At 57.8% G+C, this 61352-nt stretch overlaps 5 protein-coding genes and 1 long non-coding RNA gene across 13 annotated transcripts in view; 3 read left to right on the forward strand and 3 right to left on the reverse strand.

Annotated features, from left to right (window-relative positions):
• The window catches only part of HR (HR, lysine demethylase and nuclear receptor corepressor), a 27491-nt gene extending 19527 nt beyond the window's left edge, over positions 1-7964 (reverse strand). For 4 of the 7 annotated variants that reach the window (XM_019546156.1, XM_019546153.1, XM_019546158.1 and 1 more), the window contains exon 1: positions 3148-3550. In XM_019546156.1, coding sequence (XP_019401701.1) covers positions 3148-3339 — 192 coding nt within the window. In that variant the 5' untranslated portion in view covers positions 3340-3550. Of the gene's footprint in view, positions 1-3147; positions 3556-7822 lie in introns of those variants that run through there. The other 3 variants (XR_002103051.1, XM_019546159.1, XM_019546154.1) reach the window with 3 other exon arrangements.
• A 6652-nt stretch (positions 7965-14616) lies between these two features.
• On the reverse strand, positions 14617-23148 carry REEP4 (receptor accessory protein 4). The gene is made up of 8 exons (XM_019546161.1): positions 23029-23148; positions 19330-19402; positions 18758-18834; positions 18161-18281; positions 17409-17522; positions 16856-16991; positions 16131-16291; positions 14617-15952 (listed from the first exon to the last, which is right to left on the reverse strand). The coding sequence occupies exons 1-8, from the start codon at positions 23058-23060 to the stop codon at positions 15887-15889; spliced, it is 780 nt and encodes a 259-aa protein (XP_019401706.1). The 5' UTR covers positions 23061-23148; the 3' UTR covers positions 14617-15886.
• Positions 23149-26704: 3556 nt separating this feature from the next.
• Positions 26705-35685, reverse strand: LGI3 (leucine rich repeat LGI family member 3). Its single transcript, XM_019546160.1, has 8 exons — positions 35185-35685; positions 32873-32944; positions 32254-32325; positions 31815-31886; positions 31175-31246; positions 30712-30881; positions 30399-30563; positions 26705-30114 (listed from the first exon to the last, which is right to left on the reverse strand). Exons 1-8 carry the CDS (start codon positions 35394-35396, stop codon positions 29297-29299), a joined length of 1653 nt encoding a protein of 550 aa, XP_019401705.1. The 5' UTR covers positions 35397-35685; the 3' UTR covers positions 26705-29296.
• Positions 35686-37856: 2171 nt separating this feature from the next.
• On the forward strand, positions 37857-40565 carry SFTPC (surfactant protein C). Its single transcript, XM_019545912.1, has 5 exons — positions 37857-38038; positions 38164-38310; positions 38728-38868; positions 39484-39594; positions 40449-40565. Exons 1-5 carry the CDS (start codon positions 37997-37999, stop codon positions 40563-40565), a joined length of 558 nt encoding a protein of 185 aa, XP_019401457.1. The 5' UTR covers positions 37857-37996.
• Positions 40566-47295: 6730 nt separating this feature from the next.
• LOC109317319 (pulmonary surfactant-associated protein C-like) lies at positions 47296-50518 on the forward strand. Of its 2 annotated transcripts, XM_019545919.1 has the most exons (5): positions 47296-47379; positions 47480-47614; positions 48189-48299; positions 49103-49218; positions 50272-50518. In XM_019545919.1, the coding sequence occupies exons 2-4, from the start codon at positions 47489-47491 to the stop codon at positions 49205-49207; spliced, it is 342 nt and encodes a 113-aa protein (XP_019401464.1). In that variant the 5' UTR covers positions 47296-47379; positions 47480-47488; the 3' UTR covers positions 49208-49218; positions 50272-50518. The 2 variants fall into 2 exon arrangements, with proteins under 2 accessions (XP_019401464.1, XP_019401463.1); XM_019545918.1 differs by lacking the exon at positions 47296-47379 and having other exon boundaries at positions 47386-47614.
• Positions 50519-53135: 2617 nt separating this feature from the next.
• LOC109317320 lies at positions 53136-60021 on the forward strand. The gene is made up of 4 exons (XR_002103027.1): positions 53136-53148; positions 57511-57599; positions 57835-57948; positions 59911-60021. It is a non-coding gene; the product is annotated as an uncharacterized LOC109317320 (long non-coding RNA).
• The last annotated feature ends 1331 nt before the right edge of the window (positions 60022-61352 follow it).

Below are 61352 nucleotides of genomic sequence, written 5' to 3' on the forward strand. Positions count from 1 at the left end.
GGAAGCACGGGGTTTGGATGCCCCCAAGTTTTGCCACGAGGACCTCGGAGCAAGCAAGGGAGGAGACTCCCATTTTCATAAACTGGGCTTAAAGCACTGTACCTTGGCGGTTACTGAACCACGCCAAAAGAGCAGTTCTCCTGCAAAGCAAAAGATTTGTACGCCTGGAAGAGGTGGAAAACAAAGAGGTAGCATTTGGACTTGGCTGAGTTGCCTCCCAATGTGCCACGCTGCACCAAAGCTGCCCAGAGAAGGGTTAAGCAAACACAGTGACTCAAACTCAGCAGAGAAGAAAGATCAGCTGCCCCGTGCCAAGAAAACAGAGACCAGGCTCTGACGATGGTGGCCCTGCTGCCAAGTCTTGTCATGACCCCGCAAAGCACTGGAGCCAGGACAGCTTTGGTTTCCAGCCCCTTCGCCCTGCCCCACACCTGCACTTCGTGGCTTTCTGTGCTCCCCTCTGGGCTGCTGGAGAGGACTCTGCCTGTCGTGGGCTCCAGCTGCTCCCAAGACTAGATCCTCCCAACAGTGCAATGGGAGTGTAAAGACAGGACACGACTGGTGCCTCTCTCCAGGTTGGGCTGCCAGAGCAGCCCCAGGGATCATGACACATGAAGGCCACCTGGGACCCACTCCTCTGTCCGGTCAAGAGGAGAAAGAGAGGACAAGGAAGGGGATTCTCTTGAGGTGTTAACAGGCCCTTGGCTGGAGGATAAGGACATTGTGTGCTGGGGGGCTGCCTTATATGTCTCCCGCGGGCAGCTGCAGCCTGCCAGCTCTCAGGGAGCTCACCAAGGACAGGTGTGGAGGTACCTACAGAGCTGTGAGCAGCACAGCTGAGCCCAGGGATCTGCTGGGATCACAGCTATACCAAACCCCATGGGCACGGGTGGGCAGGAGGAAGGTGGTCGGTTTAGCTGGGCCCTAATGTTATTGTCTTTTCATAGATGGTAAGGGGCTGGAAGGGACCTTTATTAAAGCTGTTGCCTATTAACTATATTTAATTGTTGCAAAATTATCTTCGCAAAGCAAAAAGCACAGGTAATGAACTGATCAAACAACAGCACTGATTACAACAGTGTGAAAGGATCAAGCAAGGGGGAGGCCCCATTGCGAGACATCCAGAGCCTGCATACACTAGCAGAGAGCAGTGGGGCAGCCAAGACCCTGCCTGGGTGGCTGGGGCACAAGGTGGCAGAAACTGGCCATCAGAGCAGAGAGAGACATAAGGGCATAGGGCATCTGAAGGGGAAGCAAGGCTAAGGGCCAGCAGGGTCAGCCTCACAGCACCAAGGTCTGGGGCAGGGATGAGTGGACAGGGCCCCACTGTGGTCAAGCTGGACAGCGAGGAGTTTCCTGCCATGCCCTAGGCCACCCTGAGTTGTGGATAGCAGCTCCTGAGTACCATCCTGGGCTCCCGTTCCCCTCTAGAGCCAGCTGGAGGTGCAGCCCAGCCCAGCGCCTGCAGGCAGCCTAAAAGGAGGGGGCTGCAACGGAGCATGCAGTCTTCCTGGGTATAACCAGACACCATGGCCAGCAGTTTGAACTGCGCTGCCCTGTGGGTGCCAGGGAAAAGCATCTCCTTCACCAGACATCTCCCCTGAAGCCCGCTCAGCCCTCAAGAGGCTTCAGAGGTGATGGGCTGATCCTACACCGCCCCAGGCCTGGCTGAGCCACAGGGTCCAACTCCTTGCATTAAATTACTGCAGATGCCCTGGTGTCCCAGGGCTCTGCCCCTTGCCCCAGGGCTAACTCAGGCCCATAGAAGTAGGCCAGGTGAGCTGGGTGGCACTGACCCCTGCCTGGGGGCATCCCAATTGTGCTGAATGCTTGGGGATGTGGGTCAGGGCTTACAGGGACGGCCGCTCTTCTGGGAGCTAGGAGCAGGTCGCACTGGCCACGCAGGGCACTGCTGCTTTGACTGCAGGCACATGGAGGAAGCTTTGCCACGAAGCCATACAAACAGCAGCCGAAGAAATACAACCCACCCAGCATGAGGTCGGAGGCTCCTGAATTAGAAACCCTGGTGTCCCCACCCTGCTTAACCCCTCTGGTGCCAGCGTGGGGGTGCCCGGGCATGACAGCAGCACGGAGGCACTGGGAACGCTGCCTGGCTTTCCGCAGCAGAGGACTCAAGCCTCCCACGGCAGAACGGGGACCCCGCGTAGCACCACGGCTCGGCCAGCCCTCGGCTGCTGGAAGGGAGCGGAGCAGGAGAAGGGGAGGGAAGCTGCAGCCACAGCCTGGACCCCCATCGATGCCGGGGAGGAGAGAGCAGGGACTAAAGTGTCTAACTTGTTCTCGCTCCTTAGAGATGGGTGGGAAGAACAGAGCAGCCGCACGTCTGACTTGACCCGAGCCGCCCCCCTGCTTCCCCTGCCCAGAAGGCAGCAGGGCTGCCACGCTGACCCGCTGCCCTCCAGGCCCTTGCGAGCCAGCGCCAGAGCCAGCCCCTGCCCCTGCCCCTGCAAAGCCCAGGGGTGTGTGGGCACCGGGGGGGCCTGTGCTGCCTCCAAACTGGTTGTGGGGTAGGGGGCAGATAACACAAGCGATGACCTCATGAGCCAAGCTTCCCCTCCTCTGCTCCTCTCCCTTTTCAAGCAAAATGGCACACCAGGGTCTCTCCTCGCCACCTCTCCCCCCGGGGATCTCCCTCCACTGCTTCTTTATTTCCTTCCCCACCATCACCATGCCCTGGGCTTTCCACAGCTCTGTGAACCCCCTGCAGCCCCGTAAACAGATCCTTCCTGGAGATCCCCCCTCCAACACCACCAGGCATCATGCTTACGCGTGCACACACATACGCACACACACACCCCTCAAACCAGGCATGTCCCTCCCCACACATGTCCCACACATGCACAAAACACACACACACAAACCAGGCATTTCCCCCCCACACACACACAACCCAGGTATCACACACATACACAAAACACACACACTAGGCATCTGACACACACACCAGGCATCCCACACACACAAACAGAGCCCAGGCTTCCCTGCACGCACACACGCACAGAGCCTAAACATATCACACACACACACACTTCCCCTAGGCAACTGACACTTGCACCCCCCCCAGGTATCAGACACACACACACGCGCGCGCGCGCGTTAAACCAGCCCAGCCCAGCCTGCACCTACCTGAGCCCAAGTTCTGCTTGTCCCTGCGCCTCTTTGGGAAAGAGCGAGCCCGAGGTGAAGGTGATGAAGGAGGGAGGAAGGAGGAGGACAAGAAGGGGTGGGGGGCAGAGGAAAAGTGCTCTTCCTTCCCCTTCCCCTTCCCCTTCCCCCTGCCGAGCCCTGGCTGAGATGGACGAGAAAGCTGGTGCTCATCTGCACCCGGTGCTGAACAACGTCAAAGCTTCAGGAGGCTGGGAGCTGCAGCGGAGCCGAGGGCACGGGAGGACATCCACTCCCACACGAGGAGCTTTCTGGGAATTAGGGCCACAGCCCAACTGTTCTGGCAGCCTCGCTCCCCTCCAGCCCTGGCTCACTTGTCCCGGGCAGCTGCTGAACAGGAGCCGTGCACGCAAGCTCGCGCTCCTAAGGGGAGAAGGGGGGAAGCCAGGGGGGCAATTGGTTTGTGGGGCAGCGGCAGGAGGAGGTATATATGGGAAAGCTGCTCCTTGGCACCGGAGAGCATTTTGCAATACTTGGCAAGCCGCAAGGCCGGCCAGCTCCCAGCATCCTGGGAGGCGAATGAGTAAGCACCATGACGCCCACTTTACCGCTGGGGAGGTGAAAGGAGAGGCCCAAGGCCACCCAGTGAGGCTGTGACAGAGGGAAGGAGGAAGGGAACAGAGCCCGGAGCCCTGCGTCTCGCACCATCGCTCTCACCGCGGTGCCGCGCTCACCTCCACAGCGGGCACCGGCTCTGACTCTCAGCGCCCCCCGCTACAGGCAGCATGTCACGCTGCCCACTCCCACCCCCATCAAGAACTGAGACGAGAACCCAGGCATCGGGGGCCACCATCTCCCGCGCCTCCCCGAGAGGCCTGTCCAGAGTTGAGAACAAAATGCAGAGAGGTCCTGACACCCAAGCCCCCACAACTAACCAGTGGCTCATTGCCCTCCAAAGACCAAGGACGCAGGAGTCCCAGCTCCCAGTCCTCGCTGGAGTTGCCGCCTCTCTCTAAGAGAGGAGGTAAAGCTGGGCGTTTAAGGCACTGTTCCTTTACCCTCTGCCACTGAGGCCCTGGATCAATGCAACAAGGAAAGGCAAAACTGCAGGTGGGGCTGCACATGAGGAGGAGCTTCCCTGCTGGCAATACATCCCAGAAGACCCTGAATCTGGGGATCCCAAAGGGATGAACCTTTCTAAATGCACAACACCTCTTAAAGAGATGCGCCTGGCTCTCAGCATGGGAAGTCCCGGGGTATCAGGGCAAAGGGTCTTTGTTTCAGCATAATGTGCCAAAACAGAGAGCCCCTCTCTGGGCACAGGGGCGCTACAGCAGCCTGATGCCAGCCCCCCCAACCAGATTCGCATGCCCTGATGTAGTCAAACACTCTCCGCAGGGGATGAGGGCTTACGATGGCAGTCAGGGACATGGGGAGAGTCCTACCAGGCCAGAGGAGCCTGACCCAGGGCTTCCAGCTTGCAGGAACTTGCATGACTCCCTCTGTCCGTCCCTCCAAGGACAAGCTGGACGCTGTCCAGTGCCTTTTGTCAGCCCTGCCTTAATCCCTCCCCAGGAAAGGGAGCCAGGACTTGCATTGTACTCAGCCCCGCTACACCAAGCACTTCCTCCCTCCGTCCCTCCTAATCTTGCCAGGTCACCAGTCATCTCCTTACCCCAGCACAGGTCAGGGAAGGGAAGGGAGGGCTCCTTGGTCATGATGGGTGCTCAGGGGCTTGGTTTGCAGGAGCACTGCCCACCCATGCCAACCCTGCACAACCACCCACCCTGGTGCCCTGACAGCTGGTCTAACACATGCAAAGCAGCATTATGAGGGGGAGCACGGGTGCCAGGGCTACAGGGGAGGCCAGAGGGTAGTTCAGAGATAGAAGAGCTCTGCCTGCCAAGGTGGGGCTGCCTCCGTTCCTGTCACTGAGCGCACACAATGGAGCCGCACGGCCAGCATCACGCCCAGGTGCAAGCGGCAACCTGGAGCTGAATGGACTGGGGGCAGCAGCCTCGGGCAAAACCCAAACCCTCCGCTCGGGACCCGCGGCAGGGCCCTATCTGCCTTGCCACCATGCAGGCCTTAGCGTGGCACATCCCTCTCGCACACACGGAGGACTCCCTGCCCTACACCAGTGGCTACGTAGGTGGCAGCTGAAAATCTCCAGGGCAGGAGTCCAGGATAATCCAGCCAGCTCCCTCCTCTCTCCAGGAAAAAAAAGCTTCCAACATCTGAGGCTGCATGGGAGCAATTGCTGCAAGATGCACAGCACTGGCTGCTCTCTCTGGCTTAGCCCGGGAGCTAAGCCTGTTTTGGGGATTGGCTTGGCAGGCAGTGAGGCCCTAGCTACCCAGCCACAAGTTGTTCCTGGTCTCTGAAGGGCACTGGGCAATGAGGCCAGCCCCTCTGCAACCACGGCACCTCCCTCAGCACATCGGGGCAGGTCTCACAGGCTGGGCAGAAACCCAAGGAAGCAGGGATGGGGGTCCCCAGCACTGGCTGTACCGCCTCTCTGCATAGAGCTGGCCAGGAATCATCTGACAAAACATTTCCCTGCAGGGAAAATACCAGTTCCCCCAAAGGGACCCGCTCCGTGACCCCGCCAATTTCCATGGAAAGCCATTAAGAGGGATGGGACGCAGCACGTGGAACAGGAACTCCGAGTCTCCATTTCCCCTTCCAAAACAGCTTTGGGCTTCGATCCCTTTAAAAAAAAAATACTATTTCTGCAAGACAAATGCTCCCACCAGCCCCAAGCACAACCCAACCTCGTGTTTACCAAAACCTAGCTTTCTGACCTGTCTAAAATTAAATAGTTGCAAGCTGGGAGGGGGAGAAACTCAGGGTATTTCCAATTTTCGTTTGTTTTCTATCAGTTCTGCAAGGGAGAAAATGTTTCAGCAGAGAGGAGCTTCTCATGAAAGAGGACCTCTGGCTCCTCGTCAGCTCCAGCCACTAGGTGAGAGGCTCAAAACCAACCCAAAGTGTGGTGCTGGTCAGCAGACTTGTGCCACATGAGCTGCTGGCGACCGGCATAGGGATCCTTGAGGTAAGGGGTGGGGGGGTTGTCCCAGCACTGGAGGGACACTCAGAGAGCCCCTTTGCTGGGCACAGCCTGTGGAGCGCCTGTCTGGTTGGTCCATAAGACGTGGAGACCCCCCGAAAAGCCTAACCCTTCATTTCTCAGCTGCACAGGGCAGCATCCCGCAGGAATGAGCCTCATCCACATTTTCAGGGGCTCCCTCTATCCGGCTCATTCCTTCGTTGGCATCATGGCTCAGCCAGGAAACAAGGGGGCCAATTAATACCTGCCTATAATGAAGGGAGGGGGGGACTGGACATGGCCTGTCTGGAGCGCACATGTACTAATTAACTGGATGCTGTGTGTGTGTTGCAGGGTTTGGACTCTAAGGAAGTCACTGTCCCGTGCCCCTTTGGCATCAGGTGCAACCCATTGCCCACTGGTTTATTTCTGAGCTCCAGTCCAGCAGTGGGCTACATCACAGATTCATGCCAGTGATGCCTGGTCTTGAAACACGACTTCCAGACACCAACAGGCACATGCAGAGCACCGCAGACATCCCCAGGGAGCAGGCTGGGCTCCGAGGCTGTCCCAGCCGAGCTAAGGGCGCTAAAGGGACAAGTACAAGCCACAGCTCAACCCTAGGAAAGGGGGAAATCTCAGCTGAGAACTGAAAGCTCAGCAAGCTGGAGCCAGCCCATGCTTATCTGAGATGCACCTGGCTATAGCACTTTGCAACTGGTCTGGTTTTGCAGCACATAGCGAGGCATACTGAAGCTGGCCCCTATCTGAGAGCTGCACTGGAGAGGCAGATGGTGAACTCACAGCAGAGAGAAAACTTACAGCTATGCCTGTGCTTAGGGAGGAGCATCGGAGACACCCAAAATAGACAGGGAGAGAGCAAGAGAGAGACATGAGTGCCTACGGAGACAGATGGCAGGGCACGGGCCGAGACACGATTGCACGTGGAGATGGTCAGAGAGAGGCATGCTCATGGTGATCAACAGTGGGGAAGGGGGATGTCTGGTGATAGCCAGGCAAATCGATCGAGCGTGTGTGCGAGGGGCAGAGCATCAGGCAGATCTCTGTGGTGACAGACAGAATAGCTTCGGGAATCCTCTCGCCGGGGATTCATACAACCCCACGGCACGTAGCTTGGTGCCCCCCTGCTTGCTCCCTCTCTCAGGGGTGCCCCAATCTCTCTGTGAGAACGGGTTTCAACCCCAAAAAGCCAACCAGAGCTCCCTTTGTCTTTGCAGTAAGTCTCCCACAGAGGGCATGGCCAGGTCCCAGAGCCCAGCTCCCTCTGGATCCGCTGTCCTAGCATGTGGGCGTCTGTTCCTCGCCAGCTCTCACCGGAGGCTCATCCCTTGTGTTTCCAGAACCTGTTTCCCCCTAGCAGCTAAATGCATCTGAAACCTGCCTCCCTACCCCACTGGGCTGAACGGCACAGACCTCACGTTGTTCCTGCCCCACACGGCTGTACCAAAACCCGCTAAGGAGCAGAAACTGCCGCACAAGCACCGTAGGGGCATAGGGCCCTCCAGGGCCAGAGAGTGCAGCCGCTGCACAGACAACCACAGATGCCAGGCATCGCATTTCCACCCTTGGCCCAGGCATTGCACCCCGTACCCAGCCCATGCCCGCAGCCAAGCCATGGGCACTCACACTCCAGTAGCTCCGGCATCCAAGCTTCTCTCGCAGCTTCTCTACCGCAGGTGCACTCCCAGGGTGACCCGTGTTTCTGGGGAGCCGTGGTGCCCCCCGTCCTCAGCTTTTCCCTCTGGCACATGGCATCAAGGGCATCACCTGCAAAGTGTTGAGGAGCGGGAGGCATGAGCAGCCCGCGCCCACGTGCTGGTTGGCAGTGGCTAGTGGCAGGGGGCCGGGGGGCCTGTGGTTCCTGCTGAGGACTGAACTGAGACCCAGATGCATGCTCTAACTAAGGGATACACGAGACCAGCCTCCTCGTTTTGCTTTCCCTCTGGGAGAGCCACGAAGCCTAGTGTTCAGAGCATATAATGTCAACTGCAGGGATGAGTTCAGCTTAGAGGCTGGCACTCAGGACTCCTCGTACCCGCCCGGCTTGCTCCACTCCCAGGCTGCCGGGGGTATGATCCATGAACCTGGCAGAGGTCAGAGAGCGGGGAAGCCCCATCTCCCCTACCCCTTCTTCTCTTCCATCGCACATGCCCAAGCAGAGCGCCCCACAGCTTGGGGGCACTAGTGCTATAGACAAGTGGGTATACGGTTCTGGTACCCAAGGCAGGGTTGGCTCTGCCATGACAGCCTGGCAGATGCCCTGCCCCAGAGGAGGTGATCCTCTGTTGCCCACTGCCCTGTACCAGCCCATGGCAGATCTCTTATGAAATCAGCTTCAGGCCTACAGAGCCAAATAAGCACCGCTGTAGCCAACAAGGCCCTGGGGCAAAGAAAGTCGGTCTCCGGCTAGGGCAGAGCCAGGAGCATGTGTCTTTCCCTGCTCCTTTACAAACTCCTCTACCCATCTCAAGCTGTGACCCGCTTCCGGATAACCCCACCCCAACCCCATTTCACTCATCCCCAGCATGTCCCGGCCGCCCCTTGCCGCGCGTGCCCCTCATCCCCAAACTGGCCTGCACGCTTCAAAGCACACAGCTAGCCCCAGATGGCTCTGCTGGCCAGGGGTGGGAGATTTTGGCAGGTGTGAGCTCACCTTGGTGCCTCTTCCCAGGCACCCAGGGTTGTTCCAGCAGGCAGGGAGTGGCAGGGCTTCCCTCCTACCTGCCTGGAAGCTGCTGCCAAGCCCTAGGGGCGAGCCCCTCTCTCCCTGCCCCTTGGGACCCTGGGGGCTCAAGCAGTCTCCAAGCAGCCAGGGCTGGGGTTCCTCATTGCGTCTCCTTGCCCTCCTGGCTGGTAACGTAGCCTGCAAGCCAGCCCAAGGCTCTGCAAGCTGCCAACAAAGAGGCTGCATTTAAACAACAGACATAATTATGCTTTTGATACCGTCTGCTAAAAATACAGCTCTGTGCAGCGCTGCGAGCCATGTGTATGCAGGCTCACATGGCCTCTCAATGGAGCAGCTGACTCAGGCAGGGAGAGAGGGGGTGGAGAGGGGGGTGAATGGGAGCAAGGGAGAAAGAGAAAGAGGAGGGAGACTGAAGAGCAAGAGGCACACGGAGGTGAGAGAGTGGAAAGGAGAGGTGGGAGAGGGCACAACACAGCCAGGCAGCAAGGTGCGCTGAACTGAGCTGCCATTCAGTGCCCATGTCACGCGGGAACACAGCTCCCCTGGGCCACAGCTGCTGGAAGCTGAGCCAGACTCAGGGCCTGGAGCTCCCTGGGGCTGGGGGCTGGGCGCCTCTCCAATACAGGGTCCCTTTGACAGGGGTGTGGGTAGTTCTGGGGTAAAGCAAAGGCCCTCAGCATTTTGCCGGCATCTTGCCCCTGAGGGCTGGGAGCAAGATGAGAACGCCCAAGGATCCTGATGCAGCCCAGAAATTCAGCGCATGCAACCCAACATGCCAAGACCATGCGGGACTGGCAGGCAGCAGTGGGGCAGGATCAGAGTGGATCGCAGCCTGCTCCAGAGCCAGCAACGGGATGCTACGACAGAAAAGGCCAGGCTAATTCTGGGAGGCATTAGCAGGAGCATCATCGGCGAGACGCGTCGGGCTGTGCTGAGCCCTTCGCTGGGGCACCACGCTCCAGGGAAGAGCAGGGAGGCTGGAGAGTCGGGGGATCTGCAGGAGCGGGGAGAGGGTTGCAGAGCATGGCAAGGGGCAAGGCTGGGGGCTTGTTTAGTCTAGGAGACAACCGAGGAGGGCAGGACAGCAGCCTTGGAAGGGGGCTGTGATCAATCGCTTGCCTGTTTCACCCAAAGGAGGCAGGGAAATGAGCAGCTTTGTTGGCAGGCAAGGAGACCTCCTCATGTACCAAACCCAACCCCAGGGGGCACGGGGGCTGCCCCCGACTCCCACAGCAGCGCAGGTGACAGGGCTGTCGCATGCAGGCTGGCAGAGCGCGCGTGGACCTGAGATGCACCACCGCGGCACCCACCGGCACAGCGTGCGGGGAACGGCACAGCTGGGTACTCAGACACACCACGGCTGCATGCACAGACCTGCCCGCTGCTCTGCCACCCAAAGGCCAGCTGTTTTGCAGGGCGGGACCGCTGGCCTGAAGTCTAGGGCACCGACCACTTGTGGATGCAATGGTAGCGAAGAGGGACCAGTCCCACAAGTACTAAGGCGCACAGACACAGCCCAGGCACCGGCACATGCCAGCTGGTCTGGGGCCGATGGGCTTGGGGAGGCCAGAGTTCATTTCCTGTGGGCCCGGGGCCAGACCCGCTTCAAGGGCTGCCCCAGATCTGGCCTCTGCAGCCTATTAATGAATAAACCACCATCCTTAGCTCCTTTGACCTCTGGCTTCCAGCACATGGCTCCAGGGACAGGCACTCGCTGAATAGGGGTGACCTGGATAAGTTGTCAAGCAGCTGGGGGTCTCAAACTGAAGACCCCTTCGGGCACGGCTGTCGGGGGACCTACAGCAGCTACGGGAAGGTGAATGTGGCTGAGACAGAAGGAAAGCAGGAACCCAGTGGCCTGCCTTTCTTGGGGGAAAGCTGTGATGCTGGCTGGGCTACCACCTTCTCTCAAGAGGCTGGGTGCTGAGCTCTTCCGGAAAGCAGGGGCTTTGAATGAGCTCTGCCATCTGAGTCAGTGCAGGAAGCAGAGAGCATGGGGTGTGGCAGGCAGGAGACATCCCCCTCCCCAACTACCCCCACACATGCATAAATTAAAGCACGCAGGAAAAAGGCCCGGAAGAGCACTCGAACACCCCAGACAGCCCCTGCGAGCACAATCCAACATGCAGCAGCATTGCCCGGTACCTAAGAAAAGCCTGGAAACCCTGCTGTTGGAGCTCAGCACAGACCCCGCAGCTCCACCAGCCGGAGGGAGCCCCCTTCACACCAGCGTACCCCCTGCCTTTTCCCCAGCTGGAGAGCTCCCCTCCCGGTCTGCCCCCCCGCATCTTCCACCCTTTCTATGACACGGCCACGAACTTGCTGCCCCAGACCATAGGGAGCCACGCATAGCACCGCCCAGGCTCTGTGAGGGATCACTTTTCATCTAGCCCAGTGACGGGGCATGCAGGAATCCTGGCCCTGGCAGCTCACCCCCCAGGTCCCAAAGCCCTTCACTGACGCTGCCCCTGTATTTCCGTCTATGAGATGTTAATGTGACAGGGGAACTTGACCAAATTCCTCCCTGCAAAGGTCACAGTGATGAAAGAGCAAGAGTGAGAAACCCAGCTCCCTTCTTCCCATGCACAATGCCATGTGCGCATGGACCCAGCCCACCCGGGGGGCCTGGGGTCCATGCACGGATCCATGCGATGGGACCAGAGCGTAACAAGTAATGGAGGACAAGGAGACAGGGTTGCATTCCCAGCTGTGCAAAGGGCCTGGAGCCTAGCAAGCCAAGCAGGAGCTGGGAGACAGGATGTCTGGTTTCTCCCGCTGTGTTCGGGTGGGTTGAGGTAAGGGCTGGAGATGCAGGGAGAGGAGGAGGAGAAGGGAGCTTCTCACTCAGGCCAGTGACCTGACCCTCACTGCTCCCTCTAATACTCTCTCTAAGTAACCAAGCTCTGGGAAGCTGATTAGGGAACTGCGGGCCATGCAGATTAGTGGCCTCTTGCAACCCCAACAAAGGGAACATTGAGTGCTCAGCTATTCAGGGCATCCCCTGGGGCGGGGGCCGAGTCCTTGGTCAGCAGCCAACGGGGCATAAGGAAGGCAGTGGGGGTGGGTGCATCCCACACTGTCCCACACAGCGCGGCGTTCAAACCCTGGCAGCACTCAGCCTGAGCCAGAGGGGCTGCATGCAGGGGGGCTGCCGGGCTCCACATCCGCGCTGAAGGGTCACCGGGGAACAGGGCGTATTGTACATCAGGGTAGACCCGGGTGCATGGACCCCAGGCCGGGGTGGAGCACATCTGGAGGGGACTCAGCACATCACTCACCTGCACAGCCCTGGGGTCCAGCCAGCACCTGCCACTTTGTCCTGAGAGTGCCTGGCAGGAGGGGAAATTGCAGAGTAGAGCTGGTGGGATCCTCTCCGGCTGCTTCTCCCTTCTGCTCTCACCTCTGCCTGCAGCAACAGGGAGCCAGCTGGCTGGGCTGGGGAGGACAGGACCCTGGCGGCAGGTCTGCGTGGCTGCAAAGAGACTTCTCTGGCTAGGCGAGCTCAGGTCAGCCAGATAATTGCAGTGCTGGGCTCCTGCCAGGGGAGGATTACAGCTTTGCTGACTGCAGACTGGCACAGGCCGGCAAGCTGACACAGCTGGGACCAGCGTCTGGGCTGGGGGAGGGCCCCTAGCCCTGTCCTCAGCGGCACCTGCCAGGGCCGTGCCCACGCACCCGGAGAATGTGGGGCAGGTAGAGGTGGCAGCCGGCAAGCAAGCGGCTCTCGGCATAGGGGGCTATAATCCAGGAGCCCTGGCCTCTTTCTCCACTTCGCCTCTGTCCGGTCCTTCTTGGGGAAGCTGTGTCCCTTTGCTCCCTGTGCCTCAGTTTCCCCATCTCTGAAGCAAGAAGGGAGTGATGATACTGACTCCTTTCCCAGGGGCTCAGGAACAGCCTTGGACGCTTGCTCAGTCCCATGGCAGCCAAGGTCTGGGCTGGGCAGTGGCCCTGGGTGCCCACCTTTTCCCAGCAAGTTAGGAACTGACCCACTGAGCGCTGCCTTCTGCTGCTGCAGATACTTGGTGCCCCCAGAACTGGGCTCATCGGGCAAAGACCCTATGGCTCATGGGATGGCCTTTAGCCCTTTAGGAGCCAGAGGCTTCCTAACCCCTCGGGTCAGTCCAACCATCCTGGAGAATGAGCAACATCATGACGCCCTCCCCACCAGCCGTATCCTCGAAGGGACTGCGCTCCCTATGCAGACCCAGCAACATGAGCAGTATCCCACCCCTGCCTCAGCCCTTCCTCCTCCGGTGCTCCAAGTAGCCGTCTCTCAAGTAGAAAGAAGCGGTTAATCCAGCCACCTCTGCCCCGTGGCAGCTCCGCACCTTGCCTCTGAAAACAGCGGCCCACTGCCTTTTCCATGCAGCATCACTCAGCACGCGGCCCCCAGTCCTGGGGCCGGGCTAGCACAGATCCCCAGGGACGGGCCAAGAGGAGCTGGCTGTTTAAATACAAAGGTGGGGTTGGCCTGAGCTGGGATGGTTTCAAGGCAGGGCAGGGAGAGATGCTTAAGGCAGGCGGCGGTAGGGAGACCAGTCAGTGGCACGCTGCTGTCTGCAGGCACAGGAAGGGAAGGCTGCTCCTCAAGCCATCCAAGAGTTGGCAGGGGGTAAGGACTGGTCTGTACCCAGCTCTGTATGTCCTGGTACAAAGCTGTCCCCAAGAGCTCTGCTGGCAGAAGAGGCAGCCCCGGACATGCCCCTTAGCAGCCAGCTGTGCATGGACTCCCCTGCCCAGCGCCGCTACCTCCACCCCAAGCCACAGCTGCGCGGAGGCCCTTTCCCTTCTGCAGACAGGCTGGATGCCACGGCCAGGACCTCTCCGGCCGCAGCCGGTGGCCAGACGTTGACTGGCCGGGACTCGTGGCGTGGCAGCTGGGCTCCATCACACCGTGCGTAGGGCTGCGAGCGGAGCCCAGCTGGGAAGCAGGAAGCTCTTTGCCCAGGTCCCTGCCAGTCACCTGCGCAAGGCAGTTGCTGCTGCCCCACCGTGGGGTCCCGCAGCTACTGCAGCAGGCTGGGTGCAGCTCCCAGCCCAGGGAGGGGACATGGGTTAACCATGCAGCTCTGCTTGGGGCACAAGTGAGAGCAAAGTACTGCCCGGGGGATCTCCAGCGAGTATTGCAGCTTCCTTTCCTTCAGCTCCCTGAATGCCCCTCTGTTTTACGGTACTGCATAGTTGTTAGGGGCTGGAAGATCATCAGGTCCAGCCCCCCTGCGCTTGGGCAGGAAAGACTGCTGGGATCAGATGACCACAGCAAGATGCTGGGGGACAGCGAGCCAGTCCTGCCCAGCCTTCAGCATGCTCCCTCTGCACTCTCCCCTCCCCGCTTCTCTTCCCACACTGGAGCTTCTCCAAGCCACTAATGATTTATCCCATGTCCTGCCTCCTCCCAGGCTCCCGCTGTCTCCTTTTAAAGGCAGGGAGCAGCACTGCCAGCAGCATCCCAGCACGCAGTGGGGAGGGAAGGCAGCAGCCTGCTGCATGTGGCTTGCCAGTCTAATCAAATCCCCTTGCAGGCTCATTCCCTCGAAAGGTCCCCTCCCCGCTCCCCCAGCCCTCTGACCCACCTTCCCTTTGCCCCAGCTAACAAGCAAGACAGCGGCAGAAGTCTCGCCTGGGTCCAGCTCCCACAGGCTGGATGCCCCCAGGAGCAGCCCCTGCCCCCTCTGCTACTGCCCTGTTCTCCACAAGGCACCCCCCGGCCTGAAAGCAGTCCTCACACCAGCTATTAGTGTCCATAGCTATTTATTTCAATATACAAAATCCTTTCTTGGGAGGGTCCAATCTTAAAAACACACGCAGGACGAAGAGAGGGGAGAGGGTCCGAGCCATCAGTCCATCTCCATTGAAGGAGGATCCAGCCATGGCTTGCCAGTCTCTCAGCACAGGCAGGAGGGAAGGGCCTGGCTGAAAACGAGCGCCAGCTCCCAGCACACAGGTCAGAGCCAGCGCGCAGCAGCACGGTGAGGTTTGCTGTGCAACATCTTTGGTTCGGTGCACATTCGACAGGGGCCGAGTCACCCCCGCCTTGAAAAGTCACGGAGCAGCGGCAAAGGCAGCACTAGGGTGACATTTACCTGCGAGGCAGAAATGTGCTTCGGCTCCAAGGCACAGAGCTGGGGGCAGACTGGCAGAGGGCAGAGCCATCCAGCTGGCTTGGTGTCATTCATCTTGGTGACAGCAGGGCAGTTGTAGCTCCCCAAGAGACAGGAAAGAGATGCTCAGGTGACGAGCTACCTGCCTCCCCCCAGTAAAACTGAACAGCCAGGAGGCCAACACCTGGCATGCAGGGCGCCTGCGTCCCACTCTGGCATGGTCTGGTGCATCTCTCTCCGCTAGCCCAGCTCCACACTGGAGTCATGGGCCACTGGAGGTGTCGGCTGAATGGGAGGGAAGGCAGCTTGTAGCTACAGCGCTGGATGGGCTGGCTGGCCTGCAGTAGCCCGGACTCCCGAGCAGGGGAAAAAGAGGAACCTGAGTAAAACAAGGCGCGGGGAGAGCTGCACAGGCCAGAGGAAGGAGGGGGCAGAGGCACTGGAGCCAGCCTGCAGCAGCCGTAGAGAAGAAAGGCACAGGAAGGGGGTCCTCTTCCCTCCAGCATCGCGGGGCCCTTGTTGCAGCATGTGAAGATGCTGGGAGAGCAGCTCCATGGCCTAAAGGTGCTACTAGCCCAGCAGCAAGTAAGTGAGCTGCTGCTGGGGCCTCCAAAAAAGAGGTTTTAAGACTGATTCCAGCCTCCATGGAGAGAAGCTGCAGGGAGACTGTGCTTGGGAGGCAGCTTGCAGGGCACAAAGAGCAACCAGGTGTCAGCGGGGGAGGCACAAGGAAGTCCAAGGTATTTACAGAGCAAGGTATCAAGGGGAGTCCATTCCCTGCGACAGAGGAGCTAGCCACTCCCGAAGGCGGAGGGGAGGAGACAGGCCCCTCTCCCACGCAGCAGCACACCTGGTCAGGCGAGGACTCCCAGCGAGCCACGGCTCTGGCCTCCCCGGGGCTGCTTAACTGTCCTGATCCGATGGCACCACCTTCCTCCTGGCCCGGCCTCTCACCACCCGAGAGGAGCCCTGCAAGGGAGGAGTGGGAATCAGGTCTCTTTCAACACGCCAGCAAGCTTCCCGTCCCCACAAGCCGAGCCCCCGGGAAGCAAAGCTCGCTGGCTGCACATCAGACAAGCCCTTCCCTCCCCACCACAATGTGCCTGGCACCCACCCTGGCATGCTTCCCCTGCCCTGCCCTGCCCACCTTCTTGGCCACGCGGAGGCTCTGGCTCCGGGAGAGTGGCTTGGAGTCCTTGCTGCGGTGTGCAGCCTTGGGAGAGACCTGGGAGTCGGACCAGCACTCCTCTTCCTCCTCACTGTCGCTCTCGCGGGCTGGCTGCCGACTGGCAGAGGCGGCTCGCTGCCCTGCAGAAGCCCCACGTCGTGTCAGCCAGCACGTGGCACAGGAGGTGAGGGTGTGGTCAGGGAGGAACTGCTGTAGCCCCAGCATGTAACCCTCTCTCCACAGAGGAAGGATAAACTGGCCAGAGCTCAGGCTTTGCACCCCCTGCCTGGCTTTTCAGCCTTCCTGTGCCATAGCCAGAGGGCCCCTGCATGGCACGCCAGCTAGGCAAATGGCCCCAGCCAGCTGAACACCTCCACACCAAGCACTTTAAATGGCACCTTCCCTCTCTGCTTGCCCAGGGTCACATGCAGCCCCCATTCCTCTCCCCAGCCAGGTTTCAGCCCCTCTGCCTTGTAAAACAAAGCCCCAAAGCTAACCTCCTGCTCCTGCTTAGCCAACAGCCTGACACTGCCTGCCGTGGAGGTCCTTAGCCAGAGAAAAACTGGGCCCAGCTCTCCGACACAAGTAGCCAGGAGCCCCCCAGCCTCTCCCCACTTGGAGCCCGAAGCAACTAGCCCGTGGACTACAGAGACTGGAGAGCAGCAAGCCACACTCAGACCCCTGCAACTGCATCCCCTGCTTACCAATGGGTGGGCGTCTCCTCGCCGCCTGCTCCTCCAGGTAGAGGGGATCCTCGTAGTGCACAGGCGAGTCATCCGAGATGGAGCGCAAGTCCTGCATGCTGAAGCTACGCAGGCGCCCAGCCAATGCACCCTGGCTCTGCCAGACATGGGAAGGGGAGAGGGGTGAGATCCAAGCCTGCTCCCACCTGCCTGCAGGGAGCACCAGGGGCTGAAAGGCAGAGGCACAACCAGCTGCACCGAGGAACCAGGCTAGGAGGCTCTGTGGGGTGGATGCAGAGGGGAAGGGGCCTGCAGAAAGCCAGGAGCACAGACACGTTCATGTGCCTGCCATGAGTACGTGCCACCTACTTTGAAATAAATGGACAACAGCTCCCAGGCTTGTGCCAGCCTTGAGGATGTTGTAGAGCAGGTCACCTCCTTGGAGCATGCACAAGTGGCATCTGGGGGAACAGGAAAGGCAGGAAGAGGCAGAGCAAACCAGGAGAGAGAGAGGCAGGCAAGAGCGGCAAGTTCCTGGCCAGGCTGCTGGGCTCTCGGTAAGAGCAGCAGGTACCTTGGTTGCAGCCTGGACAGCCGCCGTGGCTGCAATGTTGAGGCTCCGCTTCCCCAAGTTGACCATGGTCTCATAGCCGCGCTCCTTGGCCTGGCTGATGTACATGTCGATCTCCTGCAGAGACAGCCCCACCTGTGAGCATCCCAGGGAGCTCCACAGGTCACACAGCAACATCGCTCCCGCAGGGAGGTAAAAAGCAGCTCAGACCCACTGCACCATCCCCTCACCCACATGCAACTCATGCTGCAGCTTTATACCCTCCTGCAGTGCAGAGTGAAAGGGCACAGACTGTGCCGAGCACCCCGGCAATGAGTGAATTTGAAGGGGACTCCACAGAGCAGAATGGGGCATGGGGTGTCGGGAGAGCTGTGGACATGGAGCCCTGGTCTGAAATAGCAGAGGGGGTGCAGGGCAGGACCAGGGCAGAAAAGCTGAGGTTTTAAGTCAAAACAGGGTGCATTTCACAAGAGATGCTGCAGCTCAATGGAGACGGGGGCGGGATGCAGAACTTTCTACGGGCAGAGGGCACTCTGGCTTCTGAGACTCAAGTACAAGACAGGGAAAATGCCGAGGTTAGGGGGCCGGGTCTGTTCCAGCAGAAGAAGCATGAGCAAGGCTGTGCATGGAGAAAGGCACCGTACAGCCAGCTCCTCATTTGCAGGACCCTAAGATGTGTGGGGTGCAGTACCCAGCCCCATTGACCGATGTGAGAGAACTCTGTTGCAAGCATGCCATGCCAAGAGGCCCTTTACCTTCTCCCTGCGGGACAGCGTGGGGTGGATGAACTTCCGGTACAGCAGGCTGGCTCCCTTGGTGTACGGGGACAGCAGCCAGACAACAAACGCCATCTTGATCTCATAGTAGAAGGGAAACCTAGGGGTTGGAGCCACAGCAGTGAGGGGCATTGCACACCACAGAGGAGCAGAATGAAGCCAGCCCTTTTCCTTTCCCTCCCACACTGCAGCCAGGACTGGGGCTGTGCTTCCCCCTGGCAGCAGGATAGAGGGGCTTGGCAGGCCACAGGGCCACCAGGGAAACCTGCCCACTTGTGCTGCACAGCACTTTGGAGGGGGGAAGCCCAAGAGACGAAGGAACAACAGAGATGGGGTCCTTCTGGTGGATGTGGTTGTGTTCCCCTTTCAGCAAGCCAGAGATGCGAGAATGAGCCCAGGCAGGCCGCAGCCAGGCCGGACACTTGCGCCAGCCCACTGCTGCCTTGCAGCAGGGCTGAAGATGTCCCGATCAACGCTGCACTGATGCATGGGCCCTCCGCAAAGGACAAACCCTACAGCAGGCTCCTGGCATCCGGTACAGACACCAGGGGAGGGATCCCAGGGCAGGGGTCTTACCAGGAAATGAAGACATCCGTCAGGGTCTCTGTTGCCATGAAGAGTGCAAACACAATCCAGTACATCATCCAGCGGACCTGCAGGGATGCAGGGAAGCAGATGAGCTGACATGGCCCGAGATAGCCACAGGGAAAGGTGGGGCTTGCAGATATGCACCAAGGGACCCCTACCTGCCTTGCACAGACCCATTCCTAACACTGGTGCAATGGGTGGCATGCAATGTGCTGCTACCAGCGGGAACACAGCTTTTAAAGCAGAATCAAGGCCCCTGAATTCACACACAAGGGAACCCAGTACCTCAGGGAACAGCATATACAGCCCAGCATCACCCTCCAAACTTGGGCTGCTGCATCCTTCCCACAGACAGGGCTCAGGGAGCAGCAGGGCTGAGAATCCAGGTGCTTCCCAGCTGTGTGACACCCCCAGCACGCGCCCACACTGGAGCCCACTGAAAACAGGTGAAGTTCTCACTTCTGGTTCACATGTACTATTCCTTTGTGCCCCCTTCCACCTAGGTGCCCACCCTCCTCCTGTTCAAGCTGCGCAGGGGTCTCCCCAACCCTCATACTCACATACTCCCGAATATTCTTGGTCTTCACAGCCTTGTAGGAGGCATAGGCCGGATACAGCATCCCAAAGACCAGCCTGTAGCGGAGAGGGGGTGTGAGGCAGGCCGGCCACCACCAGTACAGCAGCGCCAGCAGCCAGAGGCAACACTGCTTGGCTCTGTGCAGCAGCTTGGCCTTCACTGTCCCCAACACCATGCAGCCCCCAGGCCACTCCGGCCCCCTCGGCTCCTCTCCCATTCTCAGTGGCAGAGCGCAGAGGCAGTGCTGGCCGTCACACGGGCAGTATATCTGAGTCAGCTCTCAGCCTGGTGACGCTGCAGCAACCTCCCCGGCTCACCCACCAGCCCAGGTGCTCTTGCAATAGAGACAGGCTGAGCCAGTGCGCTGCAGCAGGGTGGAGGCAGCAGGCGAGCCCCAGCAATGCACCCGCTTCCCCAAGGGGAGATCGCAACCCAGCTATTTGCTCTGGCCACAGGGGTCTTTAAGAGGAGGATGAACACCGTGCCAGGGTCGTTTGACCCCAGCGCTCTTTCCTGCCACGGCAGGGGGTCGGACTCGACGATCTGCCGAGGTCCCTTCCGACCCAACCAGCTGTGAAACTATGACAGCTGGACCTGCCCGTGCTCTCCCACTCCCGAGGCAGATCCAGCGCCCAGGGAGTAGATGGAAAATCACCAGGCACGTGGTACTCAGGAAGCGCAGGTGGCCCCGCAAAGCAATACGCCCCATCTCCACCCCGGTGTCCACACCCTGGCCCGGGAGGACAAAGGCTGGAGCAGGAAGCGTCTCTGGCTTTGCCTGGACAGGGGATGCCGTGACGGATGCACCTGGGAGCGCTCACCTGGGCCTGGCTAGCCAATATGCCCGGCCCCCAGCAGCTCCTATGCACCACGCACCAGCCCGACCGGTTGGAAAGGACTGCCGAAGGCAAGCAGGCAGCGTGCAGCCAGGCCCTGGACTTGTTCTAACACACCGGGACTCGCTGGCAGAGCCACCCGGGATGGCACGGCACGGCCTGTCCCTGGCGGCTGCGCCCTCCGTCTCCCAGCCCCCGCATGCTCATGGGGTGGAGGGCAGAGCAGGCAGCTCCCCATACCCCACCAAGCAGGGCTGAGCAGAGGGAGCCAGGGTGCAGGGTCTGGCTAGGAAGCACAGCCCAGCTGCTAAGAGCAGGATCATGCAGTAGGAAGGCCTGAGCCAGGCTGGAGAGCACAGCGGTTTGCAGGCAACGAAAACAAGCACACGTGACCCTGCCCTCTTGTTGGCTGCGCTTTGCCGTCTCCGAGTTTCCAGCCTTGCTTCCTTTCCTCTCGTCCCAGACGGGCTCCCTTCCCCCTCCCACCCCGCCTCTTGGAGGCCGGAGATTCCTGCCCAAGGCCACCAAGCATCCCCGCACCCACGACCGCCCCGCCACGGCAGCTGCAAATGCACCACCCGCCCACACTGCTCCGGGGGAATTTCTTCAGCCGGGGCTGCTTTGCCCAGATGGCACCGGTGCCACAGGGTGGAGCGAGCTGGATTGATCCCGCTCTGCCCAGAGAGGCCTGCAAGGGGCTGGGTGAGCAAAGCCAGCTGCATAGATCCAGGGCTGTGAACGCCGCTGGGGGTCCCAAGAAAAGAAAGCCCACAGCCTGGCTTCTTTCCTACGTGGTCCTCACACAGCCACATCCAAGCCGTGGGAGAAGTCAAGGTCAAGAGGTTGCACACACCAACTAAGACGGCGTGTTAGGACACAGTCGGCCGCAGTTGTTGACACAGGATCATTGCTGCCGTCTCCAGAGGTGGCATGCCGGAGCACGTCAACACCAGGCTGTGGAGGAAGCTGCCATCCCATCACATGCCACAGTGACATGGAGACGCCTCCAGCAAAAACAGTCCTTCCGGGGGGGGGTCACTGCCGAACTGGCATCCCTCTAGGCGCTGTGGCTGGGGGGCACACTAAGGCAGATCACCAACGGAGCCTGCAGAAAGCATTCAAATCCCTCGGCAACTGGCTGCCTACCACCCCTTCCCTTGCCTGGAAGGACTCTCAGCGCTGCACTCCTCCATCCTTCAAGGGCCACCAAACACACCCCCCGGGGTTTCCGACTAATGCAGAACCAGCAAAACGCGACGGAGAACAGCAGGGAAACGGTAACGGAGCGGTGCTTCTCACCGCCGAGAGCCATGCCATGGCGAGCCACTGCAGAAAGGCCTCCATGGGTCCAAGGCGTCACGGAGGGCTGGCAAACACAGGACCCAGAAGGTTGTGCTCTGGCAGCTCTCACCAGCCTTCATGCCCCTACGGAGGCCAGCACGTGCATGTCTTCATGACGTGCCAAACCCTCTTCCCTTTGGGGCAGTGATGGGACTTTACACACACGTGACCTGACCCGTTCAGCTTGTCACATGAGATAGCTGGGCATACACGTCAGTAGCTGACTCTGCCCACAGCTTCCTGCCACACCCCTGCCAGAGCGCGCCAGGTCCCGCTGGCCAGGAAGACAAAGCAGGTGACACGAGGTAAAGAGATTCCTGCCGGGGTGGCTGGTGTGAGGCCCTGGAGCCTCGCTGCGAAGCACAGCACGGGCCCTTATTTTAGGAGCCACGAAGGAGCAATGGCCATTTCAGATGGGGCAGGGGAGCCCACACATCCCTGCAGCCGCTCTGTTGTCAGTCTCTAGGGTGGCAAGTGCCCAGCTGGGAACACCGAGCAGCTGTGACGACGAGATCCCCTACCAAGATGACACAGGAAAGAAAGGCTGGGCTCGTCCCTGCTTTGCCACCTCTGCCAGCAAACGTGGGGCCAAGGCCATCCAGCAGCCCTTGGTGCTTCCAGCGCAAGCTGGCAAAGTGGGCCCGAACAACCACCTGCTCCTCAGGACTGGCTCTGCTATGGGTTTCCAGGAGCAGGAGCCCAGGCCACAGCCATCAGATCAAGGCCTGCCAGCTGCCCCGGGCTGGAAGCTGTGCGCCCATCCCATAAGACACCAACCCCAAAACCAGGCCGAGTAGAACGGATGCGACAGATGCATCTCCCTCTGCGCACCCCCTGTAACCGGCTGATGGCAGGCAGAGCCCGCATCTGACTTGGGAGCCACTTTTGAAGGGCACCAAGAGACTGGGTGATGGGTCCCCACAAGCAGAGCGAGCCCAAGAAAGCATGGGAGCACACAGGCCAATGCCTGCAGGTGACAAGGGAGCAACCTGCTGGCTAAGGAGCCCCGAATGGCCTTGGCGCAGCCCTCCAAGGGCACGTTTGGAGGTGCAGGGTGCCCCAAGCCGGCTCAGGGGCACACCAGCAGGCCCACGCCAAGCCAGAGCCACAGCCGCAAGCAGGGCAGCTGGCTCCCCACATCACAGCGCAGGCCTAACCCTGCCAGAGCCGAGCTGCCGGCGGGGTGTCTGTTCACCCGGGGGCCGTTGGTTTTTAACCCCAGCAGCTTCAGCTTAGCCCACGCTCCTTCCAAGGCGCAGCGTGGTGCCCGCGGGTGGCTGGGATGAGACTGCCAGGGACAAGGCAAGGCCCTCCCCAAAGAAACCCCACCTGCAGGGTCAACCCCTCACGCTCCCGCACAGCAGCCCACCCCAGAGCAGGCTGCATTTCGGGGCACGGGGACGAGGCGGCGCTCCCCTTCTTTCCCCCCCAGCGCACGGAAACGACGGGCAGGGCCCGCGGCGAGGCGGGTGCCAAGGGGCTCTCCCCCTTCCTGCCGTACTCACACGACCAGCCGGCAGATCATCCAGGACACCATGGTGCCTCCAGCCAGGGGCTCCGGCAGCGACGCCCGCTACGCCGCGGGCGGGGGCGGCCGCCAGGACCTGCCCAGAGCTGCTCTGCTTCTGGCCGGCCTCCTCCAGGGCTCCGGCCTCAGGCTGGGCTCACGCGCCGGCGCCGAGCCGAGCCGAGCCGAGCCGCCCCGCCAGGAGGGGCCGGGGCGCGGGGTGCTGCTGCGGCTCCCGCCCCGCGCAGCGCCCGTAGCAACTTGAATGTTGCAGGGAACTGCCTCCGCCCAACCCCGGGGCTCCGCGAGCTGCGCATGCGCCTTAAAGGGGCCGCGCCCTTAAAAGGGCGCTGCCCGGGAGGTGCGCGCTGCTCTGCCGGGATGGGCCCGGGGTCGCTGTGGCTTGTGCTGCAGCCAAATGAAGCGCCCCAGTGCAGTGCAGTGCAATGCCCTCCCCCCATCTGCCACCGGGGCAGTGGGTGGGTGCGCTATGCCCGTGCCCTCTGGGGGGGAGAGCGGCTCTGCACCCCCCAGCCTCGAGCTGCGGATGTGCCCAGCCGGCCCCGCTGACCCCGGCGCCCGCAGCACCAAGGGCTGTGGCGCCCCGTGGGCTGTGGGGCAGGAAGGGCCTGGCGCACGTTGGGCATGGAAACATTTCCCGCCGTGGGCAGCGTGAACGGCGTCGCGGGTCTGCCCAGGGCAGAGACAATGGCGACGAGCCCTGCCGCCGGGCCTTCTTCCAGGACGGCGTCCTGACCCTGCTGCAGGGTTTTTGGTTGGAGCCATGTTGGTCTAAGGACATAGGCAGGCAAGCTGCTTCTTGGTAGCTCTCCCCAGGTGCCCTGCCTGATGGTGGCAGGCCCTGGTGGTGGCCACCTCCCAGGTCCCCTTGCAACAAAAGCGGTACCGCGGAGGGGGATGCCGCTGCGCCCCCCGTGCTCACCTGTGGGTGAAACTGCTCCGGCAGCCAAGGGCAATGGAGGAGTCTCATAGAAATGCATGCCAAGTTTAATGCTCTGAAGCCATTCCTCCACCTCTGCTTCTTCCCATCCTTCCCACAAGCCCCGTCCTCCTGCTACGGACCCCAGTCCCTGGCTCAAGCGCTCGCTAGCTCTAACTGTCCTAGCTACGCCACCTGCGTGCCCATTTCCGTAAGGCCTTGGTTGAAAAATGAAAGGAGCTGCAACTCGGGCGTTTTCAGTCATCGGCGCTAAAAGGGACATCCCGAACATCCTCCATCCGGGCAGGTCTCAGCCGATTATGCTTCCAGAAAGGCACCGTAGGCTTTCCTGTGATCCTAGAATAGGTTGGACAGGCGCTTCGATGGGAGGGTTTAGCCCGGGGTGATCCTAACCGATGCAGCAGCGTCCCACTGGAATTGCCAGTTGTAATCAAGGGCTGACTCGATCCCAGGCCCCCAGATAATCCCAATGGGCTTGTGCTGGACCATCCTGGGCCTTAGCCTTCCTCGCTACGTGAAGATGCAAACCCAAGCAACGCTCCAAAGTCACAGGCCTCCAACAAGAAAAAAAGCAAAAGGGAAACTGTGACCTGCTCACTGCTGCTTTGTAAACACAGCAAAAAATCAATCCCAAGCCCAATCCTAGGGACATGGGACACAGATTGCTTTCCTGGCACTTCTCTCCAGAAGGCCATGGCACTTCTGAAGAGGTCACGGTCACTAGGCACCGTGTTGCCATGGTGCCTTTGAAAGGTGTGTTTGCACACTTGGCTCCCAGCTGATTGCGAGCTGCTCCAGCGAGCCGCAAAAAGGCCTCGCACAAAACAGCAGTGCATAGAAAAAACCATGTGGCTGCACTTCAACCCATCACGAAAGGTCACAGGATTCAGCACTAAATGCAGACATTGGAGTAATCCCTGTATTGCTTCCACTGGGCGGGATTCTGCAGGCTGTGGCTGGTGTATTTTTGGCAAGGGCTTCCCCCAGCGCAACGCCACGGGAAAAGAAGACTCACCAAGCCAGGAGCAGGAGTTGTGACCAGACGTGTTGCAACGTGGTGCTGTACTGCACGAGGGTCATGCTGTTCTTGGGCTGCAAAGGAAGTCACAAGGCCAATCCAAGCATACCTCATTTGTTGTCTTAGTGCAGCGCATTGTGTTCCTTGGGAGACACGTAGGTCACTGGGATAAGGCGGTCTCCACAAGCTCAGCTCAGCAACACTGAGCAGTAAAGTCAAGGGGATTTAGGCATGCAACATCCCACCCATGCCCAAGGACTGGAGCATAAGGCATGGCCAATGACGCTCCCAGCACAGGGACCCCACGAGAAACAATTTATGCTCATAAAATGCATGGAGTGCCTGTGTCAGAAGACCGTGCCCTGGTGAATCCCTGACTCGACCGTACCCTTTGATGAAACACTGGTGTCAAACACCTATGGGTTGGGAAATCCCGAAGGATGGCATGAGAACAGAGCTCCTGTCCCTGGAGATGTAGAAGCAGCCAGTTTCCCTGCGTGCTCCTGTACCTTGAAGGCTCCCGTGTCACCCAGAGGTTGATTAACACACAGGCCCATGGGCCAATCTGGGGAAAATCTCTGACCCCCCAAAGCAGGGGTCCCAATCCCAGCAGAGGTGTCCTGACTCCAGTGGGGGCGTCCTGATGCAGGGGGTCTCAATCCTGGTGGGGGTGTCCCGATGTGGGGGCCCTGATCCAGGGATCTGAGATGCCTTAGACCAGTGGTCTCCAAAGTGGGGTGCGCGCACCCCAGCGCAAGACAATCCATTGGGGTGCGGGAAGAAAATATTAGAACTTCTATTTATATTTATTTTTTATCTAAAAAAATAAGAAAGAAATTAAGCTTTACTAATATTTAATATATGGATTGATGCTGGCGCCCTCACTCAGTCTGTGTCAGATGAGGTATCCTGAGGGAAGAGTGGGAGCTCCGCAACACGGAGGGGTTGACAGCGGCGCCCTCACTCATATATTGGGGGTGCATGCTCAAAAATTTTTTACTGATAGGGGTGTGCGATCAAAAAAGTTTGGAGACCACTGCCTTAGACATCCACCAAGGGGACTTGCCTGTCATTTCCACAGAGTGCAACTGCATCTGGTGAGGTGAGAGGGTCAAGCCGCATCCCGGCAAGGGCAACCAGACCAGTCCAAGCCTAACCCTAACTCGGGAATATTCCCCACCTAGTAAAACCCTGTCAATCTGGGTGCCAACCTTATCAGCCCCAAACATGCACAGAGCCTCAAACCTTGCACCATCTCTTAACTCTAACCCTAACCCTAACTGTCATCCTAGCTTGGGCTGCCCCATCAGCCCCAGACCCAGGCCAGAGACCCCATTACAAAAGCAAGCTTGGAGAGGCTGCAGCCCCTGTGCCTAAATCCAGCTGGGAGATCCCTGTCACAGACCTCGCTGTAGCAAGGGGATCCTTCCAGCCCTTACGACCCCCAATTCCCTGAGAGAGACATTGCAGAATGAAGCAGCAGCAATCTAGTGGGATTCAGGGAAGAGGATGTGACCTGGTGTGGGGAGAGAAGAGATGGGATCATGGTGTGGCTAGTTTTGGAAGAGGTGGAGATCAGGACAGAGTTTGCGGTGCGCTCCCAAAGCAGGCGGTCCCCCGCCTTGCCCCCGTGGGGTGGGTGCTGGGTTCCCTGGTGGAGCCCCGTGCCGCAACAAAGCAGAGCAGGTGGCGGGCGGGAATGTCACAGTGTGTTTATTACTGGAAGCATGTCTGCCGAGCTCGCTCCTCTCGGTTATAACGCGGCGAGTGTCCTGCCCAGGGGCTGCAACAACGCGCTGGGGGGGAGTTGGAGGCAACAGGAGGGAGCTGGTAGGAGGATGGCATGCGGAGAGAAGTGCCTGGAGCATGCCCGCCTTCCCTGTCCTGCTTCCCAGCAGGCGGCGATAAAACCTCGTTGCTGAGTCAATTTTTCCAGCTATTTAGTTGGTCTAATACAAGAGATCACATTTACCCAAAGAACCTCCTCTGATCCGTGCTTCAGACGGGCGATTCCCCGGTCACCGAGAACAAGGGACCTCAGCATTGCTGTGTTGGCACCTGCCGCAGAGGGCCTGCAGGCTGGAGCCCACCCCTGCCTACAGCCGGAGCAGGATGGGGCCTTGCGGGCTGCCCCAGGGAAAGACTGGGGCAGTGGGGTCTCAAGCCAGGCAGAGGGGAAGACAGCAGGACTTGATCTTTACACTGAGATGTCCCCATCCCCCCCACCTGTCATTCCAGGTGCCCCCTGTGCAAAGGTAACCTCTGACGAAGATGCCCAGCGGGTTGCAACCTGGCACGGGTCCTGGCACAGAAGCTAAAGGAAGTAACTTCCCCAGCAGGGATAGGCTTTTCTCTCCTATCTCAAGCAGCACCTGTTCGAAAAACCTAACACGTGCAGCTGATCCTTCCCTCATCCCCTCTTCTCGGGGTCGAGATCAAAGCTACTGGGTAGAGTCGGGCTGAGCAGGGACAGAGACAAACTGAGAGATGCAGAGCTGGTTGGTGGATGAGCCATAAAGAGTGGGCCCTGGGGGAGAAAGTGGCTTGAGTAAGGCAGCATGCAACCCAACGGCTGGCCCCGAGAGACGGTTTGAGGCTGAGCCATCACCTCTTAGCCTGAGCCCCGCAGGCAGTAAAAACTGGGTAGAAATGCAGTTTTCCCTTTAGTTGCCCTTCTATACCCGCCTGCTGCACTCAGCTTCTGCATCATGTCCCTGTGTGTGCCTGACGATCTCTGGACTAATGTGTTAGGCTTGTGCCCTGGGTCACTGGGATGTCCGTGCTCTGGCTGGTAACCAAACTATGCACACACAGTAGAAGCAAGGGATACGACTGCAAAAATGAGAGAAGCAAGCAAGCAGCGTGCCGAGGCCAGCCTGTCTCCACAGGCACTGTCCAGATGGCCGTGAGTCATGAGCAGAGGGTTCCTGGAAGGCAGATGGCCTTCGAGGCTCATGCAGATCATACTCGCTGGACTGGGCCAGGGAAGTCACTGCACCCACAGGACTCAGACTGCTAATGACCAGACTTAGGCAGTGCTGTTAAGGGAGGAGGGGGCAGTGATGCAGGCATCCCTGCCCTGAGCACGCCTGCCTGTGCTGCCTCCCAACTGCAAGGCCTGCTCTCTGTTCTGAGATCCAGGCCCAGCATCCTCCCGTCATGCATGACAGAAGCCCTGTGCTGGAAACCTGATGGGAAACAGATGCGGGGACAAATCAGGAGCCAGTGCTTCAAAGGGAGGATGTGTAATTATTGGTACTTACAGCAGAGCAGGGAGGACAGGGAGCCCTACTGTACCCACTGCAAGGAAGGGGCGACTGAGGCACGTGGGGAGGTTGCACAGGGTAACTTGACTTCCACTGCATTCGAGAAGGCTTGGGGGGCCCTCGCTCAGCAAGCAGGGACGGGGGGGTGAGCAGTCCCACTGCACTGCTCCCCGGACTGGTCCAAGCAGACATGTGGCACAGTGCTTGGACCTCCATCTCTACATCCTGAGCAAGTGAGGCCCGTGTCCAGGGTAGCAGAAGCTGCAGGGAGTTGGGTGCTTCTTCCCAGCCTGAGCACCAGGGCCACAAGGTTGTGTGCAGAGGGGGATAGCAGGGTCTGCAGTCTATGGGGATGTCCCCTATGGACATGTGCCTGTGGACGGACAATATGGCCTGTGCATTGCTCACAGACTGTATACAAGCCCACGTGTAATACTGTGCATGGTGGGGTACAGATGGGTGTGGGCAAGTGCAGCAGTGGGTGTGTGTTGGGATGGACATACCCAGGACATGGGGTGCCTGTGCACAGGGGGATGTGGGAATGGACAGACACTTGAGCATGGGTGCAAGTGTGTGTGTTTGTGTGAGCTGGGGATGGGGATGCTGTGGCTGTGAGGCCGTCTGTGATGGGGGATGAGGGGCAGGGGTTGAGCATGTGTGTCTTCTGGCTGCATAGACAATGGCACTTACACGTGCATGGAGGCACACTTGTTCAGGGAGGGAAGACTGCGCACATATGTGGGGGCACACACGTGTGTTTGTTGGGTATGAGTGCTCCGTTGGGGTGTGTGCTGAGTGCATACATGCCCAGGGGTCCGAGCATGCCTTTGGATGTGCGTCTCCTTCTGGAGTGTGTACGTGCTGGGCACACCCACATCCAGGGGCAGGTCTGTCCTGGGGCAGCAGTGGGCACAGGCAGGAAGCCTCAGCCTGAGCCTCCCCCTCGGGGCAGGGTGTCCCAAGCGGAAGAACCTCTTTCCGTGCACAGTGTCCGGGTGAGGAGGGGTGACGGTGGCACCTCCTACAGGCTGAGATCCACCACGATGTGCCTGTAGACCAGCGTGTTGCCCTTGAAGCTGGGGGCCAGCAGGAGGTCGATCTCCTCGATGGGGACGTAGCGGAAGGCCCGGGGCGCCTGCACCGAGAGCTCCTGGAACTTGGCAAACTTTTGCTTCTCCTCGTCCCAGAGGTAGATGTGTGTGAAGGAGAAGTCGCTGCCCAGGGCCATGTACTGGCGCTGGGACACCACGAACGGCTGCATGACCATGGAGCCGCGCGAGGGCAGGGTCTGCACCTCCGTGAAGCGCAGCCCCTCCCACTTGACCACCTTGGAGTCCCCGATGTAGCGGCTCAGGCACAGGTAGTTGTCCCGCTTGACCTTGAAATGCTTCACCATCTGCACGTCCATCACCTCCGTCACCTCCCCCTGCTGCACAAACTGCTTCTGGGACCGGTTCCACTGGTAAATAATGGGGGCCTGGGAGCTGCTGGAGATGATGAGCCGTGGCTTGCCGTCATTCTCCAGATACTCCACATCTGTGTCCCGGTGCCAGGGGTGCAGCGCCTGGTGGGAGTAGAAGCCGTTCTGGTTCCAGCGGTAGAGGCTGGTGGAGCCGGCCTTGGAGCTGTCAGCGATGACGAAGTACCAGTCGCCGTCAATCTGGAAGGCCTCGATGTCGTTGGGCTTCCGGATGGTCTGGCTGTCAATGTCCTGGATCTTGATGAACTTATCCACGTTGGTGTCCCAGCGGTAGATGTAAGAGCCGCCGAAGAGCTGGGCCACCACCATGTAAAGCTGCGACTGAGCCACAATGGGCTTGCAGTACACAGCCGAATGAGCTGCAGTGGACAAGCAGGCTGTGAGAGAGGGTCATAGCAGGGGCATGCTCTGCCCCCCACAATCCCAGGCACAGGGCATGCACAGAACCCGTTCCACAATCACTTGCACACCTACACAGTACACGCAGGCACACATGCTGGAGGTGGAGGTGTGCATGCGTGCACACAGAGGCACAGCCTCCTTGCACACATGTGATCAATCACACGTGCACATACATAGTGAGGAGAGGAGTGCCTGGAGAGGCACAGGTATACTCCTGGCCATGAGTCTGGCACATTCTTACCAGGAATGCGGTCAAAGTCCCGTAGCTTGCGCTCCACATAGTCCCATTTGAGCACAGTGCAGCTGCTGGCGCTGGGCTGGGCCAGAGTGATGTAGAGGTCACTGGAGTAGATGAAGGGCTCAGCAGACACTGACTGGAAGGGCAGCACCTGATGCACTACGAAATCTGGAGGGAGAAGATGCAGTTACACCCAGTCACACCATCCAGGGCTCCGAGGCTTTCCAATCACGTCTAGCTCATCACAACCCTCGCCTGCCTCCCGCCTGCAAAGGGAGCCTGCCAGGCACTCGGGGAAGATGGTGTCTATGCCCACCTGTTGTAATGCAGTCAAAGTCCTTGAGTGCCAAGTCCCGGATCTTTTGCCCCTGGAAGCGGTCAGGGCTGCTGCAAAAGATGGCAGGCACAGTGGTGTTGGTGCTCTCCATCCACTCCACCAGCCACTTGATCTTGCAGTCGCAAATGAACGCATTGCCCCGGAGGTCCCTGCAAAAGGAGACCAGGAGTCACCCAAGCACCAGGACCTTGCTGCAACCCCGTCCCTGCCCTCTGCTGCCAGCAAGTTTCCTGAAGAGGGAGGTGGATCCAAAAGAGCAGAAATGGGAGCTGCTCCAAGCCAGGAGGGGGGAAGACACCATGGATGTGGGGTAGTCAGCTGGTGGGAGGACCTTGCCAAGCCAACATCCCATGCACAAGCTCAGCAGGCATGGCCCAGCCGCACTCCCAGTACCAGGCCCTTCAGGCTGACTGAGGTCTGGGCTGGGCAGAAGGAGGCTTACAGGTCACTGAGGATGTCCAGGGGCTTGAAGATGTCTCTGGGCAGTGTCTGCAGGTTGTTGTTGGCCAAGGATCTGAACGAGAGAGGGAAAGAGAGACTCAGGGCTGGGCTGCGCTGTGAGACTCAGGCACCACGGCTGTGTCCTCTAGGGGTGTGCGGGGACCATGTGCCCTCACTGACATTACTAGGACAGCAGAACCGAGGCACTTAGTGATGCTGCTTGTGCAACTAATGGTGTTTGGGGCCGGCAATGACCGGGGCAGCAGAAGACCCCTTCACCAGCATGCATCATGTTCCCATGTGCTCAGGGCTCTGCCAGCACAGCAATGGCAGGAGCAGCTGTGTCATGTGGACAAGCCCCCGGGACCTGGAAAAGGGGCAGCGCCCTCCCAAGGGGGACTGGAAAGATGGAGCAGGCCCCAAAGCTGGCACTGCCCCCCGAGAGGCAAATCCTCATGTTCCCCATCCCCACGCTCCCCGTCCCCACTTCCTCCTGCAGGCTGAATTCGGAGGCCACAATCTTGAAAGAAATGCCCGTCTAGCTGCTCCTCATGGGACTCAAGAGAGCGAAATACGCTCTGTCCTCATACACGTGTGACAGCCCTGGGTGCCCTGTCCCTCTGCACGCATGCGTAACTCACAGGTGTGTCAGGGACTTCAGCCCCCGAAAGGTGAACTTGGACAGCGAGCGGATGTCGTTGTTCTCGATGAACCTGCCGGGACAGATGGAGCTGGGGGTCACACCCGCGAGGCCTGTGCCACTGGGTACTCATAGCCCCAGGGAACCTGAATGCCTCCCTGCCCCGTCCCAGATGGTGCCGAACGCCCAGCGTTTGCAGGGCACGGGGAGCTTGCCTGCTGCCCGGGGGCTGGATTGCCACACCCACAGGCTCACTCCACAGGGCTTGCAAGAAGCACTGAGAGCCCACTAGGGCCTGCACCCCCTTCTTCACCCTCACAAGGCTTGCACCCCCCCCCTATCGTCCCCACGAAAGGTCCAGGTCCTTCCCTGCCAGCTCCTCCTACCCCCAGCCGTCCTGCCTGCCTGCCACACCAGCTGACTGCAGGGGGAACACGTACAGGTACTGCAGGTGCGACAGGCCGGTAAAAGCATTGTCCCCGATCAGCGTGAACTTGTTGGAGTTCAGCAAGCTGCAAAGAACAAGCAAGAGGTTAGTGCTGGGGATTTGGGGGGTGGGCTGAGACAGGGGTGCCAGACCAAGAGGAACCCCTCCCGTTGCTGGGTGCTGCCCTGAGGACGCTGGCAGCCCTGCAGCAGTGCAGACTGGCGCCTTGGCTGGGATCTGGGGCTGCTCCTTACACGCAGCAGTACCCACCAGTGGCACAGAGGAATCCTTACTGTTCAATAGCCCTGGGAGGACATGGGGTAGGGTGCTGGGGGCACAGGAGCTCTCACCCAGGGATTTGCCCTGGGCAGAGGTGGTGGAGGGCAACTCCTCCACACCACGAGCATAGCGGGGACCCGGGGACCACAGGCCACGGAGCCCTGAACTTCCCTGGAGCTCAAATACCCCATCTCCATGGCTCCCTGGCTAGAAACCCTTCCTAGCTCGTGCTGCACTGCCAGCAATTTGAGGAAGGGCCCCAAGCCTTCCTTCCCTGCAGAAAGCCAGTTAGGGTGACAAGCCCCAGCCCCCTGAACTGGGAGAGCCGTGCAGCTGGAGACGGAGGGACGTACAGGAACTGCAGGAGCGGGATGTGGGCAAAGGCTGCTTCGGGGACCTCCGTGAAAGCCGCGTTCACCACGCTCCTGCGGAGAGAGAAGCTCAGGGTCATTCCCGGAGGGGCGCCAGAAGTGCTCGCACGCACCTGCCCCCTCCGGGTGCCTGGCAGACAGACACAGCTATATGCAAAGCCAGGAGAGAGAAAGCCAACGTGTGTGAACAGAAGCCGCTTAGTGAAACGAGGTGCTCGCATTGACCTGGCAGGATTTTTTCATTTGAGTTTGAACTTTTCTGAGACCTCAAGCGTCCTCCTGGGAGCAGGACACTGGTCCCTGTCTGCATAAGCATCGCCCAGCCCCTCACCCAGCCTGATGCCCCTCCAGGCTGGCTGGGAGCTCTGACTACCCCAGCCTGGGGTCTCCTGCTCTCCTTGGCATTACAGAGGGATTGGTCTGGGAACTTGGCACGGGCCAACCCACAACTGAAGGGCTGCAGCTGCACTGCATTTTCTGGTGGCAGAGGTATATTTAAGGAGCTTTCTGCTTCTGCCCGTGCTGTGATTACAGCCATCAGGGCTGGGGCAAAGGGGAGCTCTGGAACCACTTAACTAATCAATAGCCTGCCTGCCCCCCGTTGCAGAGAGCTGCTGTGCTCTGGCACCTGGACAACCAGCCAGAGGACTGGAAACAAACAGACAGTGATGGGAAATGAAGGTGGGGGTGATGTCAGTGTCCATGAGCTGCTGATGCAGTGCAAGCCCTAGCAGGGATGTCTCTAGGCTCCCCATCCTGGGCCCAGCAAGGGCCATCACAAAGCTGGTGGCTTCGCCCACCCATGAGCCTCCCAGGCCATGCAAAACCTTCCAGAAGGGAGTGCCACCTGGTGCGCCCTGCACCCACACGTATGCCTGGCCACTGGGATCTGGGGAGGATGGGGGCCAAGGAGAGAAGGACCCGGGAGTGGCAGAACTCAGGAGCACTTCGGGACTCCTGGTCCCACGAGAGCAACGTGAGCCCTAGCACAGGGCAGAGCACTCCACCTCTGCTACTGAGGGCCCCTGCCCACACATTAGACATGCCACATACATGCACCCCCATGATAAAACAGACGGGGACATCAGACCTGCATGCACTATGAACGCACCAGCACAGCCACCAAATGCACGCAGCAGGCAAGACCCAACTCACAGTCACCAGCCAGCCTGCAGAGAGGCCCCAAAGCCCAACACAAGCGCATGCCTCCTTCCACACACACACACACACACACACACACACCCTCCAAAGCCCCTCAGGCTGCAATCTTAAAAGGCCAAGCTTCAGCATCTTGATTCCTAAATTACTTTAGGTTAAAGTCCATGGGGTAAGCTAATATTTATGCTCAGGTCAGGAGACATCACTAGGCAAAGGTTGGTGCACACGTACATGCACATGCACGCACACAGGGATTGCTGGGGCAGCAAGAATCAGAAGTGTATTGCAAGGTTTTGTGTCTGTTGTGGTAACTAGACCAGTGACAGGAACCCTCTGCCTGCTGTCTGTATTGAAAAGTGCCCCCTGAGATGGCAACACATTAGGAAAAGCATGTCCTGGTAGCATGTACACAGACACACACACACACACACACACACACACAAATACTTTACAAGGACAGATGCACAGATACTAATTTCCTAACTTAGATGTTGTTCACTCACATCTTCATGCTTACATGCATGCACAAACACACACACACACACGCACACATATACACAAAACATGCTTAGACAACATGCATGCCCTTCATCTATGCACAGATCCTGTGTGCTTTCAAGATTCACATGGATGTTGTGCACATACACACAGCTGCACACATGCAGACACTGAGACGCACACAGCCCCTTCAAATGACCAAAGATAAATACGTGCACATGTTCACATGCACACACGCACATTGCACTAAGACTCCTGGTGTGGTCATGGAGAGATGCTTCCGTTCACACACACACACAGTTCTTTTGGACACAAACAAGCCCCTATGTCCTGCCCATGAGAGGCACACGCTGCGTGCTGCCCACACAGAGGGTCATGCCCAAGCGACACACCAGCACACCATGTTCTCCCACTCACACCCAACCTCAGGTGCTCACCTCCGTCTGTGAGCGAAGCCCCAACAACCGCACCCCGACGTCACCCCAAGCAGCAGAGACCCTACAGTGGCATCCAGGGTGCTCAGCTTTTTGATTTCAAGTTCAATCCAGCCCACCCCATGGCTCTCAGCCCCCAACCCAAAGATCCCCCACCGTGCCCACCTGTCCCCCCACCCAGCCCCCAGCCCCAGCGATACTCACAGGGAAATGACCTCGGGGGGCAGATTGCGAGGCACTGCCTTGGAGTCCACACAGAAGGCGGTGTCGCGGGTGCAGGAGCAGCTCCGGGGACAGGGGGGCAGCTTGGGCCCCCTTTTAGCCCCCACAGGCAACCCGAGGCAGGCCAGGCCGAGGAGTAGGAGGGCAAGGACTTGCCCCCTTGGCACCACTTGCCCTATCTGCAGCTCAGCCATTGCCCTGGAGCAGCCTCCCTCCCCTCCAGAAGAAGGCTCCCCCCTGGGCTGGGGCTCCTGCTCCCCTCAAACCTGCTGTGTAATCCTCCCCACCTCTCCGGGCTCTGCTCCTCAGCCCAGCAGCTGCAGTGTGCAGGCTTTCTGTGCCTCCCTCCCTTCCTCCCTCCCTCCTGCTGAGCCTGAGCCCTCCGAGTGACTTTAATATTCAGCTGAAGCAATCCTGGCAGGAAGGATGCCACAGTCCATCATGCTGCTCTGCAGCGCACCACACTCGACTACTGGAGGAGCGGGGTGGGAGGGGGATGGAAGATGTCCGCTGCTGGATGATTCGTCCAAGTGATCTCACTGCTAAGGGCTCCTATCTGGTGCATGGGAGACAGTGTGTGTGCCCACACACATGCACACACATGCAGTAGTGAACATGCATAGGTGTGTGGAAACTCCATGCAACCAAATGTATGTGGATGTATGTACACGCAGTGTGCAGCCATATGTGTGTGCATGTGTCTGTGTCTGTGTCTTTATGTGTGCAGACTTCACACAACCACATGCCTGCAGGTATTAGGGACTCATATATATTCTGGGCAAAGACATGTGCAGGTGGGAGTGTGTGGACATATTATGTACGCATGGATATAGCAAGCAACAATGTACATGCGTGTGCACGCATAAAGCATACAACAGTGCGTGCATATGTGTGTAATGTTTGTATTTGGTGCAATAATACACATGCCAGAAGGAATGTGTGTACATAATGCATAGGCTCCTGTGCAGGCAGGCATCATGGTGTTTGTGTACTGGACAGACCAGTGCTTGGGTCTCCATGTGCCAATTCTGCATACTGCAATGCATACATGCATGCGTGTGAGTGTGACAACACTTGTGCAGGCATGTGCATATATGTCAGGCACAGGCAGTGTGGATGCCAGGAAATGTATGAGCCTGAGTGCAAGGCTGTGTGTGCATGTCAGCATGAGCTGCAAGGGGCTGGGACTGGGTCCCTGAGGGCTGGGGAGTTGGTGTGCGACTGCCTGGCTACTATGTGCACAGGCTGCCTATGCCCCAGACATGCGTGCATGAACATGGAAGCACATACATGAGTTTGAGATCATTACAGGGGAGTTTGCGTCTGCTTGACACAAGTTGTAGCCTGGCCTGTGCCCCCAGCCTGACTCTTTCACACCCCTCTGGGTGCTGGGGTCTACAGTGCCCTACCAAGACCCCCAGTCTTCCCCTTTGCCCCCTGCATCCTAACTGTCCTACCCCACCCTTTCTGACCGGTCCCTGGGGAGCCATAGTGGAGCTGCTTCCGGCTAATTTATGAGTCAAAAACTGGGTCTCAGCTGCCGTCCCAGGCACTGCTGTCTCCCAGCCAACAATGAGCGATGGCTCTATAGAGGGCATTCTTACCCGCTGCAGCTGGGCAGCGAGGCTGAGATGCTGGCAGCAAACAAACAAGAACCACAGGGATTAACAAAGGCAGAGCAAGGGGGGGAGCAGCCGCATACCAGCCTGGGGGTCTTCCCCTGATATCCCGGGTGGAGAGGGGAGATGGGCAGAGGGAGCTGCCAGCTAGAAGCCCCCTCAGGGCTTCACTGCAACACTGAAGTCCAATTGATCCGGGCAGTTTCATGTGTTTGGCATGGGGCTCTGCTCTATCCAGATTTCTCCAGGGTGGTCACTTTGCAAGGAAGCAGGAAGACTGGGCACAGAACATCCTGTACTGAGCAAGGAGAATACCCCAGGCCACTGAAGGGGCTGGCACGTGCCCAGAGCCTGCAAAGCCAGCACACAGACTGAAAAGTGCTGCCTGGGCTCGAACACCTAGCCTCTGGGCCTACAGGCTGGAAGCCAGCAGCGCTTACAGGTTGCAGATGGCGTGCCGCAACCACGGTCCCTCTTTGTTCCTCCCCAAGGTCCACAGGCAGCTGCGCGTGGGGTTGGAGGCAATGCAGGCAGGTGAAGATCTGAGCAGCCTTGAGCTGGGCTAGAGGTTGGCTGGCACTTAGCAGGGAGGTCAGACGTCACTTCAGGACAGCTGGCATGTTGGGAAGTGCCCAGGCCAGGCCAGGCAGCAAGCAGTGAGAACCAGAGTTTGGATCTGCACAGCCGGGAAGGCCCTTAATTTTCAGCTTTTCCTTTGAATAGCTGAAACACCTGCAGGCGCCTGAGCTGGCTGGGAGACCCGGGGTGCCGAGCCAGGCCATACTGACAGGCTGGAATACTCCAACCCCAAAGGCAGCGCCAGGCTCTCAGAGTGGGTTTGCTTTGGCCCTCAGATTCCTTGCAAGTACATCTGCTGGGGCAACAAAGAGCACAGAGTCAATCGTAGCGTGTACAAGTGCCCCCAGGGACAAGAGTCCTCAGAGATTCTCAACCAACAGGCTCCCAGGGGCTTATCTGGGAGCCGGCTCTGAAGGGCCCCGAGCAAACATCGCCTGCAAGAGCTCCTGACCTGAAGCCAAAGAACCTGGAGAAGTCCAGCGCCGCTCTCTTCTCCAGCGCCTCAGCATCCGCTATATAAGCCTCTCGCCACCCACAGGCTCTCCAGAAGCTGGCAGGACACTGGAAAAACTGAAGACTACAGGACAAGGGGAAAGATGGACATTAGCAGCAAGGAGGCTCTGGTAGAGGCGCCTCCGGTAAGGAACATCCTCACACCCTTACCCTTGATGAATCAGCCCCTGACCCAGGGCCGTCTCCTGCGATCGTACCCTGGTTCCTTGCATGTCGAGTGCTAACCTTCTCTCCTCTTGTGCTCCCCCAGAGGTACACAGCCTCCCCCCGGCTCCCCTGCATCCCCCACCAGGTCAAGTGTCTCCTGATTGTCGTGGTGGTGCTCGTGCTCCTGGTGGTGGTGGTCGTGGGCTTCCTCCTGCTGGGCCTGCACATCACTGAGAAGCACGCAGAAACAGTAAGTGGGGCATTACCCCCATGCAAAGACATGCGCATCACTGCGCTGGTGTTCGGGGGTGGCCGAAGGGGCTGCTCTGCCATGTACGCAGGTATACAGAGAAAGCAGGTGGAGCTGCGGGCAAGTGCAAATGGGGTTTGTGGCACCCTGCCCTGCGGGGGTGTTGGAGGAATGGGGCTTGATTAGCAAGGCCAGCAAAGAAACCAAGAAACCCAGAAACATCTTAGCAACAACTGACGCCAACCTAAGGGCCTGGTTTGCTAATGTCTCTGCTTGCATGAGGCTGGCAGGACTGATGGGGGGAGACGCTGCGGGTGCTTCCTCAAGCAACAGGAGCAAGAGTCTGATGCATCATTGCCTGTCCTGAGTCTCCCAGCTCTGGTCAGACCTGGCTCTGAGGATTTTCTGGGCTTCCAGGTGTTGCGAATGACCATCCAGGGCCGGGATGGGGAGGAGTTGCCACAGCAGCTCTCCATGAGCAGGAAGGAGCGAGCAGGGACTTTCTGCGTCAAGGAAGGCACCAACTCTTCTGCCATGGTTGTGTACGACTATAACAAAGTAAGCAGCTGGGTCTGGGTGGGAGCTGGCAGGTCAGACTGAGGTGGGTTGCAACCCAGGGGCCCATACTATGCCCTGATCTCACAAGCCAAGGTGCTGACGCTGAATGAAGACTGAACTGAGCCAGTGTCAGTGTTTCATTAGCAGGCTCAGTCCACATCCCCCAGATGTAAATATGCCCTTGCCCCTGGACATCTGGGGTCTGTGGCTTGGGGCCAGCACTAAGCTGATGTCAAATGCTGTCTCTCCATGGGCCTCTTGGAGGGACTGAGCAAAGGAGTCCAAGATGGATGTGGAGAAATTGCTCGTCAGGGGAAGTGAGTGCAAGATAATACTGCTCAGTGTCGTGTGATCCGCAGAGAGACAGGGAGGCGCACCTTCGGTCCAAGTGAAAGGGAAAGAGTTAGGGTAAGGACAGGCCTATGGAATGGGCAAGGGACTTGTAGGCTATGTGTGGCAGGCAGGAAACAAGAGGCACAGAGGGGCAATATGCATGCCGAAAGGTGGACGGGGCTGCACCACTGGAAGCAGCCGCGCAGCTCTGGTAAGCACAAGTGAGGTGCTGCCAGGAAGGAAACCAGGGCTGAAGCCAACATGTGCTTTGTCTGCAAACAGCTGCTCATCAGCTACAGATCCTGGCTGGCCCAAGCCTGCTACATCACCAGGATGGACAAGGACAACATCCAGGGCCTGGACACCATCACCAAGGAGTTCCAGCGTCTCCAGGTGAGCACCAGGTGGGCCTACGGGGTGTGGAGGGGAGCACAGGGGAGATGGTAGGACACCAGGAAAGACCAGTCCATTGCAGAGGGTGCAGGATGCTCTTTGGTTACCTGGGGGATGGCAAGCTGCACAGTCCTGGTTCACTTGCCTTGGGAGGCACAGGCTCCTGGATACAGGACCCAGCTTTGCAGGCACCAGGCTCTGTGGGGGGCCCACAACTCCACCACTGCGCAGCTATTCAGAGGATTCCTGCTGCCCCTGCCCAGGCAGCCCAGGCCCCAAGCAGCTTGCAGGGCAGCCCAAGAGCCCTCTGCCCACCCCCACAGACAGGGCTTGGATGCGGCCGTACGGGGCTGCACGCACGGCATAAGCTGCTTTTGTGCAGTGGCACCTGTCCAGGGCTCTCAGAGGGCTGTGCCAAGGTAATCGATCTAGCCCCACGCTCATGCGGAGCACAGGGAAGCTATTCATTTTCCTAATAGGCGAACTGGAAGTCGAGGTGGAAAATTACTTCACCAAGGTCACCTGTCAAAAAAATAGCTAGCGGGGAAACGACCCAGAAGCCTTCACCCCAGCCCCACTACTGGAAAACGCTGCCCCTCCAACATGCGTGCAATCTTAATATGACGGCAAGGCAGTCTTTGCACTGGGGGAGCATTGCTAATGCACCGCGGTGGTCATGGAGGACACCTTGGAGCATTAGGAGCATTGCATTCCCCAGAGGAAAAGCTGACCTGAGCACGCAGTGTGGACCCGGCTGCATCCAGGAATTGTAGCCCCCAGGCCTGGCTCCAACTCACCGTGCCAGCGATGGGTGGGAAACCACATGCATCCGATTTTATTATTTCTTGTTGCAGCTCAAGCAGGGCAAGGAAAAGGAGAGCAAGGGCTTCCCTGTGCCTCTGGCTGACCGCTCCATTTTAGGCACCACTGTCAACATCCTCTGCAGCAATGTTCCCATCTACTGGGCCTAGCAGCAGCTCAGGTGGGTGAGCACAGTGCAGAGGGGTGCTGGGTTTGCCCAGGAGCTGGACAAGCAGCACTGCTGGCAGGATACTTCCTCCCTTTCCAGCACATACCACTCCAGCTGGAAAAGCAACAAGCCCTCGACCCAACCCCAGCCTGGCCACAAGCAAATCCCATCCTGACCATCCTGCATTAAACCAGCAAGAAGCAAGCTGAACGTGCATCTCCCTGTAACCGATAAAAAGCCCAGGAACCCGCCTGCTCAGCGCCGGCCTGCTCTGCCATGGGCTCTTTCATCTGCCTTGTCTATTAAGAGTAAAAGCTCCCGAGGCGGGGGCTGTGCTGCACTGTACTGCACCCCAGGTGCCCTGTCTCAGCTGGGACCTTGCTATCACAAACTGAGTAATAAACACTAAGACAGAAACCAGGCATGCTTCCTTGCCCAAAGCAGACCTTTCTCTCTCTGGAGCAGTGATTCTCGACCAGGGTGGTGAGGTGCCTTGAAATCCTTTCAGGGACGTCACACAATATTAGCACTATTAGATGTGCACTCAAGTCGCGTGATACATGCAGGGATTTCAAATAGATATTCACTGTGTTAAATAAGTTCTGCCCTGCTGTGGTCTTTCTGAGTTCTTCACTCTATTATTTTTCTGTAGTAGTCAAAAAGCGAGTGAAAACAAAGAGCGGGCATCCTCTAAGGGGTGCCCTGATTCTAACAAGGGGTGCCTTGCTTTGAGTCTACAAAGGTTGAGAATCACTGCTCTGGGGGTTTCTTTGTGGCCATGGGGCATACAGGCATGGCTTCTCACACTCCTGTGCTCACCTTACAGGCACCATCGAGGTCCCAACCAGCGCCCCAAAAAGAGGGGTGATGCTCTTGCCGCTTCCTGCCTACCTGCAGCTCCAGGCTTCTCTTCTGCTCTGACAGCTACATTTGGCATTCAATCCCATGGTGGCACAGCCCACTGCCTGCTGGAGCTGGGCACTCGCAGCCGCTGGGTTGCCGTTGCTCTAAGCACTGCAAAGCAGTTGATCTGCTGTGATTCCCAGCAGCTGGGCGTCCGGGGGGAGCTTGCAATGCAAAGAGAGGGGACTGTTTGCTTATGAACTGATGCTTCTGTTTGAAAATAAAAGGTGCCATGAAACCAAACTTCTGCTTCCTTCATTCTCTTCATCAAGTGGTCCGGGGATTTGCCCTTCTCTTCCAGACACCCCCAGGCAGCATTGTTTAACTGAACTTGCTCGGCCCCGTGCCAAGGCCCAGGCGTGTTCACGTAGTAGGACTGCATGGCCACGTCACTTGTAAACAACAGCCTAGTCTGGTGGATACGGCCAGTAATCAGGAAACCCGAGTCCCTTCCTGGCTCTGCCTCTGGCATGCTCTCAGACCTTGGGTAAGCCACGTCACCTCTGTTTCATCTCCTGCCCTTTGTCTTGAGAGACCAGGAGGGATTATGGGGACCCTGCTGCATTAGGTACCATAGACGGGTGCGGGTAGGGGATCGCAGTGTTATGTACAGCACCTAGCACAGCAGTCCTGACTTGGAGCATGGAGGCACTACTCCGGCACGTGCCCCAGCTACAGTGTTTGAATTCACTTTGCTCCCACAGGACACAACTCACCCCAAAGCCTGAAAAGAGTCAGTCAGTCACATACATGGTGCCTAGCTGGGGTCCAGGCCCCCTGCAGCTTTCAGTGCAGCCAGGCCCTGTCGAATGACTCCAGTTAGCACAGCAAAGCCCTAGCTGGAGGAATGCAAGGGCCAAATGAAGTACAACCAGTACTAAGCCCTGGGCTGAGTTTTGCAGGGGTTAGACGCATGGCCCTCGGTGCAGTGCATGGAAAATCACAACCCTGTCGCTGTCCTCAGCCAACAGGGAGAAAATCTCCTGCTGCCAGGGGCAAGGGAGGCAAACAAGCACACACTCGGGGCCATGATTTAGGAAGGGGCTGCCTTTCTCAGCACCAGCAGGCACTGCTGGCAGGAGCAGGCACCTCACCTTAGCAGGCGCAGCAGGGTGACCCCGGTACCTCAGCGCCTGCTTTCATTACTGCTCACTTCAGCCTCCTGATGCAGCATCCGAGAAGCCTGATGCCATCAGCAGGGGCTCAAGTGGCTGAGCTGGGGAGATGGGGATCAAGTGACCTACTGCCACAGCCACAGGTGCAAGTGATCCCAAAACAGGTGCCGAATAAAAGAGGCCGTCCCAGACCCCCAGCTCTTCAGCTAGGCCTTTGCTGTCCCTTGTTTATGAACCAAGCTGAACAAAAACCCTGGATCTGAACATCCCTGAACACTGGGAAAGTTTGGATCCGACGCTCCAGCCCCATACCAACGCTTCCAGAGAATAAGCAACAACTAGACAGGGCAACACTTTTGCCTGACCTGAAACTTGCTGCTGTAGCATGTAGTAGGAGCGGCTGAGATCCAGCACCAGCAAAGTCAGGAGTAGCCTGGCCAGTCCAATCACTGTCCCCTAAAAGCTGGCAGATATCCCCAGGAAGTGGGGTCCAAGCCCTCGATTCATTACTATGGGATTGCCTAAGCTTGTGGTGACCAGCAAATTACATGCAAGAGCTCCCTGGCTGGCAGGAAATGTTCAAGGCTTGGAAATAGGCGGTGGATGGAGGCCCTAGTTGCCACCATAAAGATGTAATGAACTAGCCCCTGCCCTGGAGACACCGGGCCAAGCCACGTGCCAGTGTGTTGCAACAGTGAGCCACCGATAAGCCTACGTGCCTGGCTCCACTCCATCCTTTGAAGTCTCTGGTCTTGGCGTTGTCCACTTGGTGCTGGTGACAAGCATGTGAGCTGAACAAGAGCAGGTTCCCAGAGGGTGGTGAACTGGAGACATCTGGGAAGGGCTCTGTGCAATGCAAGGAGCTGAGAAGGCTTCTAAGGCCTCTCACCGGCATGAAGTGTTTAAGAGGAAACATCCGCAAGAGGTGCTTAAACATTGGTCTCCTCCCCAAAGAAACATATTGTGCAGAGTGGGGGTATGGATGCAAAGAAACCTTCCCCTGCAGGGCACCCACTTGACCAGACAAAGCCTAGTGAATAGAGCTGCTGGCAGGGAGCAAGGACCCAGGTGCCTAGCGAGGGGCCTGGTACCTTGTGGGGGAGAAATGTGCCATGTTTCCTTGTGTTTCTCCAGGTCCAGGCAGACAGCTGGGAACAGCCATGCCTCAGGACCCTTGGAGCTGCTGGCTAGCTCAAGATCTGGTGTCAGGCTGCATTCAAGAGCTGGTCTCGCAGGAAGGGCAGCCAGGTCAAGCTGTACCCCAGGGAGAGAGAAGCAAAACAGAGGATGCCCAGGCTCCAGCTGGTATGTAGTGGAGCTGCCTGCTTGCTACAAGACTCAGGTGGTGCAAGCGCCCCAGGTTCGTGCTCATGTCCCTGCACTGGCTCCCAAGCAGCTGCCCTTGCTAGGTTAAGCTTCAATCCTGAGCCCTGAAGCAGGCAATACATGCCCTGGCAATGGCAAAGACCCACATTTCCCCATACAGAAAACCAAACCAGCAGATCACAGATCCTGGGGCAGTGTGAGAGACCTGGGAAAAGACTTTCCCCATCAGCTCAGCCAAGGAACCAGCTCCTAGGGGCAGCAAGGCAAATCCTCAGTCTGACCTTCACTGGGGTCAAGAGGACCTTCATCCTGAAAGGCTCTCTCCACCACCAGACTGGCATTAAGCACCCGGGTGTGCAAAGCAACCCAGTAAACCCACGCACAGACACCTCTACCCAAAAGACCCTGGTCTCCACCTGTACAGCATATGCTAATCCAGACACGCACTTTCTGTTCCCTAAGCCCCCTGCCAATGCCAGGGTCAGTCTGAACCAAACTGGCTGACAAACCCCACAGGAAGGCAACAACTGTTTTAACAATGCAAAATCCCACCCCAGCAGAGGTCTGTCCTGGCACGAGAGAGGTGCCAGAGGCTCCATCCTCCACTGAGGTTTTGCCGGCTGCTACTGGTGCACCGGGAGAAGAGTGCTGAGACCACAGTGAAGAGCAGCAGGATGGGAACATTATATTAAACAGCGACTGAACACAAAAGAGGTGTGCACGGGGCTAGACAGAAGAACAGAGGGGTGGGACATGCAGACAGACAGACAGATGTAGACCCAGCAGTGGGGGCAAGGGCAGCTGTAAGGTTGGGACCGCTTTGCCATGGGCTCCAGCAGGGCCAGGACACTATCCTGATGGCTTGGCAAGGCTTAAGCTGCTGAGTCCCCACCACTGAAGGGTGTGAACACAAGCTGGACATGCATTTATCTGGGCTGGTCTAGACAGGGAGCAGGGGCCAGAAGAGATGAGCTGCTGGTGTTGTGTTCTGCTGCAATGCCCCATGTGCACCAGTGAGCAGATGCTTCCCCATCCAAGGCCAGCACTAAGCCTATGCCCCACATCAGCAAGGCTCTCATGCGACCCCAGCATCACTCTGCTCCGCTGCAGGGGTGCTTCCCCCAGGCACCCCTCTCTGAGCAGGCCGCCTCCCCCAGCTGCAAGTCCCAGCCAGACTTGTCCCCTTCCTATCTCCAACCCCTTCCAGCCCTTTGGGCTGTTCATGCTCCCCCTGACCTTATAGCCAGGAATGGCACCAGCACAGAGATACAGCGGTGCACCCCTTCCTGGCAGGTCCCAGCCTTGGAGAGGTTGGACAACAGGTTGGAAATGACACGAGTTCAGGCCCTGTCCAGATATGCTCTCCCTACCTCCCCCCGCCCATCTCTGCTGGGGCCTGGGAGCTCTCACACTGGTGGGGTTTAAAGAAAGTTTGAACTGGGGCTTTGTCTTTGAAGCACTTCCAGGCAGTAGAGCAGGCTGAGAGGCTAGGGCAATGAGCCAGAGCTGGCTTCTGCTTGAAAGTCATGGCCCGCCTGAGCTGGTTTGCTTTGGCCCTCAGCCCCCCGGAAGGGGCAGCTCTCAGGACAACAAGAGCCCCATGTGCCCTCAGACAAGAGCCCTTAGGGACTCTTGAGGGACCTGCTCCGGGGGCGCTTATCTGGGATTTGGCTCCGGGCAAGCAGGCGGGCAAATGAGAGGAGATGCCTGAGCTGGGGCTGAAAGGGCCTTCAAGGGGGCTGGAGAGCTCCCCCTCACTTCCCACCACTGCACAACCCTCTATATAAGTCCTTCCCTGCTGTAGGGATGCCCAAGGGACAGCCTGGTCCAGCAAGAGGAGGGGCAAGATGGAAATCGGCATGAAGGAGGCTCTGGCTGAGGACCCGCTGGTAAGACTCAGTCTCACCCCTGGCCAAAGGGGACAGAAAAGCTCTCCTGTCCCCTGCAGCTGTGTCTATGCCTGTGTGGCCGCCTCTGCGTGCACATCTCCAGGCATGTACCAACGTATACATCCATGGCTACTGTTTCTCCCATCCCCTCCTGGTCTTCCAATGCCAGCTGAGCCGCGGAGCCCATCTGGGCCGAGAGCCACTGACAGAGCCCCTCCAAAACCCAGCCGGTCCCTCTGAAAAACCGGCTGGTGACTGACAGAGGAAGGGAGAGCCATGACCCTCCAACCCAGCCAGCATTTTCCAGGCTGAGCGAGGCTATCAGCCAGGTCTCCATCCTGCACAGCCCCCAGGCTGTGACCCAGCTTGCTGCTGTGCACAACACCTAGGGATATGAGGAGTGGGGGGAACAAGGCCCTGCTCATCCTGCCCCTGGTCTCTCTCCCTGCATGCCCTTCTCCTCCTCCCACCTCCTCCCGACCCCTGTAACCTCCTCCCTTCCTCATGGGGCTCTGCCTTGGCTTGTCTCCGCAGGGGTATGATGCCCTGGAGTCGGAGCTGGATTGCTGTGATGCCAGCTGCTGCTGCCCAGTCTGCTGCTGCTGCCCCAGCTGCTGCTCCAGCTGCTGCCCCTGCCCCAGTCCCAGCCCCAGCCCCAGCCCCAGCATCCCCACCTGTCCTGGCTGTGGTGACTGTTGCTCCTGCATGGGCTGTGGGGCTGGCTGTCCCAGCTGCACTACCTGCTGCAGTGCCTGCCCCGGGCGCGAGGGCTGTTGCCAACTTGGGTGCGGGTGCTGCTTGCGCTACCTGTGTTGCCTGCCGCGGCTGCTCTGCAGCCTCCCCAAGCTCATCGGCCACTCCCTGCACCTCAAGAGGATCCTGATCATCGTGGTGATCATCGTGGTGGTCGTGCTGGTTATCGTGGGGGCCCTGCTGCTGGGGCTGCACATCACCCAGGAGCGCTCTGAGGCTGTAAGTCATGGGGGAGGCACCCAGTCACCAGGGGCGTGCAGTACACAGGGACAGCTACTTTCATGTGCCAATGCAACCAGCCACCCTGGCAGCCTCGTGCACATACAGAGTGGGACTTGTATGAAGGCATGAGTGGCAGGCAATGCTGTCACCCTGCCTGCATCTTAGCCTCTGGCACAAATGGAGCTGAGCTGCAGGGCCAGAGCAGCTGTGCATGGGTACAGAGGGTACACCTACATGCAGAGGGGACTAGTGACATCAAGCAGAGGATGAGAGAGGGATGGGGCAGCGAGGACAGACCACAGCTGGGAATCAGCAATACCAGGGGCCAGGAGATAGGAGACGTCCCTTCAAAGACACAGGCTAGAGCCCAGCTCCAGTCTCTCCCTCTGTGGGAAGGAGCGGCCTGGCTCTGTCATGTCGACACCGGGAAAAAACAAGCAGCCACTCTCAGATACACTCCCCCTTCCAGCTCTGGGTGGGACACGGGGGCCTTAAACTGGGCAGGGAGGAGAAGATACAGCTGTGAGAAGGCAGAGAGGAAGGAAGAGCCCACCTAAGTGTCCGTGGGCCGCTCCAGACGTCTCTGAGCAGATGCAGCCACAGTCTGGTCTGTGGGCAGGCAAAGCGGAGCCACTTGGCTTTTCCTGCTGCCAGGGAAAAGGTGCCCCACCGTGCTTTCCTGCTCCTTACCTCCATGCTCGCCCCAGGTCCTGCAGATGACAGCCAAGGCACTGGAAGGGGAAGGACCATGGCTTGCCAAGGCGTGGGAAGAAGAGGCAGTGACTTTCCACCTTGATGCAGGAGCCAACAACCCCGCCACGGCTGTGTACGACTACAGTAAGGTAAGCAGGGTGCTTGGGTGCTGGCCCAGCCGAGCACACTGACCTGCCTCTGGGGCTGTCAGTGCCTGGGAGCTCCTAACAGCCGTCCGTCCCCCACCCACCACCACGCAGTCACCAACCCCCATGCAAGCAAAGAGGAGCTCCAGCCCTGGAGCTGGGCTGGGATGGGGCAGGGTGAAGGATGCTGTGCTCCCTCTGGCAGCAAGAGAGAGGGAGCTGGGGAAGTGGCAGGGAGTTGAGAGGTCGGGGTTTGTGTTTGCAAAGACTTAATCTGCAAAACCAAGCCTTTGTGGAGGCAGGCAAGTGGGTTATATGGACCCAGTGTCCCGAGCTGGGAGAGGGGGCGAGCCCTTCTCTGCCAGTGGCTTTGCAGTCACTGAATCCCAGGCCCACAGAGGAGTGAAAAGTCTCTTGGGCTGCATGTTACAGCCAGGGAACAAGAGGGGCATGGAGGGGCAATGTTAGGGGAGGCAAAAGAGGCTGTGCGATCAAAGGCAGCCATGCAGCTCCGGTGAATATGAGCCAGGTAAGGGGAAACCAGGGCTGAACCAGCATGTGCTCTGTCTGCAAATAGCTGCTCATCGGCTATAGATCCTGGCTGGGCCAAGCCTGCTACGTCACCAGGATGGACAAGGACAACATCCAGGGCGTGGATGCCATCACCAAGGCATTCCAGTATCATCAGGTGAGCACCCGGCTAGACTCATGCAGCCTGGGCCAGGCTGGGCATGGAGGGGCGATGGCTCTCATGCCATCTGCAATACAGGGCCCGGAGGGAACACAGTAGGTAAAAGACTGATGCAAGGGTAACGAAACAGGAGGCTGTGCAGACCTTTCAGGGGTTCATGCATGTGCCGCAGTTTTGCTGGCAGCCACCAGCGCACGATCCAATGGGCCAATGCCCATCTGCCTGAAGGGCTAGCCACGGGTCTATATAATCTCTCTGTGCCCATGCAAACACAGGCTCAGGCTCCTTGTGGATCCAGCTGGCCCCAGCCTCCTTGCAATGCCCCTCGAGGGTACAGAGGCCCCTTTGCTGAACACAGATTAATCCTCACGGGAGACCTGAGCTGCATGCAGGTTAAATGCTGCACAAAGCGAGTTGGGTCAGGGGTATGTGCAGCATCCAGGAGCACTGCCTCCTCCTCCCCTGCTTTTGCTATTAAGCCAAAGAGCCTCCAGGCAGCAGAAGCTAAGCCCCCAAGGCCCAAGCCGCTCACCCACACATCTCTATGCAAACAGCCTGCTGCAGTGGGACACATTTCCAGCACAGTGACCTCGCTATAAGCTTTTGGTATCAGGAAGGCTGTCCAGCTCTGAAACCCTGCTCTCACAGCAGGGCTGGAAGGGGTGGAAAAACAGCTCACATTAGCAGAGGTACCTACAACTGCTACTAAGGGGTCACGGTCAGGGGGATGGTCGGCCCACTTCCAGCTTGTCACCTGTTCCAATCTGCCTCTAAAGCAGTTTGTCCGGACTCCTAAACAGGGTGCAGGCCAGGACGAGGGCTTCCCCATGACCCAAGCCGATCGCTCCACCTTGGGCACCACCATCAACATCCTCTGCAGCCACCTTCCCATCTACTGGGCTTAGCAGCAGCTCAGGTAGGTGCCCAGCAGTGCTGACGGGGACAGTAGCACACGATGACTGACTTTGCCCTCCACTGACCACCACCCATTGTACACTGTCTTCAGCAGAAGGAAGCACACAGGGCCTGCTAGGGCACAGATTGGACTAACCCAGGAGCTGCTTCATTGCCCGGCAGAGCAGGGTCTTGCAGGAATGGCCAGCCAGGCCTGCAGCCCTGTCAGGCTGATGAGCTCCCACCAAGGGCCCTTCAAACCCAGCTCTCCCTGCGCACCCTACCAAGAGAAACAAGTGGGCCAGCCCTGGCTTAGCCCCAGGGGCTCAGCAGCCCCCGCAGCCCTCTGTTACTTTAGTTAGTGGCACTGAATCCATAAATGCTTGAACAAGAATAGCCCATTCTCTGAAGAGAGCATGTATTGAGCGCAGCAATTTGCAACTTCAAGCACACGACAAAGAACAACAGAAAAACTTATGCCCATGACAGCACATGCTGCTTAAAATGTAATGCAGCAAACCAAAAAGACCGCAGAAAGCTTTGTGTAAGTCGGACGTAATCCTGAGGGCAGATTCACCCAGGTATTCAGAAAGTCCCTCTGGAGGATCCCCTGGTCTTCGTAGATGATGACAAGGAGACCCCACAGGCCTCATCTCTGTCTGAGCTTTTAGAGGCAAATCTGCACCCCTTCTCCCTGTTGGGTGCCTTGACCGTAGCAGGTGTCCAGGTTATAGCCGTATTGGTCTAGAGGAAAAGGCAATCAGGACTCGTAGAAGATATAATTTCTACTATGAGTCCCAATTGCCTTGACCATACTTGACATGCTTTTCACGTTCCTCACATACGGCATACCCCTCGTGCATGCATTCAGTGTCTGTCTCTCCCCAGGTATTCCAGTCTTTGTTACAGGGTCTGCTTTGAAATGTAAATGTAGGCCCCTGCTTTCTTTGGGCACACTAGTGCAACCAGTCTGGGACCCTTCCCCTGCTTTCTTAGGTCTGTCTCCAGCACACACTTGTGATGACTGGGCAGGTCTTTGCCGACACCTCCTCACCTCTCTGCCTTTGCTCTGCAGGATGCAGCAAGGGCCTGCATGGGATGGGAAAGCCACGTCCTTCGCTGGAGCCCACACCACAGCTTTACTGGTCACGTCCCTGGGTGCGACGCAGGAGCCGGCTGGCTTTGCGGAGACTTCTCTCACTGGCCTTGATTCTGGAAAGCTGAACTTCAAGGCACACCCTTGAGCCCCCATGATTTCAGAAAGAGTCCATCTGTACCCCATTTGCACCCCAGCTGTTCCTTTCAGACAGACTCCAAAATTATATGGCTCTCGGTTGAATTTTGTGAGTCAGAAATGCAGGGTTCGAATGGCCGGGACCTCGGCGCCTCGCCAAGGATTGCTCTTTGGCAGGTGGAAGGTCTTGCCCGCACCTCTCCCTGCTCCTGCCTCAGGCGCTTCTCGCAGCAAATCTTGTCAGAAAAAATCCCCTTCCCTCTGCCTGCTCTGCAGAATTAAATAGGAGGTAGAGAGAAGAAAGAGGGTTTCTGGGTGGGGGCTTGTACTAAAGGACATCACGGGGTCACAGCAGAGCCCTGAGCCTCTTTCCACGCAAGGAGTGAGGAGAGAGCCCCAAGGATGATCAAAGAGTGAGAGCTGGGAGCTCAGAGCAGTTAGCCCCAGGGGAAGGTTAAGGGGCGACTTGGTCTCAGTCTATAAATACCAGCAGAGGGTATGAAGTGGAAGGAGAAAGGTCTGGTCAGGCAGGCAGAGGGGCTGCAGCTGGGAGCCAAAGCCTGACTAAACAGAGCAAGTTTTGGCTGCTGTGATTCACCTTTGCAACAGCTTATTGCAACCAAGGCAGGGATGAGGCTGGGGAGGGAGGTAGACCAGCAGCTTCGTGAAGCCAAGAGCTGCTCTGGGTCAGACAGGCTAGGTCAGAGGAGCCCGTGCATCGCACAGGGGCCAGACCTGAGGATCGCACTGCTCTCTGCTTACCCCAGGCTCTCTCGCTTCTAAAACAGCCGGCTTTGCCCCGTGACCAGGATCTATGGAAAATAAAGTGCTTCATGACTGTGATGGAGAGGGACTCTCGTGACCTGAGCGGTGCGTGTACATACATGCAAACCCCATGCAGCGTGCTGCTGAGCGTGTACCGGGGAAAACGCTCTGTGACCCCACAGCCCACACAGGACAGCAAAGCCCTTGACCTCAGCAGGGCTGAGCTGTAGGGAGGGCAGACCTCATCCCCGCTGTGTCACCAAGATGCTGGGTCTGGCCACGCTGTGAGGCTCCCCGCAAGGGGAACAAGGGAAGACCACAGAGCCGAGGCTGGCACGGAGGGCACAGCTGGCTGGGCTTTGCAGGGCCTGGCTCTGCCTGCCCTGGATTCCTGGTCTTCCCACGTGAGTGGACCGGCGTTGAACCATGAGAGCGCTGCATAATTGATGGCGGATCTGTGCTAACACACAGTGGCACGGTCACCCTGGAGGCTGGTGAATAATGGATGCAAGGACGGCATCCTCGTTAGTAGGTCACGGCTTTGCCTGAGGAGACTCCTGCCTCCACGGGGCCACCAAGGGAATGCCACAGCCACTGATACGCACGTGGTCTGCTCTGCACCCTCACACTCAGTTGTCAGCCCCAGCCCCTCTGCACTGGTGGGCACGGCCACATGCTAGCAGCACAGCAGAGGAGGAGCTTTGCCTGCAAGGATGGCTGCTACCACGCTACAAACGCCTCCCCCAATGCCTGCCCTCACTTGACAACCTCTCTGCCTCCCCTGCTCCTCCTCCGCAGGGATCTGAACAAGGTTTGCCATTTCCCAAAGCAGAAGTCCCAGCATGCGCTCACCCTGGCATGGGCACCATGACAGTGAGGGGCATTTGCAGCGGGCTGCAAGATGGTCTCCGCAGACGTGGCGCTCCCTACCCAGCGTGAATGAAGGGAGCACAGGTAGCACAAACCAGGCCCTCGGATGCTGTGGGCCTCAGTATTGGGGCTGTGCTGCACTTGCTGCCCACCCATGGCTTCTGGCTGTGCCCTGCCCCTGCCTGCATGCTGGGCCCAGGGGCAGCCTGCCCGGATCCACGGGGGGCAGCTGGAGCACGGCACGGGAGCCCACCTGAGAGGTGTTGCTGCTGCTCACGGCTGCCAACAGCATCCCTGGACCTGCATGGGCTCTGGCTCCCAGCGCCAGTGCTGCCTCTAGGCCGGCAGCTGCCGCCTTGCTCTGCAGCCTGGCGCAGGCAGAGGCACTTGTGGGGTTCATGCTCTCACTGCCAAGGAGCTGGCTGGGTGGGCCATTCAAGTCAAGACACTGCTCACTTCAGTTAAACTGTTCACATGCTTCACTAGGACTCGGTGCAACATAAGCGTGAAGTTACACAGCTAAGTGAATACACTTCTCTGGTAGGCACTTGAGTGTGCGGGCACCACCAGCATTTGGAGGCAGAGCAGGTGGTGATGGGTGGCAGCGCCACGTTCTCAGATGGGCTCTTCCTGCTGCCCCGGGGTCTAAGGGCTGCTGCGTATTGCACAGGGCCAGCCCCTGCCTGGAAAACCAGAGTCAGAATAGACCTGGGATAGGAGCAGAGGCAACTTTCTCCTGGCCACCCATGGCAGGATTGACCAAGCCCGGGTTTCCCCTCTTCCTATTCAGTGACCCTTCACTGGACCGCGTGGCACACAGCACACAGGTCAGCATCCTTCGCAGCATGCCTCCCTGAAGCGTAGTGCAGCAACGAATCACTTGCTTTTGTATTAGTGTATCCACAAACAGTGTCTACCACACCGAACCCTGAGCTCTGGCCAGGGCCTTTGGGTGATGCCATCACCTATAGGAAAAACCCTGACTCCAGTCCTCCCTGAACAATCACAGGGATTTGGCTTGGTTTTTGTTTCTCTGCTTTAAGCTGAAATTCAGAGTTTTCTGAGCACGACTCTTGGCTATGGGTCTTTCCCAGGGTGTCATTTTCTTTTCAGCTTCTTCTCCACCAGGTCAGAAACAAGAAGTAAAAGCGTCCTTCTGCTTCAGGAACACAAGGTCTACACAACACACCAGTTATCAAAAGGCCTGAGATAAACCTGGGAGAACAAGGTGGCATACTAGGACTGTGGAGTAATGACCCAGAGCACAGGGCTATGACACATCATCACTTTTCTTTCTTTTAGAGACACTGTTATTTGGCAGCATCTTGAAACTGAGTAGGGAGAGATGCTTGAGCTCTTCTCTGCTCTTGGAAACCGCTAGTGCCAGCAGCCTCTTCCAGCCTGTACCAGCGTAGGAGTGCTTTTCCTGGCCTGTATTCTCCATGTGAAATAAATCATAGCTTTTTCGACCCCTCTAATTGCAGCTGTAGTAGAGTTCTTGCCTTGAAAAAAAAGTGTCTCCAGAACAACAAAACCATGCCCATGCTAGCCGGTACTACAAGAGCAAAGGCTTTTTAGGCAAACCCAACCAAGGCCTGTGGGGTCTTTTGAAGAACCCAGTCTTGACCTGTACCAGCTGAGTTTGTTTTGAGGTCACTTTGGAAGATGTGTGGACAACTGAGACACGGACAAAGTACAGGAGAAGTCACTGAAGAAGTGCCATCAGCGCTGGCTGTGGAAGTTCCTTCGAATCCCATGGGTAGACGGACGCAACATTAGCATCTTCTCACAATCAAGCACCCTGTGCATCGAGGACGTGATCATCCAACATCAGCTTCACTGGGTCAGCCATGTCATCCAGATGGCTGACTCCACAAGCAAGTTTTATTTTCCAGGCTTAATCAAAGCATACATTCAAGAGGAGGGCAGAGAAAGTGCTTGGAGGATATCCTCAAGGCCAACTTGGAAAAAAAAATGCAACACCAACTCATGGGAGACTATCGCCTCGGGCTGCCCCAAATGGAGGAAGAGTCTGCTGCAGGGATCTCAGTACTTTGAACAGGAGACAGAAAAATGGGAGCAGCAAAAACAGCAAGTCCCAGCTTGAATCTAGAACCAGAGCTACCCACCCTGCATGGAAACATGTACCCGAGCTGCAACAGAGTCTGTCGACCACAGATATGCCCATCAGCCATCTTTGGACCCACAGATAAGACAATCATGGAAGCCAATCTTCCTCAGCTGCGAGGGATTGCCCGTGATGGAACATGTGCAGGTATGAAAGGCAGAGGGGACAATGTTGATCATGCATGTGACGATGGAGCAGAAGCTGTGGCGGGGATGACTTGGAGGTCGACACTAGGAAGCTCCATGTACTTTTCCGAGCCTGGTACGGAGCACATGGCACTGCTAATAGAGTCCCAAGTTCTTGCAGTCCAAATGGCATCCCTTTATTATTGCACATAGCTCTGTGCTGAAACAATTTGGTCTGACCTCCTTTACATGCCAGCGCAGGGAATTTCATCTGGCAATCCCTGTTATGAGTCCAATGACTTATCTTCCACTAAAGCGTCTTTCTGAAGGGCATCTAGGCTTGAAGACTGCTGATACTGAAGTGTGTCACTGCCCTTGGCAGATTCTTCTGGTAATTAATCATCCGCCCTGTCAAAAGTTTGTGCCAGATTCCTGATTCGAATGGTCCGGCTGCAGCTTAAAAGGGCCCTTTTAATACCCACTTGTCCCCAGGAAGGTCCTTGTACAATTTTTCACTACTTGATCATTTCAGTGGGGCCCCATCAGTAGCCCTTGAATTATTTTCGTGTGTGTGTGTGTGTGTGTGTGTGTGTGTGTGTGTGTGTGTGTGTGTGAGACAGAGAGAGAGAGAGAGAGAGAGGATTCAGAAAGGGAACTTGCCAAAGAAGTGAGAGTGAAAATATTTTATGTAATAATAATAGAAGAGTCCTAACAAGACATGAAACCAGCTGTGATACAAACCAGATGTGGGAGTGCAGCCACTGCCAGCTGAGCTCATGAGCCAGCACTCGGACAGAGGGGAGTGCCAAGGGACACTGCTTAGCTCTTGGCCAGCAGCAGGGCTTCCCCTGGTGCACAGGGATTTTGGTGTACAAGGCAGGGAAAGGGAGGAAGAAGGATGGGAGAGGCTGCATTCCTCGGGAAGGGCACAGCAGGGGGAGCAGGAGCCCACATGCTGTCCGTCCCAGCCGTGGGGGAGGCTGGAGCTCAGGGGAGATGGAGGAAGGGACTGTGTATGCCGCAGCCCTCAGCTGGAGGCCAGCTTCACCAAGGATAGCATCCTCTGATGTCAGCATGAGGACAGGGGAGTCCCTCAGGACAAGGAGCCTCTTTGGGAAGTCCCTGAGAGAGCAATTTGGTCTCCCGGAGTTTGCAAGTCTCTCGATGGCCCTGTAGGGATGCCAGAGAGTCCAGGCTTATATCTGCAGGGGGTGCCTACAGCTACTCTGTTGAGCTAGTGCCCGGGGAAGGAAAAACAGATGCTTTGAGTTCAGCGGGTTCCTGAAACTGGGGCTCTGGGGCCCAGCTGGTCTGTGGCCTCTGCTGAAGCTGCACATAGGGTGGCTGATTAGTCCCAATTAGTCCATAGTGCAGTAGAGTGAGACCCCACACCTATTGTACCCTGACAGGTGGTAATAGCTTCCTGTGATAAGGGCAGGACCTGGGGCAGACTGTGGCAGGGGCACTAATGTGTCCTGCTCCTAGAAGGGCAGAAACTGCCCGCGGAGGGAGCCCAAAGAGAGAGGCAGAAGCCCAGGTGCAGATTACCAAGTCAACAAGCCAGAGAGCAAATTAGCCTGCACCTGCATGTGGTCAACTGACCGGAAGAGGCAAGGCCCTGGGTGCATATAAACCCCAGGACGGGGCCTGGGGAGGGCAGTTCCCTGTTAGTAGCTGGAGGGAAAGGAGCCTTCAGGGAGGAAGTGCTCAGTGATGCAGCACCTGCTTAGTACGCTGTACCTAGGGCTAACGTGGCTCTGTGAGCTATGCAGGTACCCTTGCCTATAAGATATTTAAGGGCTAGAGAGAAAGTTTTGTGCTTTTAAGGGGGCAGAGTACACCCTTATCTTTTGCACTAAGTTATAGCCCAGGGGCTTGTGTTTTGTGTATTGTTTCATACCACCGGTGGCTTGGGTGAGGCTATTTGGGGAAGGAAGAGGCCTCATAGGGGGCCCACTGCAGCGTGGGGACCCCAGCACCAGAGAGGGGTGTGGCATTTGGGGCTGTAGAGACCCCGGCGCCAGAGCGGGCACAGCTGTTTTGGGGGTGCAGAGATGGACAGGGCTGCAAAGAGCCCAGAGAGAACAAGGGGACCAAATTACAGCCAGGCCTTGATAAGACCATGTCGGTACCATCTGCGAGGCTTGGGGCATGGTAAAGGAGTGCTTGGAGCTGTGCATATAGCCCATAAGGCTGGGGTGTCCCAGGACATCTGTTTTGAAACCGGACCCACAAGGGGTCTGGGACCCATGGGGTTCAGGGAAATCCATCACAACTGTGCTTAGGTAGGTTTAAAAAGCAGCCTCCCTCTACCAATTATTCCAAGAAGACATGGCGGGTGAGACTAGAGAGTGCCCATCGGTCTGAACGGGGTTGAAGGACCTTGGGGGCAGGGTAACACAGCCATCCTTGGGGACCCCATCCCGTGACACAGGCTGACACTGCTGGCCTGCCATGGGGAGGAAGGACTCCCTGCAGCCCTAGAGACACGGTTCTGGCAGGGCTTGGTGGGCTGTGTCTAGTCCTGCGTTTCTCAATCAGTGGGTTGCAAGACTGCATGAAAGGGTTGCAATCAAACTTTAAAAATGGATTCTCCTTTAAAAGAAAGACATGAGAAACTGGGTTTTCCCTTGAAGGCTGGCAGAGGTCCAGCCTGTGAGGGGCTGCTTAGGGGCCCCCATGTCCCTCCCCCCCCACCAACACCCACCTCCTGCCCCATGCACTGGGAACCTAGAGGTAGGAGAAGGTGGGAAGTTGAAATCTTGCAATAAGGTTTCAGAGGGATGCGAGAGATGTAGAGGCTCATGTTTGGCCTCTTGTACTGAGCTACTTGTGCAGGTGTCTGAATACCTGTCTGTCTGCCTGTGGATGAGGCATCATCACTGCCATGCTTGCAGCACAGCCAGCCCCCAGCTTTTCTGAGCCAAGACTAAGGCTGCACACTGTATTGAGAGAGTGGCTGAAAAACACTGAGGCATTTTTAAAATAACAACTGGATTCCCTTTCCTTGTGATGTGGTGTAGCAGGACACTGGGATGTGCCCGCTCCTTTAACAGCAAACAGACTGAGAGGCTGCTTGCAGGTGGCAGAGGGAGCTAATGAGAGACTCAGGGGACCAGATGAAAGAGGCTGGAGCTATATAGGAGCAGAGCCTGCCCTGGCATCCTTGAAGTGAGAAGCTCCTGGTGGTAGAGTGGCAGGGACTTAGGTGTAGCTAAACACCTCTGTAACCTTGGGGAGAGAGGCAAGTTCCCTGGGCAGAAAAGGACTGGGTTTTACAGGTAAGTGGCCTTTATTTTATATTAACCCCCAGAGGGTTTGAGGTGCTTAGCTGAGGGTCCATGTGCCCAGGGAAGGGCAGAGCCAGGACCAGAGGGTCTGAGTCTGGCGAAGGGGCTGTGGATGGGGCCAGGGGGTCTGGGAGCCTAAAGGGGCCAAATATTTAGCCCTGGGCAGGAAGGTATGCCCACTGGGAGATGAGGATAAGCTTCCTTCCAACATATCTCTTGCTTTCAGCTGCGATCCTGGAAGACCTTGCATTGGATGACGTGGGCCTCTGGATGTCTCGGGTGGGCTGCATCACGGATGTCATGTGCCACACCATCTTCAGGGTGGCCACCAACTCTTCAGGTATGACAGCCCCCAGCCACTGCTCAGCTGCCAAAGCCCCTTCCCATGCTCCCAACCAGGCATTGGCTTGAATGCTGCGTTGCAGGAGTGGGGAACAAGTGGGAGCTCCCCTGCACCCTCCCACAGTTGCCCCCTCCCCTTGTGAAGCTGAGCACTGTATGGCTCTGATTATAATGATGCTTCTTTTTTTTTTCCCCCCTTCCAAAAGAACCAGCAAGCTCTCACTCAGCTTATGTGGGGGATCACAATACCCCAACCTGTGCTGACAGAGCCATGGGGGTGTAGGGCTGTGCTCAGAGGGGATCAGGGCCTGGGACTGTCCCTGTCTACCTGTGGTTACAGGAAAAGATGGGCTTCACTCTTCATGTTCCAGCAGGACTTTGAAACCACAGTTCAGGCCAGAGCTTCCTAATATTAGGGGCTGCACATGTACTTTGTTTCTCTTCCCACCCTTCTAGACTCCAGGACAAGAGAAAGAGGAGGCAAGGAGCAGTGAAGTGATTAACCTGGGGTCGGACAGTAGCTCAGTGGCAGAGCCAGAAATGGAGCCAGTCTCCAGGTCCTAACCAGCAGCATATGCTCCCTGGATCACTCCCCTCCAACTGAAGGAGTGCTGCCTTGGGTCCAGAGCACAAGAGTTGCATGCAGCAGGGCCTGATCCTGTAGCCCTTCCCTCCCCGGGGAATCCAGAGGTGTTTGTAGTGGCCTGCCTGCTCACCCAGCTGCCAGGAGAAAGCTGCACATGCTGTTCCTGGAGCTGTTGGTGCAGGAGCTGAGAGGCAGGCTCCACCATGGCTGGGAATGGGCAGTGCCTGCCTGGGTGGCAGCTGCAGAGCTCAGGATCAGTGGACAGATCTGGCAGGGTTCCCACAGCTCCATGGTAAGCCTGAGCCCCTCCCTGCTGTGACTGATGCTCAGCTGCAATTAAGGAACATGATGGCTTGGGCCTAATTAGCACTTTCCACAATTAAACCTGCCTGAAGTTCATTGAAACCCCACAGAGCAGGTGTGCCATGTATGCTACCTCCCTTCTACTGCTTGGCCTGCATCCTCCAGGGTACTTGTGTGCCTAGTGCTGGTCGGAAGCACTGGGGGAAGTGGGAGGCTGGTAGTGAGAGGTGGGTTTGCTAGATCCCTAGATATTGAGCAGGTGGCACAAAGTCATTGGCAGTGGGTGCCCAAAACTACCCTGAGGTAAGCTCAAAAGAAGCCCCTGTTCTAGCTGCTGGGGTTGGGGATGGATGTGGCTGGGTCTGCGGGGGGCAGTAGCATGCCTCGAAGGAGGGACAATGGAGAGGGAGCCCTGGGAGCAGGGAGCTGAGCCCTCTCCACATGCTTCCCTAGCCAGAGATGCACAGGCCTGGCTTCTGCATAAGCTGTGGGGAGGCCATTAAAGTTTCCACACTGCTGGGGCAGCTGTAATGGTTTTCCAGATGTGCTGCCTCTCACGGAGACCCAGCTGGGAGAACACATGTGGCCCCAAGGAATTGCTAACCATTCAGAGGGCTGGGGATTCCCTATTTTAAAGCACTGGGCTCCCTCCTCTGCCCAGTTCTTGGACAGGAGGAGTGTTGCAGTGGCCCACAGGGCACTGGCTCACCCAGGGTAGGGCATGTTTGCATGGGGCATCGTGCCATGGAAGGAAGTGCAGCATGCACTGTGCTCCTCACTTGTGGCTGTGCCCCTCCCTGGGCTGGGCAGCTTGGACTTGGCTGGTGGTCCCTCTTCCCATGTGGATACTGCAGGGGCCCACGCTGGCTCCATCTTGCCTCTTTGGCTGTGAGATTGGAGACCCATGAGTGGCAGTGATGGATAGCAGAGGTGCCCTGCCACTGGGTGCTCAGCACTAGGCAAGTCATTAACCTTCTGCTAAGCACTACAGGGAGCGACCTCTAGGCTAAGGAGCATCCAGTTTGGCCCCTTATTTTACTACTAACACAAGGCCTTGTCTCCCTCATCCAGGTGCTGTTTCTATATGGGCTGCAGGGGAGTGAGTCCTCAGGCCAACTTGATCAGCAGAGTGACACATTTGGCATGGTCATTCATGAGCTGGGATTTGTCACTTGTTTTCTGGACCTGGACAACCCCTTGGCTGCCATCCAGGACACTATCCAGGTAAGTAGTGGCCCTGTACCCCCCTTCCTCTGCTTCTCTGCCTTCCTGTTTCCTTCCATCTTCCCTCCCACCCCCACTCTGCTGTCAGTCTCTTGCCCTGTCTGTGGATGAGTTGTCCAAGCCTGCATCCCTGGGGAAGAAAGCTCCTGACTTGTACTGTGCCCAGATCTCCATGCCTCCCTTCCTGGCCTTGCTACAGGGCTTTTGTCCATGGGGCCATCTCCCCCAGTTTCTGCAGGGCAGAAGCCCAACTCCTTGAAAAATGGATCCTGTAGAGGTGGAGTCACTCCGTGATCCACAAGATTTCAACTATCATGCACTATGGCAGGAATGCCTTCTCCAGTCAGCTGCTGCTTATTTTCATTGCTTTCCCCTGGCTCCTGTTAATGCATTACAAAATGGCATTCCCCTGCCCCTCTGCTACTTTTGCATCCCCCAGCAAAACCTATTGCTGATTTTTGTGTGTGTGTTTTCAGTTTGTATCCACTGCAAGTCCCAAATCCCTTCTGTTGACCTGCTGCCTGGTCAATTATTCCCCATTTTGTTGTCTCTTTGACACCCGTCACTACATACTACCAAGGCATGGCCTGGCATGTTCTCTCTGCTTTGGATTACTGCTTGGTGCATTTCAGCGGATATTGCTGTCAGCTCCCCCCCATGCTATCCAGGATATGCTCCTGGGTCTTGTTTTTATAACAATAGCACAAAATAAGCCAAATCAAGTGTGCCCAGCACTTGTAGAATCACTGGCTGTTTACAGGGGATGGGGTGAGGGGCACATCCCTCTGGCAGCATAACACTAGATATAACAGAGCTGAAACCTGGTGGCCGAGAGCCTGAGCGTGGCTCTTCGAGTCTGTCAGCTCACTGCCTCCGTGCAGTCTTGGCAGATTGAAGGAGAGCAGTAGGATGCAGGCACCACTGATGCAAACTAGCTGTGGATATGCCTGACCTCTCCAGGGGCACACAGGAGCACACATGCCTGGCTAAATTGGGCCCCATGACTTTAGTCCTGCTCCTTTTAGAGTAGGCTGTGGGGATGGGGCATGGGACTAGGAGGAGTCGGGAGCCCTAAGTTCTCCCAGCTCTGCCACTGAGCTGCTGTCTGACCTTAACTAAGTCACTTCACCGCTCCTGCCTGCATCATCTTCTGAATGCAGGACTAGCAGTACTTGCTATCACGGGCCAGCATAGCACAGTCACTTCCACATGCTGACCCTGCTTCTTGCTTGGTTTGGCTCTTCCCTTGTGGTGCCTGATGCTTCCAGTACTGGATGCTGATGGGGTCT

This window comes from Crocodylus porosus, unplaced genomic scaffold, assembly GCF_001723895.1.
Source record: "Crocodylus porosus isolate Cpor-Errol unplaced genomic scaffold, CroPor_comp1, whole genome shotgun sequence".
Lineage (NCBI taxonomy): Eukaryota > Metazoa > Chordata > Crocodylia > Crocodylidae > Crocodylus > Crocodylus porosus.

Excerpts from the sequence above, each read along its gene's own strand:
- REEP4 (XM_019546161.1), bottom strand. The coding sequence starts at position 23,060 with ATGGTGTCCTGGATGATCTGCCGGCTGGTCGT. Across the intron at positions 18,282-18,757 it reads ACGGATGTCTTCATTTCCTG|GTTTCCCTTCTACTATGAGA; the intron begins GTAAGACCCCTG and ends TCCAACCCCTAG. Across the intron at positions 17,523-18,160 it reads CGCTGTCCCGCAGGGAGAAG|GAGATCGACATGTACATCAG; the intron begins GTAAAGGGCCTC and ends CTGTCTCTGCAG.
- SFTPC (XM_019545912.1), top strand. The coding sequence starts at position 37,997 with ATGGACATTAGCAGCAAGGAGGCTCTGGTAGAGGCGCCTCCG. Across the intron at positions 38,869-39,483 it reads TTGTGTACGACTATAACAAA|CTGCTCATCAGCTACAGATC; the intron begins GTAAGCAGCTGG and ends GTCTGCAAACAG. Across the intron at positions 39,595-40,448 it reads AGGAGTTCCAGCGTCTCCAG|CTCAAGCAGGGCAAGGAAAA; the intron begins GTGAGCACCAGG and ends TTCTTGTTGCAG.
- LGI3 (XM_019546160.1), bottom strand. The coding sequence starts at position 35,396 with ATGGCTGAGCTGCAGATAGGGCAAGTGGTGCCAAGGGGGCAAGTCCTT. Across the intron at positions 31,887-32,253 it reads CTGTCGCACCTGCAGTACCT|GTTCATCGAGAACAACGACA; the intron begins GTACGTGTTCCC and ends CTGTCCCGGCAG. Across the intron at positions 30,882-31,174 it reads CTGGACATCCTCAGTGACCT|GGACCTCCGGGGCAATGCGT; the intron begins GTAAGCCTCCTT and ends CTCCTTTTGCAG.
- LOC109317319 (XM_019545919.1), top strand. The coding sequence starts at position 47,489 with ATGACAGCCAAGGCACTGGAAGGGGAAGGACCATGGCTTGCCAAGGCG. Across the intron at positions 47,615-48,188 it reads CTGTGTACGACTACAGTAAG|CTGCTCATCGGCTATAGATC; the intron begins GTAAGCAGGGTG and ends GTCTGCAAATAG. Across the intron at positions 48,300-49,102 it reads AGGCATTCCAGTATCATCAG|GGTGCAGGCCAGGACGAGGG; the intron begins GTGAGCACCCGG and ends ACTCCTAAACAG.